Source organism: Hetaerina americana, unplaced genomic scaffold, assembly GCF_022747635.1.
Source record: "Hetaerina americana unplaced genomic scaffold, ioHetAmer1.1.p SCAF_27, whole genome shotgun sequence".
Taxonomy (NCBI): Eukaryota; Metazoa; Arthropoda; class Insecta; order Odonata; family Calopterygidae; genus Hetaerina; species Hetaerina americana.
The window spans coordinates 2,603,211-2,675,299 of record NW_027286841.1 but is presented as its reverse complement, the minus strand read 5'-3'; the positions used below and the strand labels follow the sequence as shown (position 1 = coordinate 2,675,299).

At 40.8% G+C, this 72,089-nt stretch overlaps 2 protein-coding genes across 2 annotated transcripts in view; both read right to left on the bottom strand.

Annotated features, from left to right (window-relative positions):
* LOC139689674 (endothelin-converting enzyme 2-like) overlaps positions 1–8,126 on the bottom strand; it is a 284,393-nt gene extending 276,267 nt beyond the window's left edge. The window contains exon 1 of the mRNA XM_071586864.1: positions 6,295–8,126. Coding sequence (XP_071442965.1) covers positions 6,295–6,690 — 396 coding nt within the window. The 5' untranslated portion in view covers positions 6,691–8,126. The remainder of the gene's footprint in view (positions 1–6,294) is intronic.
* Positions 8,127–43,501: 35,375 nt separating this feature from the next.
* Positions 43,502–62,498, bottom strand: LOC139689664 (uncharacterized). The gene is made up of 4 exons (XM_071586854.1): positions 62,419–62,498; positions 54,820–54,976; positions 49,099–49,166; positions 43,502–44,362 (listed from the first exon to the last, which is right to left on the bottom strand). The coding sequence occupies exons 2-4, from the start codon at positions 54,893–54,895 to the stop codon at positions 43,502–43,504; spliced, it is 1,005 nt and encodes a 334-aa protein (XP_071442955.1). The 5' UTR covers positions 54,896–54,976; positions 62,419–62,498.
* Positions 62,499–72,089: the final 9,591 nt, after the last annotated feature.

Sequence of the window (72,089 nt, the reverse complement as noted above, 5' to 3'; positions counted from 1 at the left end):
AGGCAGACAAGCCACTGAAGCTATCTGACCTCGTCCAGCGGCTACTCGCGTCGTCAGCACTTCATGCGGCACGAACGGGTACTACTTTCCGGATGACCCTCGTATTTAAAACCTATTGCATTTTTGAATTTTCCGTTCGGTATGCGTAGAATACTAACCGGTAATAAATGTCTGAATTGCTTGGGTGCCTGCCCTCTTTTAACTTATTTTTTTATCCTCTTGTTTAGGTATAGGAATAGCTGCTAACCATGTAACACTCGTAATATATGTAGGCATATTGGATGATCGGTACTCGGTAGCCCCTTTACTACGCGGTTTTTGGTGGATCGCGGGGTGCCAGGCGCATGAAGTATTAAGAGTGAATGTATGTATGTAGAATGGTTGGTGACCTACCACCCCCTGCCACATGTCCTTTCGACGGCTTGCGGGGTATTGTGTCGGTGTATATGAATAGTTTCAGGCGTAACTTCGTAACTATTCATGATCACTCAATGAGTAAATTTTGCATATTTTCACGGGTGGTTTATTAAGGCTATATCGATTTGGACGCATAAGCGACAACACCAAGTTACTCGACGACGTCGCCTATGGGTCGAAACCGTTAGCAGCAAAATGAATTCAGCGTGGAAATGTTCAATATTCATTTGTTCATGGAATGCTGCAAACAGTTTGGGATGATCCAATTCTTTTCTAAAAATTCATGACCGAACATTTTTTAAGATTTAATTCGAACTCACAGGCCACCCTTCTTCCCTTATTGCGTCTAGGTCGTCGGCCTACGCATCCCCATCGGTCTGACTGCGATGACCTCTATCCAAAACAATGATATCACCGAACAGGCGTATCTCATTGTGCACCTTCTTGAAATATATTCGAAACATCATAACATAATACGTACAAATTATAAAGTCATGCATTATCGGTTCATGGCAAACATTTCTCTCGCATGATTCGATGCCTTTCTTGAAGTCGCGAATTGTGTGGGGGGGAGGAGAATGACTCCTTATCTATCGATCGCTTCGACAATCAATTTTCCTTATTACTTCCCTCGATGATATCGCCCACCAATGTCATTTGGCGCTAAAATTATCCTACATACCTATCTTTCTAGCTAGACGATACTTCTCTCGCGTAGACACGAAGACTTTTGGCGGGGTTCGGTTAGGCAGTTGCGCAAAATATGCTCGCAAACATATTCCATACATGCATAAGGACACGTACCCTCACACGCCATATTACTGCCTACATTATTCTCCCTGCGGCAGTGTTCCACTTGAACGATAACATCTACAACTTACCCAGCAAGCCAACACGGAGGAGTGCTGCAGAGGGCGTTGCCATCACCCATTAAGAGTGATTGTTGCATGTTTGTGTCAAATTAGTGCTGACCTAATAGTTGTAGTCCGTGGCATCTCCACGCTTATATTGTCTCCCAGCCCCGACTAACCCCTAATTACTCGTCACTTTCTGGTTTATACTTCGAATCTCAGCGAAACCAGGAGGTTTCCACTGCAACTTGAGCAATCCCCAAAATCTCGACGGGTATTCCAGATGAGGTTTAACCCACACGACACGGCAGCTTACACGTTTGCCAATCGAACGCATTGCCCGCTTGACCGAGGGCCAGTCGTCGCCTGGGGTCCGCCACGTGGGGCGTGCTGGAGCCGCAGCCACCCCTCTTCCGCGCACGGCGACAACGGTGGGGAGCAGAGGGGGAGAATAAAGAAAACGTGGATGGGGGAGGGGGTGGGACCTGTTTGCAGGGAGGGGGGCAGCTGCCCCTGCACGCCCCTTTCGTCCTGTCATCCAGGGCCCTCTCCCCCCGTCCTCGCCTCAACCCCGGGCCCGCCGCCGGAGCTCCTCCCGAGTCAAACAGGAAGACAGGGGTGGGGCGAAGTACGAGCCACGGTTAAGAAACGAAGCGCAACAGTCTGTACCCCCCCCCCCCCTAAAGTACACGAGTGATCGAATCTTGGCAATGTCCTCAAGATGGCGATGTGCGCAATATTTCAAACACATTAGGTTTCCAGTAAACTTCGCCTATTTGCTGACGATGCAGTGATTTATAGGAAAATGGGTGTCAGGAAATACCAGTCATTAGGATTAAGTATCAATAACAAACGACCTAAATGCAATTCAAAAGTGGTACGAGACATAGAGGCTAGAATTAAATTTGAGTAAATGTTCTGATAAATTTTTGGAGAAAAAGTATTTCACCCAAAAACACTTGCACAACACACGGAATCAACATAACGCACGTTGAATGGGTAAAATATTTGCATGTAACGATAACCAAGGATATTTCCTAGAGAAAACTAATTCGTGACATTAGCGGACTGGCAAATTAAAAGTTATGAGGCCCCACCTGGAGTATGCTACGAGTGTATGGGATCCTCATGAAGTGGGCTTAAATTTAGAACATGTTCCAGTGCAACGCAGAGAGCATCTAAGTTTGTGAAAAGTTGTTATGAACAAGGTAGCAGTGTCACGACACTAATGGAAGAATTAGGATGGGCGCCACTGGTTGACCTTAGGCTTAACTATAGGTAACATTTTCGGCATACATTTGAGGAAGTTTACTTATCAGAGGATGCTAAGGACATATTATAGGACCCGACTAGCTATAGTAGATCAGATAACCTACGTAAAATCAGGGAGATAGATAATAGAGCGGATAGTTTTAAAGTATTGTTTTTTCCTCGTACCATTAGAGATCAAAATAGACATCTACATCTACTTAATACCCCGCAAGCCGCCGCAAGGGCGTGTGGCGGGTGTTGTTAGGACAACACCCGTAATTTAGAAAGAAAAAAAAACGCATGCAAGAACCACAAATTCATACATTCACAAAAAACATGGCATACATTCATGCAAGAACACTTACACCCCACACACATGCAAACACTCAAACTACATCTTACATACCTAACAGCACAGAAAGTATACCTTCCAGCTTTGCAGTGTTTAATTTTGCTCGGACTTATAAATTCAATGTTTTTAATATTCCTAAAGTGACTGCGGTTATCATGAGAGCAATCTTATGTAGAAGATAAATAGAATCGGCAATGTATCCATTTTGTCCACATCCTGTACGTTCTTCCCGGCATTATATTTTTTTAAATATGATAGACCCATATTTTAAGCAAGTCGATAGAATGCTTTGAATATACGCATCCTGTCATTTCATATTGTTGCATAAAAATACTTTCTTTCGAGTGATTATCACTGTTCAACTACATGATCAAACTAATATCTGTATTGAGGTGACATTATTGGGATTATGCATGCATGGCTGGTGACCAAACACCCCCCGCCACACGCCCTTTCGGCGGCTTGCATGGTTATGTGTAGATAATAATAGTAAACTGACGCGAAGTGCGACTGATCACTATCTCGCCCCGACGTGAAGGCCTTCCGACCGCGATTTCCTCCCCTTCGCTCCTTTTCATTCATTGACTGGCACGCTTCAGGTCATATTTTCGTGACATGCGGTTACTAGCTTATTTAAATGTCAAACGTTACACCACAGGGGTTAAATGTCGTGGGTGGGCGTTGACTATCAGCATTTTATGTCTAAATGTATGCAAACAGGTAACACCAATTGCCCGCTTTACAAGTGTTTCGATTTTTTTCCTTTCATTCGTTCCCAAGACGCAGGAATTAAGTGTTTGTTTCACCACAAACTTGACCTCATTCCAAAAAATGATGTTCCCTTCAGCAATTTGACAAATGTAATTTTTCAGTGTCCAATATGAGAGAAGTTACGTGCAACTAACAGTCTTATGTAAGGCAGTTACCAAGAACTGCGGATTTCCTCATCGGACGGTATTTATCCGTAAGACTGAAACAATTTCAACATTCCTGCCCTTCTCTCATTTCGATCAATGACGTTAACAAATTAAAGTGAAGAGCAAAGTTTGATTCTTCAACCAAAACTCGAGTATCAAATCAAACGGCGAGGCTCTATTTTTATTTATTTTCTTAAACCCTGCAAGCCATTGCCAGGGTGTGTGTGGCTGGGGGTGAATACACACCAGACTAATTTTGACCCGAACATGACCCTACCGCGGTCGAACACTGCTATTATGATCCCTCTTTGTTCGTGGAAAAAATTGCACCTTAAATCCATCTCTTCTACACTTAATCTCACTAATTTCATTAACATAATCATCTCTCCTACCGTAGTTCAATGGGGGTAATAATACAATTGTATTTCGGACCCCATGAAGTGAAAACTTAGCATTTACCGCCCAGTGGTCACTAACTCCTTTTACAGTTTGAAAGTTAACACTTTTTCGGGAATATTCGTTGCAGACAAAGCAAGAATATTATCGCTCTTAGTTGGGGAGGTGACAAGTTGATTCAATAGGTTCATCGTAATAGAATTCAATAGCGATTTGCAAATAACTTCGTCTTTACCGTCCGTTTTAAAACTATGACTATGTGCTCCAGTTTATATCGTAGATGACACATTGAAATCTCCACCGATTATAACGTCGTGATCATTGTGTTTGGATACAAAACCTTTGATTTGATGATCTTATTCTAGTTTTGAATTGTCTCTGTCGACTGGCGGTCTATAAAATTAGCATACATAAATTCTTTTGGATTAAGGACTTTCAATTGAGCACCAAACGCTCTCCAAACCATTATCCAGAATTACTGCAACCCCGCTGACGCAAAAATTTTTAACTGCAATAAAGACACAACCCCCCTTTTTATTTGTTCTGTCATTTATGTAAATGGAAAATGATTTCGGGAAAATTTCACCGTCGACAATATTAGTGGATAACCAGTTTTATGTCCCAGTAATTATATCTGCGCCTCTGCTTTGAATAAGGTGACGATATTCTGCGACTTTAATTTTTAAACTTCGGCAATTTACTACCAATATAGATAATGTTCCCTTGACTTTACGGTTTCCTGAATTTTTAACGAGGATCGTCTTTTTATTAATATTGAATCCCTTATAAAATTTTCCGTCCGATGCTACCCAATTGGTGTTAAATGAACTATTGCTAGCATTGAACCTCACTTCATTTAAAGCTAAATAATTAGGCAAAGAAGACTTTAGAGACGTACTAATTGACCTGCACGCTGACCTACAATTTAATCTAAAAATCCCTGCACCATTGGATCGCCAGGTGAAGGTCGACGAAGGACGGACGCCCCGATATCCTTACAGGAAGCACGCAACCTCTGATTGATATCTTAGATCCATCTGTCCTACACTTGATCTCTCTAATTTTATTGACATGATCTCTCCTACCGTAGTACGATCGGGGTAATAATACATTTTCAATATCACTGCTAAACAGACGTCCTTCCAATTTATGCAAGAGCTCCAATCTGCAATTTAACCTTCCCTCCGTGAGTGATTTCCAGCCTAGCTACTCTAATATTTTGGGTACGCTGCTAAGTTTATCACAACATCGTTTTAAAAATCTAGCTCCCAGACGCTGCACGCCATCCAATCCGGCAATTAATCCAACTTCGTGAGGATCCCATGAATGTACTTGCAGCATATTCTAAATGAGGCCTAACCAACGACATCTAACATTTCTCTTTGAACCTTTTCATCACATTTACCAAGCACTCTTCTAATAAATCCTAATTTTTTGTTAGCTTGTCCACATATTCCCCGTACGTGTTTCACCCAGGAGAGATCGGATCGCCTAGGTATTTAATGGAGTCTACACATTCCATTTCGGTGCTCCCAACGCAGTAGGCGTTCGGGAGGGAATTGCTCTTTTTCCAAAAATTCATGACTAAGAACTTTTTAAGTTATTCAAATTAACGAGTATCACACCAGCACTATATAGTATTAAGGTCAACTGACGAAAGCTGCGGTGTCCTCAGGATCACGGGGACGGAAGGACCGTTGCGTAGGCATCTCGTAATATATAGGCACTTGTATTAGTGGAGGTTAAATTAAGTTGTGCGTAAATGATATATTTATACATGTATACACACACATGCATACATACATACATACATACATACATACAAACACACACGTCTGTGTGGGCATGCATTATTGTGTATCCTGTTGGTTTTGCATGTTGTTGAATTCTATTTTAAGGGTGAGCACCCTCCCCATAGCTTGCGGGGCATTCTGTACATTTCTCCGGTGGTTCAAGAAGGCTTTTTTTCCTGACCCATTGACCAACTTGTGTCACATTCGTCGACGGCACCCATTCATAAAATTTCCGATTACGACGATTGGTGGGGTAATTACATGCATGTAGTGTTTCCGAAGAAGAAGGGTGGGTGAAGGGTGAGGGGTTGACTCACCAGGGCGGAGGCCATGAGGCAGGCTGACGTCTCGCAGGTAGGGAAGAGGAGTCGGTGGGGCGTCCGAGGCCAGCAGGCCGCCATCACGACGACCGCCACGAGCAACAGCAATAGCAGGACGACGGTCGCGACCGCCAAGCGGACCGCGCGCCGCCCCATGCCCGACCGCTTCCGCAGCCCGGCCTCCGTCCTCCCCAGCCACCCCTGGCGATCCTTAGAGTCGGGGTCCCCGCCACCCTTCTTCTTCTTGTCCGCGTACGGAACCCCCTTGGACTTCTCCGATAGGCAGGTGTCCTCGCGGTCCTTGGCCGTGTCGTTGCCCGTCGGCACGTCCTCCGGTTCGCGACCGTTCTGCCGCAGAGGAGTTTCAGCCGCGGCCATCTTATCCATATCCATCGGGAGACTACTGGTGTCTTCAAGAGTCGGGAACGAAGAGAGCGACGGATACGCCACCAAATCTCACATGCGCACACGAACAAGACTCGAAAACACACGCGCCCAGTCTCGGGGAGTCCCACCAGACGTCTGGCTCTCACGAAAGAATTCTGAAGAGACAAAACCAAGGGCGCACACCCTCGGTCGAGACACAGCTGGGAATTAATGGACGACAGAGGAATAAATCTCGCGAGAGAGATTTCGGTTCGAGGAAGGGATGGGGGGGGGGGTGGACTGAGAACGAAAAGTTTCCAAACAGAAATGAATCCGACGTATGAGTAGTGTGGCGTTGAACCACCTGGATATCTTCAACAAACGGATATTTTCATCAAGTTCACAAAAAAACTCGTGGGGAAGAAGAGATTGAACAACTCATTTGTACGCAGATACATAAAAAATAATAATATTACGATGCGCCAGAGTTGAATTACACGTGATATCATATGACGATTGAAAAAAAACCTATGGTAACGGGGCGGATAAATTAAGTTGGTCAGCGAGCGACGCTGTGACCGGATCAACAGGAGCTCCCCGTTACGATACGGCGTGAGAGAGAGTTTATGATGTCGATGTCGTCCGACGCAGATCGCTGGCAGACGCAGCGTCAACACATATGCAATCACACATGCAAAAATGCACGGGAACACGCCGAATTCGGCGAGGTTGGAAAAAAATCACGCCGAGGGAGACTTGATTTTTTTCTTCAGTGTCCCGACGGGAACTTTCTCTTCACTCACAGGGGGGGAAAGGCGAGAAGGCCAAGGTCGAACGCGGGGTGGGGGGAAAGTAAACCGTCGACCGCTCGAATCACTGCACTGCACACCCAACTAACTGCAAGCGAGGAACGAATATCAACGTCCAGAAAAAAATAACACGCCTCTCATTACCCGAACGAAGGAGAAATGTAAATTCACTCGTATTCTAATAAATACTTATTTCATCACCCTCACAATTATTCTAAAGTACACGAGACTTCAGGTAGGGAAACTTTCCCGCGAACGGAATTCTCTCGATTCACTCACTCACTCGATGACGTTCGAAGAATCGGGGCCCGACACAGGAGGTTGGATGGACGCTGCACAGAACTTAACACCATCAACGGCGAAAGCTAAACGAACTGAAGTCCACTAGTGAGGGCACTAATGCAAACTGAAATAATTATTCTTCACTAATTTCTTAAAAATAAAAAGATCCTTCCATTTAAGACTTGTTTTCGTGGTCGGTTCTTTCAATTCGCCCCCTTTTTCTATGAAACGCGTTCGTCCGACGGGGTGTCGAAAATCACTAGTAATCCACCAGCATTGCGACGAAGGGAGCCAACAAGCCGGAGTCGCGAGAGCCAAACCAAATACCCTGCTGAGAGAGATTCACCGGACGGCAGTCAACCAACCTCTCACCTCACATGGAAGCGACCAACTATGAAATGTCCCGCTAACCGCTCCCTACTCTCTCCTGCCCCGTCTAAATAGTTCGCCAGCTGGCCGTTGTCGACAGCGCCACTCCGTCCAATGAGTGCACCCCTGCGCCAATAGCTGGAAGCATTAGTCGAGCCGACAGTTCCAGGGTCGTTCGCGGCCCGCAGCCCGCTCGGCGACTCTCATGTATAGATAGTACTAGGGTTTCATAAGGACACGCTGCTATCAGATTTGTATTTTTTTACGTAGAACGGCCAGCAATTAAAATACGATCAAATCGTTCTCTTTCCGGAAAATGCCGTACCGGAATTACGAATGGTAATCAAAGTCAAAGTGATCGGCGGAATATGAAAAGGGTACATATTCACTGCCATGGTTGCGATTAGATTAAAAACAATCACATGACGCAACCTGGAATTCATGAAACTAGAATATTTTCATAGAAATCATGAATACTTACATAGCTTAAAGTTTACTTTTGCCAAATAATCAACTAGGTACACTTACACTGGAATGTGACGTTGATCACATGAAGATTACTGTCAACTGTTTCGCTCTCTTGGATTTTGGCATTACTGATTTCTATGAATTACGCACGTACCGCAATAAACCGCATACATACATACGCGCACATGCGGTTAGAGCCTCCATTGTTTATTGTCATGATATATCGTTTCATTTCGTTATTAAAAAATATTACTCCCACGGAATAATAATATATGGCGGACACAATTCATTTAATATGGATTATAAAAAAATAAGGCATACATATCATGCAACAATTTCAGAGCGTAAAAATCATTCGCCTTGACTGGGACTCGAACCCAGATCCCTCAATATCCGGTCGAGTGCTTTAGCCACTTAAGCTACCGAGGCGTCCTCTTAAACTCTGCCCGCAAGGTCGTGCGGCGGGGGGTGTTAGGTCACGACCTGTAAAAGGGAACACAGTCACATGCAAAATCTACACATCCATGCAAACCTATACCCACACTGGCGAATTCATTCAGGCCAAAATCCTTTCGACTTACGCGCATGCAAATACATATACTATGAACTGACAAACAATTGCACCTTAGGATGCTGTTAAAATGTATCCAATAACACGCAAGCTAGAATTTGATAAGTAAGAAGTGAAATTCTACAGCCAAATGGACATGCAACATACAACGGCCTCCTCCGCCGAGGACACAGGCAGGGAATGTGACCCAACGCTTCGGACGGAGAGAGACGAGGAATGGAAGGCGATTTTCAAAAACAGACAAAGGAGAGTTGTAACGAGCGATTATTTAATGGAATTCTAATGCGTTCGTGCAGGAAGGGTTTTGACAACAAAACGCACGAGGTCAGTGAAAGTGCATGCAATTTAGTAGAACTAACTATTCCCTGGACCCTGTGGGTGGCAAGTGGTATATTCTCTATAAATAACCCTACAGTTGCTATCGCTTATTATCCGTGAGAAGGAGTCCTTGAGTTTGCTAGTTCTGGCATCTATTTCCCGAATTTTATATGCATGATCCAAGCGACCAATGTATGTTGGAGTGCGAATAATTTTCGAGACCTCGGTGCTGAAACATGCGGATCTGAATTTATTTAGTAATTTCAACCTAGCATTGAATCGTCTCTCTTCTAATGATTCCCACCCCAACTCCATAAGCATTTCAGTAACGCTTTTCGTTTTATCGTAAGAGTTTGTAACTAAACGGGCTGCCCGGCGTTGAACCTTCTCAATTTCCCAAATGATGCCTTTTTCGCTCGGATCCAATACGCTACATGCGTATTCTAAATGAAGCCTTACAAGAGCGTGGTAACAACGTTCCCTGACCTTCGAGTCACTTTTGCCAACAATGCGTCTCATAAATCCCAATTTTTTACATGCTTGCCCGCAGACTTTACGTATGTGATTCGCCAAAGTTAAGTCTATAGTAAACGTAACAATTAGTTATTTTACCGTATCAACTACTTCTAGGTCAACTCCGGCTAATTTGTAAACAAACTCCGTTGATTTTTTAAAGAAATTTGCCACCGAACATTTATTGAGATTTAATGACAATCCCCATTTTGAACTACATTTAGTAATGCAATCTAAATCCTGCGCTAGAATGAAACAATCCTCATCCCCAGATATCTCCCGATAGATCACCGCGTCATCCGCGAACATCCTAATCCCATTACTTTTTATTTTGCTGTTTAAATCGTTAATAAAAATCAAGAATAAGCAACGATTACGCTTCCCTGAGGTACCCCCGATGTCAATCGTACGCCGTCGGAACTGGCGCCGTCAAGGACTACCTACACTTAAAAACTGCAGTTCGTGACGCGCTTTCATCTTTTAACACTTTGCGAACTATGCTCAACGTCTCCGTGCCCTAGTTTCTTAGTAAAAATCAATATTTAATGCCGTGATCATCTGTTCGTTGCATTTGACGCTTGCATCGAGTCACTCGACAGGGGTCAACTAAAAACCACGATATAGCCGGAATCTATTTTGTGGCCTGCCTCTTGATGTAAGAAGGGGCCATTAAGTCTCAGTTTCGCCCAAATAAAGACATATATCTATCTCATTAATTCTTCCTCCTTTCACTTATTTTGAGTGCTTCTGATATCCGGAATTGCATCAAATCTCTGTTTTCACCTTTAATGGTGATACCTTGATGATACCTATCCTTTGGTTTTAAATATTTGAGAAATTTGCCGGAACTGGAAAATTTAAAATCGCTGGAAGTGAGCGGGGAGAATTTTTTTCGCCCCTCGCGCCCCCGGGGGCGGAGGGGGAAGAGGAGGGGGAGGAATGGGCGGTCTACAGGGGGAAGGGGTCCTCTCACCATGTGTTACGCCCCCTTACTTTCGTCGTCTGCTCCCTAGGAATGTTCTTGACAGGGCATGCATACAATTACATATGTGCATGTGCGAATTCAATAGTTCAATGTAGAAATTGCAGACGTCTGTATTGTGGCGGCCGTGAGGGAAGACAGACCCTCGCCGTCGTTCATTTGTTCATCTCCCATCGGAACAATCGGTCTACTAGTCGCCTTCTTGTGAGTATGGCGCCCGACTTTGGCCGCAGCCGCGACAACCGAATGTGCGTGGGAACGAAGCATACATAAGTCGAGGTTCCTGAGGCGATTTGAGATTGGAAACCACAAGGGTATAGACACTCTTTTCATGTCAAATGATAATTGATCAAACGAAGAGGGCGCGTGAACTAAAGGCTGTGAATATGTCAGGTGTCAGTCCTCTAGGCAAAATTGAACATTTAAGAGAGACTCTACACCGATATTTCGGTCAAGCAAGTGGTCATCAACTGGAGCGGGAAATTTTGACAGCGGGGAAGACAACAGTAGCGGAGTACTGCCCGTGGTCAAGTGATTATGATGCAAGTGGGAGAGGAGGTGGGGGAGGTAGGGGGGGACCGGTTTCTTTGTGGGTGGGGGGAAGCAAATCTGGGAGTGGGGAGGGGAGAGGAGGTGGGGGTGATGTATGATGTTTGGCATGTGCTGCATTTGACCGCATTCCGGGATTTAATCGCTACTGCTATCTTCCCCACTGTCAAAATTTCCCTCTCCATTTGGTGGTCACCTTGTGGACCGAAATATCGGTTTAGAGTTTTTCTTAAATATTCAGCATTTCCCATAAAGTAATCTAGTGCCATGGTTTTGGGCATGGATCTATCAAAAACGTATTATTATAATTTAGCACCACAAAGCCGGCCTTGTTTTTGAAATTGACACAGCATCATCTTAAGAACTTTTCCTGAGGATTTCTCTGGGCGACGCCAAGCATGGAAATACGAATTTATGCGATCTCGAAATTGAGGAAATGCGTACAAGTAAGTATTGCGGCTAGATTCGATCACGATTCCACTTCTGATGTGCTTTCTGAGGAAGGAAGGCGAATTCAAGTTTTTTTCCCAGCGATTATCAAAGTCAACGCTTTCGGTGTTCCGAGAGTCGGGGTAGATTATCCGTAAAAACACGGCTCAACTGATGACACGCGTCTGAAATTGAGGATGCTCGATTGCGAATCACTGTGCGGCGACGAGTCACCTTCTGCGAATTGGGTGGGCATTGGGGTGAACAGAATAATGGATTGTGGAAATATAATGACTTAATATTCTCTTCCTTTGGACTCATGGCATGACCGTACATCCATGCATTGCTCGACCCTCGCACTTTTCCTGCCACTCAATTAAAAAGGGAAATTCCATTATTTCTCCATGAGGAGGAAAATGGAATTAATAGAATTCGGGAACGTGACTCGATGGTTCATCATAGTTATATTTGAACTAATCACGACCTTCGCGCAATTCATTAGGAAGCAAACTCAACGAAAGGGGCCCTACTTTCCTTATAACTATTTTCCTTAACTCAATTGATACTCAATGATGAAATTTTTAAAGGCTTAATACGGGGGTAGGCTGAAAACTAAGGCACACACGTTTGTAGACCATAAACAAAAGAACCTTCAGAAGCACTCCAGGTGGCATATGGAAGTAACATTCCCCATCAACACGCATGCGTAGGTTTGAGGTCGTTACATTCATCCAGTGTATTTTGAGAAGCGTAAGTATGTACTGAGACGTGTTCTAGTGCTATATCAACGCGAGTTAAACAGCGTGCTATTATCTAATTTTTAACTGCTGAAAAAGTGAATCCTACTGAGATTCATCGCCGTTTAAAGGCTGTTTTATGGTGACGATGCTGTTGATAGGTCTACCGTAAATCGATGGGTAGTAACATTTCGTGGTTGCGAGCCTGAAAAAGCCTTAGTTGTTCATGAAACACGCAGCGGAAGTCCGATCACTGCCACAGACGATAAACATGGCAAACTCGTCTAACATTTGATTCAAAATGACCGGCGAATCACTCAAAAGCGTATAATACACCTCCGACGTCGAGTTTGTCGTTTTAAAGGCAGCCTGGCGCCAATAATCCTGCAACATGACAACGCTCTTCCACACATCTCGCGCGCAACTGGAAAGGCTCTGTGAAGCCTGAACTGACTCCACACCCTCCTTATTCCTCCGATCTTGCGCCTTGCGATTTTTATTTTTTTCCTTCATTCAAGAGAGACCTCAAGGGTAATCATTACACCTCGGACGGTGAGGTGAAGGAAGCTGTCAAGCCCTGGATTCGAGAATGTCGGAAGAGTTTTTCAGTGACGGAATGAAAAAACTTGTTACACGTTGGGATTAATGTATTAGCCTTAACGGTGACTATCTTTTAAAATAAATTCATGATTTTGAAAATTAGGAATTATGCTTTAAAGTACTTTTTTTCCATCTTGCTATTTATTTTTGTTTGTGGTCTAGAAGCATGTGTGCATTACTTTTCAGCCTCCCCTCGTACATGTATATGACCGGAAAATTCCCCAAAAAAGTTTTAAATATATTTTCGCTCATTTCGCTTGTCTTACACGGTCCTTTAAATTTTATCAACCACTCTCAATCCTTTGATTGGTTATCTGCTGCAGTCCTCCATTATTCTCTCTCCAGGTATTACGATTATGTTGTTATAATAATATTATGTTCCTAACTAATCCATTGTACTTCAAAGTGTGTCGCCCGTTGTACCTCTTCGCTTCCGTAGAAATTTCTCCACGCGATCCTTTTCTCTTCTGCTCTTCCATATACTTTGTATTTCCATTTAATCTCCATAATTCTTCTCCAGCAACATGTTAAAAAGGCAGCTATTCTTCACATTGCCCACTTTTTCACTGTCTCATCTATCTGCCCCACAGAGTTCCACGCTCCATGCTAACGTTTTGACGAGCTGCTTCCTTGTTTGCAGCCTCTGGTGCTTTGGACATTAAGTTGTCGCTTCTTCACGAACGCCTTCATAGCCTGAACTATTCTACGCTATTGATGCCGGTCGAGCTTCCGCAGTCCTAAGCTACTTACACTGTTGCTCAGGTCGACGAAGGGTTCCACTTGCTCTATCTAGTTTCTCTAACCTCTCGAATCGAATTGAATATCTGTCCTCGGTTTCTATTTTCCAAACACAAGAATTTTTAGTTTTCTTCTGGATGATTCTGATATTATATTCCCAAAGTTCTTGGTCCATAGCATTCAGAGTTGATTGCAGGTCGTCTCTCTTTCCCGCAACTACTTCAACGTCTATACGTATGCGAACCGGAGCATGTCTACTTCTTCGCCAAGCACCTTGACCCCTTTGAATCCCAAGTCTTGATCTTATTTTCTAGCCTCTTCTAGCTATACATATTATTATGAATAAGAATTATGTTTATCATTATATATTGTATTATCTGTATTATGAATAGTGCTGACGAGAGATTGCATCCTTGTCTAACTCTTTTCTTCATTTTGAGTTTTATTTTATTTCCGTTTTCAGATTCTTCCTTCCAGATTCTTGCACGGGTTATATCCTGATGTCCTTTTCTTCTGTCGTTATAGTTCATTCCAAGCGCTTCTAATTTCTTGAACATCTTGTTCCATCGATGTCGTAGAAGGCCTTCTCCAAGTCCGAGAATGCCAAATGCAATAGCTTGGTTTTGCTTCATTTTTTGGCTAGTACGCACGAGCTGAGCAATTGCCTCTCCTCTTTCTCGTTCGGCATCCAAATTGGTTTACCGTGATGCTTTCTTCTTTCTTAGCTTCTGTCCTTCGGCTGATTACCCGAGTAAGTACGAGGGCTGTTCAGAAAGTAACTTCTGTTATGCTATAAAAAATGAACTGGAATGGATACTGAAAATTTATTATTTTCATTTCAAAACTACATATCTCTACCATTTTCATATATCATCGCCAAATAGGTTGAAACATTTGTCATATATCTCAATAAGTTTACGAATTCCTTCAGCATAAAATTCGGCCGCCTTAAATTGCAGCCAACCGATGACGGCATAGCATCTTGAAGTTCCTCGTCGAGACGAGCACAAAACATGCAAAGTAGCCTAACTTTTCATTTGAGTTCCCATTCAACAAGAGTCGTAGAAATCTGTGAAAAAACTTTATAAAGATTTCAGCTATCGTAAAACTCCCGTTTCCACGTAGGTTTTCATTAATTTTTAGGTGCAGTTCATTATGTTCGCCACAGACGGGGGCAGCCATTTCTGTCATCATCATCATCATGGACATTTGTCCGTTCACTCTTAAACTAACGACAAACATTGACGAGCAACTCTTATCACTCATTACATTTGGTCTGTATATAGCAGAAATTTCCCGGTGATGAATATTAGTAGCTTTGAAGTTTTTTTTACCAGTGAAGTCCTTATCGCTGAACGGACTTCACATTTGGCGGGAATTTCAATTGAATTGCTCAACGAACGATTCTCAATTTGACTCGCTATTGTTTGAATAAACAATTGACAAGCGGCGCGACCGTCCAACCACTGCAGCTCGAGGCGTATACTGACCAACTGTGTGTGTGCGTCACTACAGCGACCATTAATCGGCTCCCTCTTCCACTAAGTCTCACGCCACACAAAAACGGAGGTTACTTTCTGGACAGCCCTCGTAATTTCGATGTTTGAGACATCAGGCTCAATATTTTTTGTCTTTCACATTTATTTGTTCTTGGTTTCTTCGATATTGTAATCGTCGCACTCTTCTCTTAGAGGTCCTCTGGTAGTAGTTTTCGTGGCTATCGTCGAATGGGCCCGCGGCGGGCAATCTCCCGCCTTCCCCTGCTAAACGCCCCGACCTTGGATACGGCGGGAGGGGGCGGGCGTGTGTGCACGCGACGCGGTCTTCTGCTTGCTTCCAACGTGCCCCTCCCCCCCTCGCCTTCGCCCGTCCCTCCTCTTGACCAGAGGGCACCCCTGGGGGACCGCCCCTTGCACACCCGCCACTGCTACCTACCTCGAATTCGAATGACGGCTTTCCGTTGGCATACGTATTCTAAAAATCCGCATTATTATAAACAATAAATATATATATATATATATATAAATACATATTCGCCACTAATTACAAATTCACGCAAGATATTTCAAAGGTTTGTTAATACGTCGCAATATACTTGCCTATCGATAACGATATAGACCACGTCGATATAATTGCAATTAAACATTAAATACGCCCATATTACTCTGTCCTAAATTTGGCTTCAGAATACGACTGCGAATGTACATTTTTAACGTTACGATTCCATATAAAAACTTCGAAAAATTTGGAATTGGTACGTGCTGTATCGCGTCATCTCTTTGAAAGAGTTAAGTGATTACCGTGATCCTGAGGACACAGCAGCTTTGTCAGATGACCTTAATGTTGTACAACACTGGTGCGACAGTTGGCGATTAGAGTTAAACTTTAAAAAGTGCGTAGTAATACATTTTTGGGAAAATAGCTATTCCCACCCGAACGCCTACTGCTTTGGGAACACCGAAATGGAATGGGAAGAAATGTGCATGGAAATAGAACACATACGGGGAATATGTGGACAAGCTAACAAAAAATTAAGATTTATTGGAAGAGAACTGGGTAAATGTAATGGAAGGGTAAAAGAGGAATGTTATCTGTCGTTGGCTAGGCCTCATTTAGAATGTCCTGCAAGTATATTATGGGATCTACATGAAGTTGGATTGATTGCCGAATTGGATCGCGTGCAGCGTAGAGGAGCTAGGCTGGGAATCACTCAGTGGGGCGAAGGTTAAATTACAGATGGAACCTCTTTCATTAATTGGAAGGATGTCTCTTTGGCGATGATGCTGAAAATGTATTATTACCCCCATTTTAATATGGTAGGAGAGATCATGCTTATATAATTTAATAGATTAAGTGTAGAATAGGTAGATATAAGATTTCATTTTTTCCACGAACGATAGGGGATCATAATAACATTGTTCGACTGCGGTAGGGTCATTATCTGATAAAATTATTCTGGTGTGTATTCGCCCCTTGCCACATACCCTGGCGGTGGCTTGCAGGATATATATACATAAATAAAATAAAAGAAAAGTAATTCTTTCGTCTCTCAGCTGGACATTGTTTCCCACGGAGTTGGTACCGGACCCTCCTCGGAAATCACATCGCTGGCAAATGTTATGGTAAACCGGTCCCTAGTACCAATACCCTGTTGTGATGCTTGCATCGCACTCGAAATAAGGGCTTAGATAAGTTTTACCCTTATGAAATCACCCTTGGCTTTGATTACTGCCTTATCTGGTTTATTTCTTATATATGAGGCCCTTTGTCTTAGTATCATCCAAGCTCGAAATTCCGACTTATCACGACTTACTTAATTGGACAGGGATATAAAAAAAATGACACCCATTTTTTCGTAACGACTGAATGCTGCGATGATTTTTTTCAGTTTTCTCGAGCTTTCCGTAGCGTGGGGCAACATGTTAATACACGGAGATATTCATTGAAAAGGAAAGGATCATTTGCAGAGAAAAAATGTCCTTATGACCTAAAGGGTATTAAAAAAACTCTTTACGCCTTAGGAACCATTATTTATTATAGCCAATCTTGATTCATGTGCATACCAAATGAGCTTGTTTCTCGAAAATACAGGATGATTTCCAAAAGTAATGCAATTGAATTTCCCGCGCCGTTCCTATTGGCCGGAGTGGGTCGAAGCATTTGGAGTAGGAAGGTCAAGAAAGACCAACCGAGTGGAAATTTCAAGTGAACTTTTGCAACGCTTTGAAACTCAAGCTGATTTTTTCGGACAACGCCATCACTGGTGTTGAAACCAGGGTTTTTCAATACGACCCAGAAGCAAAACGCCAAAGCTCTGAGTGGCACACCGACCAGTCCCCCAAGCCCGAAAAGGCATGAATGAGAAAATCAAAAGTGAAAACAATGCTCATTGTCTTTTTCGACAGTAAACGAGTGGTCCATAAGGAGTTCGTCCCTCAAGGACAGATAATTATTATTATAGAATTACGTAGCAATTAGGCGAATTTCCTGGTGGCAACGGTCAAGTTTGGTCAAAGATAACTCTTAACGTTGCCTACAGTGTGGATGTGCTGGAAAGACTTAAAAAAATAACGGGACGGTCATCAGAACGAGAAAGGACATCTGCGCTACCTGGCAACTCCATTACTTTAGGAACGCACCCTGTATAAATGCTGGTAATTCCGTTTCAATGGCATCGGGCTCAACATTATGAGCATTCATTCTTGAGGAAGGAAATTATTTTTTAAATTTACTAGAAAAATATTAATACAGTACTACCGAATTAATCACTCAGATGACATCTCCGTGTACCTGAAGGATTCACCTGTGCGATGAAAATGGTGGTACCTTGTTTATAATAATTTATAATAATATTTTGTGAATAAAAAAAATCATCTTACTCCTCAAACTCCAGATATCTCAATACCTAGGTCGAGATATACTGAAAATGAGTAAAATTGACACTATATTTGGACAATCCGTTTGTTAATCCACACTGATAAAGGAGTTGGCCTATAAAATAGTTGGATGTGCATACAAATGTGTAACTTAATTATGTTTAGGTTTCGAAGCGTGCTCCTTAACTTCGAAGGCCTTCCCATACTCCTACGGCCCCATTGCAAAGTCGATAAGCTGCGTGTTTTGTGCAATGACTCCGATACAACTCCATTCCTTCCGCCATGCAGTCGATTTCCCCGAGATTGGTTCCCGACGAAAACAATAAATAAGCACACCGTGGTCTCACCGAGAAGGCGACACCCAACGCACCACCGGGTGCCCACCGGGTGCGAAATGTGCAAATCCTTCTCGCTTGCCGTACGGCGTGCTCATCCACGCACCCGAGTCCATTCACGGTCCATTCCGCGTGGTCCCCTCACCGGCACCGCGAGCACCAGGGGGGGAGGAAGGAAGGGGATGGACCTAGGGGTCACGCGCCCCTGAGCGCGGAACGAAGAGGGAGGGAGGAAGGGAGGGGTGTCGCGGACCCACGGCCCGCCCTCCCCTTCAACTTGCATCGTACCACTTGTCGGGGCGTGATTTTCAATCCACTTTCTTACATGGCACATTCTCTACGTAATTACTATGCAACGGAAAGATTGGAGGAACTATTGAAAGACCTTAAAATGCCAAAGTGAATGACGATGGAGAATATACCCATCGACAAAATTATCATTTCATTATGTAATGGACATTCGAGGATATTAAGGAACGGAATCGTACCATAAAAACTGTAAGAATCAATGCGGACGAGGAAATTGGTTTCCTTCGGCGTCATTGAACAGAGAAATATTTGTGGAAATTAAACACGCAATCGCTCAGGAGGGGAAGATAATATTTCTCCTAGAAAAAAATCAAGGCACGGTATACACGCATCGCATATATTGGTGAAATGTTTAAGGAGTAGAATGCAAGGGAGAACGTTAAACAAGCGAGGAAGAGGAAGGAAGAGAATTGGATTTCTTTAAACGAATATATTACGGATTATAAATGTTAAAACTAACCTCTTGGTGAATTCCTAGAAACTGCGGGAGATGCCGCAACAGTAACTTTTGGACTGGAGTCATCCGCTAGTATACATTTCAATGCAACAATTCAGAGTATAAAACTCATTCACCCTGACCGGGATTCGAACCCGGATCCCTCGATAGCTAAAACACTCGGCCGGAGATCAAAGGATCCGGGTTGGAATCCCGGTCAGGGCGAATGATTTTTATACTCTGAATTGTTGCATCCTAGCTTCTTTTTTATTTTCCGTAATCATCATCATTCGTATTTCAAACCTAAGGTTGGTTTACTGCATCCCTCCATTCTTCTCTATTTAGTGTCAATACCCTCTCCCTCTGATCGGTTCCCTGTTTTACGTCCTTCTTAATTTGCCCAATCAACTTGTCTCTTGGCCCTCCTCGCGGGATTTTTCCTTCTATGATGTTTCTAACTAACCCATTGTGTCTTAAGGTATGTCCAATCCATCTGGTTCTTCTTTGCCGTAGAGTTCCCTAGATGATCCTATCCTCTTCTGCTCTACAATGCTATACTTCATCGGTCCTCGCTTTGTCTGTCCATTTAATCTTCAGCATTCTCCTCCAGCACCATGTTTCAAATTCTTCTTTTCTTCGTTGGTCCACTCTTTCAATATTCCATGTCTCCGATCCGCAGAGCACCATGCTTCACGCGAATGTTTTGACCAACTGCTTCCTTGCTTTCAACCTTAGGTTCATGTGAAAACATTAGTAGCCTCGTTTCAATGAACGCCTTCTTTGCTTGGGCTATTCTTCGCTTGATGTCGGTCGTGCTTCTTCCATCTCATGCTATGCTGCTGCTCAGATGGATGAAGGATTCTACTTGCTCTAGTTTCACTCCTCGAATGGTGATACCTGCATTCGGCTTCTCTTCCTCCATCCACAAGGTTTTCCGTTTTCTTTTTGTTGATGCTCATATGATATTCCAGAAGTACTTGTAGTCCATAGTATGCAAAGTTGCTTGCAGGTATTTTCTATATCGAATAGTTATTTAGTGATTTCGTACCTGGATACCCGAAATAAGTTCACAATGAACCACATGCAAACGGGGTTTAGCCCTTCGCATCTGTAAGGAGAGGACGATGGAGCGGAAATATTAAACTACGGAAGAACGATGACGACCTTACGAGTGGACGGTTTGGTAAATAAATGTAGAAGTACTTCCAAGAACGGGCGAAGAAAGAAGGTTTAGCACAAGTGATTGGACGATTGCAGCGAGAGAAAAGTAAAACTACTCGGGCACATTCTGAGACACAAATATATTGAAGGCCCTTAGGAAGTAAGAGGCCTCAGGGTTTACGGGAGGAGGGCGATGTGGATCTTCTACGTTACATCTACATCAGCGCAATACTCAGCAAACCACCGCAAGGGCCTCAGTAGGTGTCTATAGTCAACGATTCGAGCGAACTCGTAGGTGGCCTCTCAGATTTCATCATAAAATGTGTTACAACGGCGTAGAATGGAGAATGATTAAGAGTCAAATCATCAAAGACATTAACAGGGTGCGCTCCAAAAGTAATACAATTATGTTTTTTAAGTAATTTATTGAACAGATTTGCAAAAACACTTCAAATTCTTGGAAGTACTGTCTTTGGGACTCTACATATTTTTTACAGCGACTCTTCCATGACCGGTGCACGTCCTGGAAGGTGTCTTCGGGGACCTCTCGTAAGGTCGTCGTCACGGCTGATGGGAGAACGGCTTTCTTCTATGGAAGAAAAACGGTTTCCTTTCTGGGCTTTCTTAATCCAACGGAAGAAAAAGAAGTCTGCTGGGACAAGGTCAGGACTATTGGGGGGGGGGGGGAGGGCAGCGCTGGCACCTGGTGTTTGGCCAGGAACTCGCGGACTCGTGGCGCGTTGTCGTGATGGAGTTGCCAGGTAGTGGAGATGTCTTTTCGTTCCAGATGACCCATTTGCGGAGTTTTCCCAGCACATCCACGCAGTAGGCAGCGTTAACTGTCTGTTCTTGAGGAAAAAACTCCTTACGAACCACTCGTTTACTGCCGAAAAAGACAATGAGCATTGTTTTCACTTTTGATTAGCTCATTCTTTCCTTTTTGGGATCGTTCGTCGTGAATATCTTCCCGGTCCTCCTTAAAAGCCTTCAACCACCTCGACACTTGTGAGTAGGACAGAGCCTAGTCCCCGAAAGCCTCTCTCCGAATCGTTTTGTTTGTCTTCTGAGGAGATTTTTTTCAGTTTATCCCAAATTTTAATCGCGTAACGTCGCTCGATCATCGATTCCATTTTTTTCTTGAGGCGGTCGGCGCGCATAGGTTTACAATAATTGACGTCCTGCCGCTTTCACAACTTGGAGAGCACTGAGACCGATTTCGTGGCAAAGCTTATCGTCTTGCCCAACTGCTCCAATTAGTTTGATCCTACTCCGACCAATAAGATCGGCGCGGGAAATTTAATTCCATTATTTTTGGAACGCACCCTGTTCATCGCCACAAATACCCCGCGATCCACCAAAAAGGTGTGTGGCAGGGGGTGTAAGGGGGGGGGTGGGTCAGGAGGGTAGGAAAGGGTTAGTGATGAAGAAGGATATGGGAGAGGAAGGGAAAAGGGAAAAATATTTAGTAAAAATCTATCAAATAAAATTTGTATACCTGTACATGCCAAAGGAAGACTTGACTCAAAACAAGTGTTATTTTATCAAATAAATTAGCTATTTGTTATGTGAAGAACTTTGGACTTCATCGTAGGCTTGCTTCAAATCCAGAAATACTGCATCAACTGTTGTGCTGTTTTCTCCCGATCTATATATATGTTGAATAAAAAGGCCCAATTGTGCTTCGCAAGATCCGATCTACCTAAATCCCTGCTGGCTGCGGATTCGCATCATCCTACCCTCGAGAAATCTCACAAACGCTATCGACAATCATGCGTGCCAATATTGTTTTGATGGGATTGATGTTTTCACAAATGATAGTGATGTGATAATTGGTGGAGGTTTAAGTCTTCCCTCGAAAAATTGGAGCGTTTACAATTTCGAAGCGGATGGAAAAGACAAGGACATCTGCGAATCGCTTTCGGACACATTTGCTGATAACTCCCTCCCATCAATTATACGCGCCAGAGGTGAATAATGAATGTTTTGAGAGAGCGGACGGATGAACCACGGAAGACATTAATGTGAGTCTCAGAATGAGGTCTATTCGGAGTTTCGAGGAACAGAAGGGCGTGTGATGGGAATTTGGCGATAGACGCACGACGAAGAGTACGGAGGGAAATGATGAACGGGTTCGGGGCCCATGAAATCACTGAAAACGTCGGACTTCTTCGGTCTTACCTAACCCCCAAAGGAATGGCGTTAATTTATCTGAGTTAAAACCATACATTCATCGAATGACTCGGTTTGCTAAGGGTTCTTCATGAATTTACGATAAAAAGTGCGTCGTTCTAAAGAAGTCACTCCGCCAGCAAGAGCAATGCAAGCATTGCAGCGTCGGCCATGGACTAGCGCACTCCGTCGCCGAAGACACTTGGTATTCAAGGGCTATGTTGGGTCCATCCCTCCGAGGGGAAAGGGGGGGACGCCGAACACCCCCCCGCTGCGGCTTCCCAGAATCTTCCTCGACGGGAAACTAGTTTCTCAGGTGGTCCAGAGGGAGGGAGGAAAGGTAAGAGGAGGGGGAAGTGGTGTGTGAGGGGCTGTTGCCGGGAGAAAGAGGAAGAAGGGTGGTAGCCGGGGTGAGGGTAAGGGCGTGGCCGGCCACCAGGGGGGTGGAGGGGAGCAGAGGACCCCCTCCCCTTCTTCCTAGTCCGATGGGAGTTGGGAATATGGAAGGGGTGGGGATGACGTCAGATGGGCTAGGGGGTAAGAGCAAGACGAACATATTTTACGTCGATCTATGATTAATATGAAAAAAACATAAATAAAATAAATACTTGCTACGTTCGTCATACATTTATTAATTACCTGCTTCATAATAATATCCTAAGATTACACATGACAATGATCATGAATCGCGATGAAGTCTATCGAAGGCAATAGAGACAAGTCATGACGCGAATTTACCCTAAAATCGTTTTCTTCATGTTTTTTTATACGATATATCGAAAGATGCATTCCTAAACGTGTAAGGTGTGATCACAACAGGAAATCATTCACGGGGAACGTGAGGGAAAAATTGAAGATGTCTCTAATGACCCTATCAGCTCGTGGACAACATGGGTGTGCGACTAGAACAGATGACCAAAACACTGAGTGTGCTCTGGAGTCCAACATCAGAGATTCAACTAGTGGAAACTTAGTTAATGGGCTGTCCAAGAGTGTAACTTACGTTTTGATATAAAATATGAACCTAGTGACAAGACATTTTTATCATATAAATTTGAAAGGCATATTTTTAAACTATTTATTTACACAGTCGCTATTCAAATTGAGGCATTCATCATGACGATACACAAGCTTTTCTATTCCGTCACTGAAGAAATCTGCTGCATCTTACATTTTAATTACTTGTTTACACCAGCATGTTATTCTGTGTCACTGTCAAAGCGATGTTTTGCAAACCACGTCTAGCGAGAGATCCGTAATCGTAAATCCGTGAATTTCACGAAATTTTCGTTGATTTTCACCGTCAGTTCTTATCTGTCACCAAAAGGCTATTCCGGCCACTGCGGTGGACCACGTCGTGAACATTGGTGCTGAGGGCATTTTTAAGACTGAATGCACCACTGCCTCACTCTGCCTTCACTCATTATTCCGTCTCCGTACACACTTCACAAAGTTGCCTATTAATTTCAATTGGCTTGTGTTAGTTTTTCGCCCGTTAAAACCTAACCACAGAGTGATTGGGTTTTAACCGACAATTTAATTGACAACTCGCGCAATTTTCTATAGCAGCGCATATTTTAAAAGTTCGCAATGTGAGTCAAGTAGAAGAACCTCAGCCTGCGCACACACTACCACTGTAGGATGAGTATTACTGTGTATAGGGACGTTTAGACACCAATATGGTGGCGTTAGCTCTCTACCCACCGCTAAGCTAGGCCGAAACGTAAGTTACCTTCGTGACAACCGTCGCGAAGTACTAAGTTAATTTCTGGTCAGCACTCTTACTTAAATACATCTAACGTGCTTTTTTTGTTAAATATTTTACAGCTTCCCTGTGCGATATGTGGTTTCCTTTTCTTACTCGTGGAACTGTGCATTGAAATAGCATGGCATGATTGCATAATTTTACCTTGCAGATATTTATTTGATTATTTTATTTCCATCATGCCTTGATCGGTTCATATTATGTGTTTTTACTTTATCTTCGCCTCATAGCTTGAAGTTTTCGAGAGATAAATACATTTCCCCCCCTCCAAGTTATCACGATTGAAATCACTGGCGACTGCGATGATGTTTCGTTTACTTGTTCATTAAATTTTTATTACTGTATAAATTGATGAAGGGATGGCGATATAAATCAGAGAAAAGAGCAAATACTTATGTGAAATCTAAAGGAAATAAATGGGGAGACAAAGGGTCGCTCGGTCGAGGTGACGAAATCGTCAAGGAGCACGGCCACTCCACTGGTGACGTCAACAGAAGCAACGCGTCGTAGCACTCGACGAGCTTGTATTGTTTTTTTTTCTTTGCTCGTTTTAGCCTGTACAAGCGCTCTCGAGGGTGAGTGGTTCAAAGGGTGGAGACAGAGAGGGAAAGACAAAGGAAGAACACGGCGCGAAAGGGAAACGACGCTCGCTAGGAGACCCGAGCGTCATCTCTGCTTGCGGTGTCCGATTTCTCGCCATTTTTCGGAGGAAGGGAAGCGTGCGGATTAGAGAAGGCGTGAAAAACAGAAGAAGGCGGTTTTTCGCATGCGAGCAACAGTAGTTATAAATAGAATTAGGTAGAGTGAGTCAAATGCGAACCCCGGCCATGTCCGCGGGAAGTCGAACTTCAGGTTCGATAACACGCCGCAGTCACTAGGGGATCCCTCGCGAACACTAGTTCTGATGAGGGAAGCGATAGTCCCGATGGTGCCCAAGCAAGAATGCAAGGAAGCTGCAGCACTGAAGTTGAAGATGCTGGGACCGGGGGATGCGCACATCGTGGAGTGTATCCTTCCTATTAAGCGCCCGCAGGTTCGATACCGGCACCCAACCATGCGTAGGCTCTTGGGGGGGGGGGGAGAGACGTATACTTCGGAATATTATATTCAAAAGGAAAACAATATTGGTGGCAATGAGGGAATTTAGCCTCGGTAAGACCCTATTTATATCTATCATTATTGTTCTTTGATTGCTCTGCTTGGAATTATGATGACAAAATGATTCATTCAGCATGTTTCCGACGTTCTAGTCAAAGAATAAAAATTAGTTGTGAACGCAGTGATCGCTGTCGTGACGACTATTAAATTATAATACATAAAATTTGAGCTCATGACGATGATGGCCGTGCCGTCAAAACATCAACTGGATATGTGAATGCCCTTTTTATGTGCATAAATGATTTAATCAAAGTTTTAATATAGTTGTGACAACGTAGCTGAGGAGCGTTCTTTTTCGAATATATTATTATCATACGGTAATCTACCGGTTAAGGTAGGCTTTTGGATGGACACAACTACTAAATAAAACATTTTCTGCCTCCTAACAAACCAAAGAATCCAGCATCCTACTCTACATCAGGTCTCTCTTCATCTCTGAGTACTTTCTTCCTCCCTTCATCCCGTCCAGCATCCCTATCCTGTTCCTTCCCTTTCGTCGTTTGCCTAACATTCTCCCCTCTATTACAGTCTTCAAAATCCCGCTGCCGGTCAATACCCCCTTCAGCCACTTTTCCTGCCTCCATAGGATTTCTCCCAACAAACCCCTCTCTTCGCCCACCATACCAAGTACTTCCTCGTTTGTTTTCTTCTCTGTCCATTTCATCGTCTCCATTCTTCTCCACACTCACATTTCAAAAGCCTCCAGTCTACGTCTATCCTCCTGCTTCAATGACCACGTCTCCGCGCCGTACCAACGTCCCAGTCATCAACTCCCTCCTCCTTTTTGAAGGCCTCTTTGCCTAGCGCAATTCTTCTCCTTACTACTTTGACCGGGTTGGTCGAAAACACTCCCGAGATACGTAAACTGTTCTACCTGCTCTAGTTTTTGCCCTCCTATTTTAATGTTAAGCTTAGCCTTTTTCTTTCTAGAAAATCGCATTACCTTTGTTTGATTAATATTGATTCTCATCCCATACATGTCGCTCTGAATTTCCAATTCACTCACCAATGCTTGCAACCCCTTGGCTGACTGACAAACTAAAATATATGGGGGGAAATGTGGGGAATATGTGGAAAAGCTAACAAAAAATTATGATTTATTAGAAGATTACTCGGTAAATGTGATGAGAGGGTGAAAGAAAAGTGCTATATTTCGCTGTTTAGGCCTCATTTAGAATATGCTGCAAGTATAAATGGGATCCTCGTAAAGTTGGATTAATTGCCGAATCGGATCACGTGCAGCGTAGAGCAGTTAGATTTTTAAAGTTTTGTTACGATAAACTCGGTAGCTCATCCAATATATTTGAGCAGCTAGGCTGATAATCCCTCACTGAGCGAAGGTTAAATTACAGATTCAATCTCTTGCATAAATTGGAAGGGAGTCTCTTTAGCAGTGACTACTCATCGTACTGCGGAAGGAGAGATAATGTCAATAAAATTAGAAAGATTAAGTGTACAGTAGACGGATTTAAGATGTCATTTTCTTCACGAACGATAAGGGATCAGAACTACTTTGTCCGACCGCGGTAGGGGTAAAAATATTAAGGTTAAAATAAGTCTGGTGTGTTATCACCCCCTACCACACACCCTAGCGGTGGCTTGCACGGTACTAAAAAATCAAAATATGTTACATTTAAATGAATTGGTTAATTGAATAGGAAATAGCCCTTGACTTAGGAAAGCGATATTATGGTAACATATTTTTAATGACTGAAGAAAGATCGGAGGTGAGTTATTTCGACTGTTAGCTTATTTTAAGGGATGACGCAATTAAGGGTGTTTCTCAATGAAACGGGCATTTGATGTCCATGTTCTGGGGAACTCGAGTCGAAGCTATTTTCGTGTTTCAACTGTTGTAACTCTCACCGTGTTCTCGCTGGACGCATGCAGAAGACGATGAGAAATGGTGACTCCGCTATCGGCCGATCCCGAGGGCACGAATTAATGGAATACACTGCGTACTCTTATCTCGTGGAATCGAGGACCGAACTCTGTGATGCCGGTGGTAAACACAGCTATGAGGACAAGTTCTTAAAATGTGCACAGTCAGACTCCAAAGACTACGCTCTCCCTATCTTTTACCACAAACCTCATCCTCTGCTTAGACGTTCCCTATTTTATTGTTCTCTTTCTTCACTGTCATTTATTTTGAATATGTGTCGGTGCATCCTTAATTTATATATGTATATATATATGGATGTATATATATTTTTTTCTTTTCAATGTGCAAATCTGTCCATAGTGAATTTGTGTCTGTCTATATGTATTTCAGTGCATATATGCGTGCAATGAGAAGTTTTACGCCTAATACGTGGGCGGTTCAATAAGTACCCGTGTTTGACGTCAAAGGGCGTTCCTGAGGGAAGTTTATGCTATCATCATGATGAAGATATCATTGATGTATCTGAGCCACAATAGAGGTTTCATTGGTAGTTTTAACAGGAATTTTTTTTCTGCGAGACCAAAAAAGAGGTTTGCATAGGAAGGGCTGAACCTGCTGCCCATGGCAGAGCCCTTGATTTGCAAGAAGAATTTATAGTTAAAGGAAAAGGAGTTATGGGTGAGGGTGAACTCGGAAAGGCTAAGGAGAAAATCTGTGCTGGGTGTGTGTGACTCAGGGCGTTGGGAGAGGTAATGTTTGAGAGCGGAGAGACCTTCTGAGTGGGGAATCGGGAAATGCTCCCTATCCCCGAACACGCCTCTGAGCACAACATTCCCTTTGATAAATGCTATAGTGTATCCATTTTAGCATTCCTCCCACCCTCTCATCCTTCACTGAAACTCAAAATATTAGAGCAACCCTTCATCTGGCTCTTAGAGTCCTCGAATTGGCCAGGAATCATATTAGGCATTAAATACCCTGCTCCAAACATATTTTCAACCCCCCTCCACCCCCATCATCTTCTACATTTTCCCCACCCTTCTAACGCTGGCCCTCCAAACCCTTCCCTTCTGAATTCTCTCCCCACCTTCCCCTTCCATCCATCGCTCCAGCCCTCGTATTCCCTTCAGTTCTATCCCTCTCTTCCTTGATGAAGGTGGCTACGACCACCGAAAATTCAAAAGTTAGTGATTCTCTTTTTTGTGTGTTTCTGTGTTTTTGTCTGTGTCCACTAGTGCTAAGTGTTATACATTATATATATATATATATGTAAAAATATATATATGTATATTTATACATATATATATATATATATATATATATATATATATATATATATATATATATATATATATATATATATATATATACATAAATAACGATTGTACGGAAAAACTCACACGAGCGGCACAATAATGGGCTGACACAATATAACACAAATAGAAAAGAATAGACACATTTAAAAGAACACTCACACGGTAAATTGTTCGAGCTTTCGGCCCTCTCAGAGGCCTTCTTCAAGAGAGCCTCTGAGAGGCCTCTGAGAGGGCCGAAAGCTCGAACAATTTACCGTGTGAGTGTTCTTTTAAATGTGTCTATTCTTTTCTATTTGTGTTATATTGTGTCAGCCCATTATATATATATATATATATATATATATATATATATATATATATATATATATATATATATATATATATATATATATATATATACCTTCCTAGCACCACGCTGAACGAGCACTAAACCTCACTTCTGGGAAAAGGCCTCTCTTTCTCCCCCACCTCCAAGGTTAAACACGTGACCATCCTCGCAGGCGTCATAAATTTTGCCAGAAATCTTAGATGGCGACATTTCTGGGCGATGCAACCCGCCACTCTTCAATCCCCCACACATACACACAGCGCCCTCACTAAGTTCCGGCCGCCTTCCCACCTTGAACCTCCACCGCTCCCTCCAAATTTCCCGGTCGAAATCTTTATCAATCTTCTCCTGTCCAAAACATCTAGTCCTTCTTTCCTTAAATCTCTAAACCCGAAACCTAATCTCTCCCCGGCCGAAGTAGCTGAGTTAAAAAACCCACACGCAACCCCAACCTAGTCATCACTTCTGCCGATAAAGGTTCGACAGTTGTAATCCTTAACACTGCAGACTAACTACTAGAATGCAACAGATTACTCTCCGACACTTCCTCCTATCAACATACATGTATTCCTGCTGACCCTAACCCCGCATTCCAAAAAGAAGTAATCGCTTTCCTCCGAGACAACGACCCTAAGGAGAATCTTTCCCCCAGGGACATCTCCCTCCTTTCCCCTTCCCAACCACACACCCCTCACTTCTGCATCCTTCCCAAGATCCACAAACCCATCAACCCAGGCTGCCCTATCGTCTCCTCTCGTAGCTCTCCGACTGAAAGAATTTCCGCCTTCGTGGACTACTATCTCCTACCTTTAGTTCACTCCCTACCATCGTTTATAAAAGATACCTACCACTTCCTCAGATTGCTCCACTCAACTTCCCTCCCTCCTGACACCCAAATTACTATGGCTACTATCGATGTCACCTCCTTATACACATCCACTCCTCACCAAGAAGGCCTTTCTTCCCTACGTTACTTCCTCTTCAAACGTCCTACCCCTCACATCCCCAGTACCGAATTTCTCATTGATTTTTCCAATTTCATTCTCACCCGCAACTCCTTTTCTTTCAACTATAACCATTACCTCCAAATAAAGGGCTGTGCCATGGGTAGCAGATTCAGCCCTTCATATGCAAATCTCCACCTCGGTGTCCTGGAAGAGAATTTCCTTTCAAACTATCCTCTGCAACCTCTCCTGTGGCTCTGATACATTGATGACATCTTTCTACTGTGGCCACACAGCATAGATTCCCTCAATTCCTTCATCTCCCAACTCGATGATTCCTCATCTCTGTCTTTCACATCGACCATTTCATCCTCTCAGATTACCTTCCTCGATGTTAATATTTCCCTCAGCAACAACAAATTCCTTACCTCTGTTCACACTAAACCTACTAATAAGCAGCAATACCTTCATTACAGCAGTTGTCACCCCTCCCATACCAAGCGCTCCCTCCCTTACTCCCTCTCTATCCGCGGTCACCGCATTTGCAACCATCCCGAATCCCTTAAGAAATACCTTAACAACCTTCACCATTCCCTCCTCCAATGAGGTTACCCTGATTCTCTCCTCCATAAAAAAATACTCAAACATTCCTACACCCCCAAGCCTGCCTCAACCACAGACTCCCAGCCTCTCTCAATCTGTACTACCTACTTCCCAGGCATTCAGTCTCTCAAATTCATCCTCAAAGACCTATTCCCCATCCTCAAAAATCACAACACTTCCTCCAACCTTCTTCCCAAATGCCCCTCTGTCACCTTCAAACGTCCCGCCAATCTAGCAGATATCCTCAAATCCACCAGGCCGCTCTCAAAATCCCCTCACACCCCCAGAGCCATACCCACTCCATGTCATCGAGCAAGATGCAAATCCTGCCCTATTTTCACCACTCCACCCCACTCCATCCCACCCTTTAACTCTCTCCCGCCCTTCCCCCACTCTTCTTGCACTTCCAAGAATGTTGTTTATCTTCTAACCTGTAAACTCTGCCCGTCCTTTTACATAGGCCAATGTTCCACATTACTGAACATTAGGATTAATAACCACCACGCCTCGTGCAATCCCTCCTCCCCGCCCGTGGGTCTCCACATCCCTAAACATGCTTCCCAACATAATACCCCTTTCAACCAGTGTTACAATGTTTCCGTCCTAGCGTCCCTTCCCACATCCGATAACCTTATAGAATTAAAAACTCTGGAAATGGCATTCATTTACATCTGTATGGCCTATCAGCATCCGGGCCTCAATGTCGTTCACTGATGGGAGTGGCCTAGAATTGTTACTTTGTGGAAGCGATGCATATCTGAGAGTTGAACACTTTGTTTTTCAGCATGAGTTTTGGTGTGAGTGGCCTTTGTTTCGACTTGCAAAGTCTTGATCACCACTTTGTAAGTTGAAACCTGGGTCTTGGATGTTGCAATAGTTGCGGTGAGCAGATTGTTTTCTTTTCCGATTTTGTGTCAATTCCACCTCCTCCCTCTCCCTCCTTCCCTATCTCCGATCCCCTCTAGCCTCTCCTCTCCTTTTCCTCTCCCCAACCATTCCTCTCACCCCTCCTCCGCCTCCTGTTCTCCCCTTCCCCTGGCCCCCTTCCCTTTCTCTCGCACCCCTCACCTCTACTATTTCAGCAGTCATTACTTCTCTATCTTCTGATGAAGACGGAGTAGAATTCCGTTGAAATTATCAAGAAATAACATGTGAGTGTTCCTTTTTTGTGTTTCTATATTGTTTGTTACTGTGTTATGTACTATTCGGCACTTCCGTGTTACGTCTACGAAAGCAGGTGTGTGTGTATATATATATATATATATATATATATATATATATATATATATATATATATATATATATACTCATATATACAGAAACATATATAAGGAAAAGGGATAGGAACACGTATAAAGGACGAACACAATAGAGGTGGGGAAGGCAGAATCGAACGGATCACAAGAGTAAAAATATTTCCTCAACCAGGACTCGAACACCGGATCTTTCCACTTGCCGGGCGGATGCTCTTAACCACTTGAGCTATCGAGGATATGTAATTTACCCTGAGATCCGTGGGTCTTATATGTCGCCAAGCGCCCCGATTCTTTAGCCAAGAGATGGCGTATAGCGGATGGCGTATGGCGGATATATATATATATAATTGCCTACATAAAATTACAAGGGAAATCATACGGCAGCCTAGTTGCCCCTGCCTGTGAGTGTATTATAAGTATTGGCATCTAACTAAAAACTTGATGCTTCTTATATTAGCTACATATGTGACTGTAAATCCATCTGTGAAAATGATAAAGGAATAGTTTTAGCAGGTGAACATTTATCCTGATTTGAAGAAACACTTTTTATGGTTTAGTATAAAGGTTCTGAGTACATTACTTTATCATGTTGTGGAAAATAAACATTCTCAATTATTTAGCAAAGAAACCAGACTATAAATTTGCCAGAAAGTTAACTAAAATGAAGCACAGAGCAATGAGGTAGGCACCTTGAAAAAACTTGGAGATAATGGGCAATCAATGGGTTTCAGCAAAACAAAATTTAATACCTTTTTTTAAACTCAAGTTAATATTCTCTCCAATGAACGATAACCTTGGCATGGTGGAAGGGCTTCTGCATTCTAATGACCCCTACAGCTGTGCTGGCAGGAGAGATGATGATTGCTCATAGTATGGTCACCCATGCCAGGTAGGTATAAGGGTAGGCCAGATGAAAGGTAGTCTGCTCAGCATCCATTCCTTGGTAGGGTGGCTGCAAAATATATTATGAAGAAATATTGAAAATTTGTGGGACATTTAGACCCATGATAGAAGAGAAAATGTTAGTATTGAGCAGGGTTGAGAAAGGGAGCATCTTTAATGTTTAAGAAAAGAGCATGATGGCAGGTTAAGCAGAAATTAAAATAAAATGATATAGAGCAATGAAATGGGGAAGTCCTCATAATACTTAAAGTAAAAAGTCATTAGAAGACCCTCTAAAATCTTAAATGCAAAAATAAACTTCCTGAAATTTGAGGCTCCTTTTAACTGTTATCAATTTGGTGTTCTACTGTGCTGTCCAATGTTATATTGCTCTCACAAGTGCTATATATATATATATATATATATATATATATATATATATATATATATATATATATATATATATATATATATATATATATATATATATATATATATATACCATTCAAGGTAATCTACCCATAGCATTGGACTGCTGAATTTGTGATTTTTGGGGATCAGAACAGGGCATAAAATATTTCACCAGATAATCAGCTCTAGCATCTACCCACCTTCTGGATGTCCTCGTCATTTGGGACAAGTACAAACCTAGTTACCTGATAAATAATTCTTGGATAGGCTAAGCTTCCTAGTTATTTCTTGATACCTAGATAACAGCACCAGTTCCTGAAAAATATTCACATTTCTGAGACGTTTGCTACCATGGAACATTTCAATTCCCAAGCAAGGGGTGGAAATGAGAATAATGAATTTCCTGAGAACAGGAATAAAAATGATTCATCCTTTATTTTCCTTCGCTAGATTTTTTATTGCATTGTCTATTTAGAATGAGAGAAATGGAATAAATGTATCATTGTTAAACATCATACAAGTTCCATTTTGTATAATCCGATTAGAAATTTGACGGTAAATGTCCCCCTCTGTATTGCTAAACATTTTAGAATATGCGAATGGCATTTTTAAAAAGACGCTCTTTTTTTTAATTTCCACTTTCTCTGACCAATGAATAAACATGCAAAGAGGGCAGAGGGGGCTTGGAATGAAAGTCACTTCAAAGAGTTCAAAATGAGATTGCCCCATCACCTCCTCCCTCTCGTTCCCCCGCTTTCTCCCTGGGGCACAACCAAATCTGCGACATCATAAAATAAGTCACTGCCATACGACGACGTCATTGTCACACAACACATCAACAAATCACATTTGAGAGGAGCACACAAATGAAAACTTTTTTTAGATTTTAATATTTAACGACTTCATTCGAACTTTTTAACCCTTCCTTAACCCCCAAACACCCCCCCGTGAAATTTCAACATTCCCAGACACTAGCGAACACCATAACTTGGTTGAGATTGAAGTCTTTTTTTCCTGGCCACCTAGAGAAGCAAGCATTTTTTTTATGAGATTAGAGTCAAAGAGAAGATGCAGAGATCAAAACCCTTTAGTCTATTGTGTGTGTGTATGCATATATTTATATATTGTACATATATATATATATATATATATATATATATATATATATATATATATATATATATATATATACTATATATACTATATATATGTACATACACAGAAACAAGGAGAAAAGGCACTCACATATCTAGTTGATGATTTGACAGCTTTTTTGACGTCATCACTAGATATGCGAGTGTCATTTCTCTGTGCTTCTGTATATAAATGTTACCATCAAAGTTTTCATATATTTGTGTCAATACTGAAGAGTGTTCCTTTTCGAAGATATGATATCTATATATATATATATGTGTATATATATACATATATATATATACATATATATATATATATATATATATATATATATATATATATATATATATATATATATATATATATATATATATATATATATATATATATATATATAAACCATAACCATAAACACAGTAATCAACCAGAAGGTCGGTTTGGTAGGTGATGGCAGAGTTCACCCAGTACTAAGCCTGATGGCGTGTGAAATTCACACATCAGAGTAGGGGGGCCAGTTCCTTTCCCTGTGCCGGTTATGGTTTCCCAGGAAGACCTGGTACCTGAAAAATCACATAGCTTGGGTGGAGCTGCAGGTGCCCAGAGTGCCTTGCCCGGGAATCCAACCCGGGACCCTCCGGTCAGTAGTCCAGCGCTCTACCCCCTGGACTACTGCGACCCACACACACATATATATATATATATATATATATATATATATATATATATATATATATATATATATATATATATATATACACACATATATACATATATATAACTTATGTGAAAGTCTCACGGACAATGTTCCTGAATTTAGCAATACAGAAACACAAAAAAGAAAAGAAACTCACACATTTTTGAATTTTTGGTGGTACAAGCCACCCTTCTCAAGGAAAAGAAGAAAGGAAGGATTTCCTTCCTTCTCTTCCTTTATAAAGATGGCTTGTACCACTGAACATTCAAACATGTGTGAGTTTCTTTTTTTTTGTGTTTTTCTTTGTTCGCTAGTGCTAACTTCAGATACATTATATACACACCCAACCTCTATATATATATGTTATATATATATATATATATATATATATATATATATATATATATATATATATATACATATACATATAATGTGCATTTGTATAGTAGATATACACACATATGCATACGCACACAAAACACACCTATCGGGCACATCTGTGCAACAAAAGCGTAACAAGGTTTCCAGCTCAGTGCACTTTCTCCTAGGCAAATATCTTCTTTGCATCACATTAAAGATTTCTCTCTCTCTAGAAAACTTTCCGTTCACATTCATCTTCTCACTGAAACAGCCGTCAAAAAATGGTTTGTATAAAAATGGATCTACCAAGGACTTTACCGACAATCATTATCCTTCTCTTGTACAATTGGTTAAACAACTTGAGAGGGGACCCCTCTTTTGTTATACATATATACTTTCCATATTTACATTCACATATACATACATCTGTGCATATGCAGGCAATCTTTTACGATTGTAGCACAAGGTTATGAGGTTGTTGTACTCCCCGTTTGGAGCAAATTTCTATTTTTAGAGGAAGCATCCAAGGGGCATGACCAAGACAGGTTCTGCATCCACAACATTCATTCCATGTCTGATTCCACAAATGTTAGCCTAAGAATATGGAACTCCCTTAAGTTTCATAACGGCAGGGGATAATGAAATTTTGTAACAAATGTACTAAATTGACCAAGATGAAATCAGCCATATATGAAATACTATGGAGTCATACATGAAATACTATGGCTGTATTATGCAAAGATTGCTCAAATTGAAAAAGTTATTTCCTTTCTCAAAAAATTGTCCTTTTTTTGTAGCAGAGTAATTAAAAAATATTGGGAATATATATATTTTTGCTTATTGAAAAATAACATTCACACTTAAACAGTAGCCAATTAAAAGTCTCCCAGCATGGCATTTTGGCAGTTATGCATTCACACTCTAAAAAGACTATTGTATTTGACTGTGCTTACTATCAACACCATGTTTTTTGTATTTCATCACACCAAAATATCAACTTTTAAGAAAACCTGTACTTGCATCCATCAAGCTTTGCGTGATGAAAGAAAACAATTACATCCACAGAAAATATTTGTGTTTGACTGAATGGTAAATCTAATATAGAAAAAAGTAACTTGCTTTCCCACAAATTTTTGTCAACAACCCAAATGTTCTTTGAACTATTTTTTACATACTTCATATCCTTTAATTTACTTATTCTATCCAAAAAGTTACACCTTTGGTTAGAAATTAGCCATCACAGATTAGACTGAAATATTTAAGACAAGTAGGGTCAACTATTGAATGTAAAGACATATGCCCTTAATTTAAATGTGCCAGGACTGCTTGTTACATGCACAACTGCATTCCTCCCGAGAGACTTTTACCATAGCACTTGCGAAAGTTGAATGTTCAAAGCAGAATGTACATATGGAAACTGAAAGAAGAGTACCACGTTGGCTTGGACATGTTGAAAGAGAATGGATGAGAGAGTAAGACCACCAGATTATGAGAGAAGAAAAGTGAGAATTGCTTGAGAGGACGGGGAAGGTGCGGACAGAGAAAGTCATGTAGTCTGTGGTTGGAGTGACTCTCCAGACAAGGAATATTAAGCACATCAGGATAGAAGATGCTGCATGAATATAATTGAGGTAAAAGAAGTTTATGCAAGGTTAGAGCAGTGTGGAAGAAATTGGTCAAAGGTTACAAGTTTCCTTTCACCACCTGGCTTCCCTTGACAGTGTTGGGCACAGGTCAATATGACACATACACTACAACAAAGACAACTCACAGGCACATGCAGTTGTCGGATTATGTCTTTGTTGGTGCGCAGACTGGTCATATTGCAGCAGGTGTTCAGTTTTCATTTGACTGCCCCTCATGCATACATGGAGGAGATGCAGCCCTGCACTCAACCTATTTATGACATGATGGCATTCTTCCCAGTAAAATATTCCGGAGGTAAAATAGTCCCCCAATCCGATCTCTGGGTGGGGACTACTGGGAAGGGTACATCGGTCAAGGAAGACAGATGCAGGATAGGGATATGGAATGTAAGATCCTTAGGGATGAGCAGGAAGCTTGAGTGTGCCAAGATAGAAATGGATAGGCTGAGTATAGACATCCTGGGAGTTAGCAAGATCAAGCCGACTACTGGAGCGATGGATATTAAGTTATATGCTCAGGAGACAACCAGAGAATCGCAGGCATTAGCATAATACTGAAGAAAGAATGGGGCAGAAGAGTAAAGGCAATGTTGCTGTACAATGAGAGAATTCTAATGGTGAAGCAGGAAGGAGAGCCCACGGACACCACGATCCTACAAGTTTACATGCCAGCATCTGGCTATACAGAAGAAGAAATGTAAGAATGGTACAAGCAAATGGAAGAAATCCTCAGACAGGTGAAGGGGAAAGAAAACCTCATCATAACGGAACACTGGAACACAGTTTTGCAGCTGGTGAAGGAAAAGAAGGACAAAGCATTGGAAATTTTGGACTGGGAAAACAGAGTGCCAAAGGAGGAAGACTGATGGAGTTCTGCGAAGATAAGAATATGGTATTAGCTAACGCCCTCTTTGAACAACATCAATGAAGGAGGTACACATGGAAGATACCAGGGGATATGGCAAGATACCAAATACGAGACTACATTCTAGCTAGAAGGAGAATACAAGAACCAGGTGAAGCAGTGCAAGAGCTAGCCCGATGCAGACATAAATAGCGATCACAACGTAGTAATCATGGAGAGCCAACTTTGCTAAAAGAAAATCAAGAAGACCAAACAAGAGCCAAGGTGGGACTCAAAATTGCTGGTGGAAAAAGAAAACAGAGAAAGATTCATGACGGCCATTTACAGCAAACTAGGTGATGAAGGAGAAAAGAGCACCAACGAGACATGGGATGAACTGAAGAGTGCAATCGCAGTAGTTGCAGAAGAGAAACTGGTGAGAAAGAGAGCCAACACGAAGAAACCATGGACCTTGATGGAGATAAGGGAATGAATAGAAGAAAATACAAGAATGCCAGGAATGATGATGAGGAAAGGCTCTTCAAGAAGCACAAGGAAATCAACAAAAATATGAAGAAGGGGAATACCAAGAAAACATATAAATTGGTGAAGAAACATTTCAAAAGAAGGAAATTGAAAAGTAACAACATCAGGGATGTAGATGGGGATAAACTGATAGTAGGTGAAGATATTGGCAATAGATGGTAGCAATACATTGAAGAACTCTACCAAGGTCTGAAGTGGCGGGAAGGAAACCTGATGGAGGACGAGAGTGAAATGGATGACGAAAACCAGGGCCCATATATACTGAGGAGCTAATTCGATAGAGCAGTCGAAGGCCTTAAGAAAAACAAAGCTTCTGGATAAGACAAAATTAATGGAGACATGATCAAGGCACTCGGAAACAAAGCTAAGGACAGTCTGTAAGGAATAATCAAAAATAGCTACAATGATGGAAGACTTCCTGAAGACTTTTAGAGGAGTGTGATGATCGCAATACCAAAGAAGATGAGGACAGAGATATGTGAGGAACAACAAACCTTGAGTCTTGTATCACAGGCATCAAAAATACTTATATGAATAATTAGTTGAAGGCTGGAAAGGAAAATAAAAGATAGCCTATTGGAAAACCAATTTAGCTTTATGAAGAACAGAGGAACCAGAGAAGCCGTACTCTGTATGAGAATCATGATAGAGAAAACAATACATGTGAACAAGCAACTGTATGTGGCATTCGAGGACTTGGAGAAAGCCTTTGACAATGTGGAATGGAACAAGATATTTGGACTGCTAGAAAAACTTGGAATAGATTACAACAACTAAAGAATAATTTATCAGCTATACAAAAAGCAAGTAGCCACAATGCAATTGAGAAATGGATATAGCCATGTAGAGGCTAAAATTAACAAAGGAGTTGGAAAAGGATGCAACCTCTCTCCTGCATTTTTCAACATGTACCTGGAGGAATCAATAAGAGAAGCACAATGCATCGGATTAAACGGAAATAGGGTCAATAGAGAAGAGACAAACATGCTACGCTTCCCCAACAATATTGCATTGGTTGCAGAAAACCAGGAGGATCTTCAGAGGTCACTAAATGTATTGGATCAAGTCCTACAAAGATATAACGTGAGTCCACATAAGACGAAGACTAAAATGATAGTATGTGGAAGAGAGAAGCAGAACACAGTAGTCACATGGAAAGGGCAAAAATTAGAGCAAGTGGATTCCTTCACTTATCTCGCAAGTACAATCACATGAGATGGAAAAAGTACTACAGACATCAAGCAAAGAATAGCTCAGGCTAAGAGAGCATTAACAATAAAAAGACAACTGCTATGTTCAAAGAAGATAGAACTACAGATGAGGAAACAATGCGTGAAAACATTCGTATGGAGTGTGGCACTCTATGGATCAGAAACATGGACCATCAGAAAAATGGACCAGAAAGACTAGAAGCCTTTGAAACCTGGTGCTGGAGGAGGATGCTTAAGATCAAATGGATGGCTAAAATAAGAAATGAAGAGGTGTACAGAAGATTGGACGAAGAATGGACCTTATGGAACACCGTAGAGAAAAGAAGAACCAGATGGATTGAGTACACCCTGAGGCACAACGGATTCGTAAAGAATATAATAGAAGGTTAAATAGAGGGAAAAGTCCCAAGAGGAAGGCCAAGGGATAAATACATGGGACAAATAAAGAAGAAAGTACGTTGCAAAAAATACCAGCAAGTAAGCCAATTAGCATCAGATAGGGCTGTGGATGGAGGGCTGTAGTCGATGAATCTTAGGATTGAAAGACCAATGATGACCTATATATATATACATATATATATTCACATACTGAAAGCTGGGCACTTAATTTCAGTGGATATTTGGCATTAAGTTCCCTTAAATATTAAAACAAATAGTCTGCCAATTTAATGATACATCATGATGTGTTGAACTAGTAGTGATGAACTTACCTAAAGAAATTAAGTTTATTTGTTCAAACAAATACCAAAAATCGAGTAAATCATTACAGAGTGTTGCGGCTAAACTTTAAATGTGGTGTGATACCGACTTATCTTTTTACCTTACTGCATATGAAGAGTACTTCCAATTTACATGAGGAATGCCCAAGAGAGGAATAATTAATTGATTTCATACACTGAACAGGCTGGAACATGATGGAAAAATAAGAAAATATAATTGGGAAACAGAAAGATTAAGCGTGAATTCTTTTTTGGTAACCACTCCATATAGAAATAAGTTTCAAAGAAAGACATTGGACTCACAATTATTCTACTTTGGACATGCTAAAGTAGTCAAGTTCACAATTAGCCGTTAGAAACTCACGCCCCAATATGTAATAATATGTTCATTAATGACAGCTTGACTAGAATTCATAATTCCCTTTGAATCTTCCAGCTGATTTTCCATCCTAAAGTATGGGAACCACTCTCATAAACCAAAGGGAGGTTGAGTAAAAAATTCCAATTTTCAATTGCTCAAGGCCAAACTCTAAATTTGAACTGAAGTTTGAATCCATTTTTCTTGAATGGCAAACCAAACAAGAGGAAGTATTTCTGAAAGAGGTTTAATCTCCTTCATCAAAATCATTCAGCTAGGGCTATCATTATTACGTGATCAAAGCACAAACCTCCACAACATGCCATGTAATGTGAATTGATTATTGGTGAATTGAATTTGGGTGAATGGTTATATTTGCTCCAAACGTTTAGTTCAAATACCTCAAATAACATTTCATGGAGCCCACATATACTCTTCTGGCTGGTCTTCATTTTTTTTTCTTCGTATCTCCCTGAGTTGGCGAGGCATCAAATATATATTCACGCAAATGTTTATTTACAGCGCTGAGCACTGATGGTAATCATCACCAGAAGCAAGTCCATCTTCTATTTGCATTGAGAAAACATCATCTCCTTTGGACTAGTTCAAGAACTGGTCACCCAAGGAGATTGCTGATGACAGAAATAATTAATTTTTCCAAAGTTTTAGGGGTTGACTCTCAGCAAAGAGCAAAAATCATTCTTTGGTTCCTTGTACATTGACGTATCATCTAGAAATTCAAAATTCCAGCTGCATCTTGTATCCTAAGTTTAAAAAAAAATTCTGATGCAATTCCAAACTTCCAACAACATTTCAAGCACAATGAGACACTAACAGACATCACTAACACTTCACCAACTTCATGCATTCAAATTTTTTTCCCTTGAAATTTGAACATTAATGGTTGCCTAAAACTTCCATGTGATCATGGTACTCAACTCTTGTCAATAAGGTACATAGTGACAAATTTATTTCTTTCAATTGGATACTTGATGGCCTCTAGGACATACTCTTAATATATGCTCATTTATAGATACTCAATATATTTTTTTAAATACCAATCTTCACTCTTTAAATGGTCCAGAGGCGATGGAAATATTCTCTTTTTTTTTGGCAGTGGACGTCGATAATTTGTCGCGAAGGCGACTGAAAACCGTGTGGGCATTTCATTTACTGTTAAAAAAAAAAACTCGTTTCATTTGAGGATAGACTATGATGACAATGCCACACTATGAATTTACTGATGTCCACACTAAATCTTCTTGCTATGCTAATAATTATTTTTTTCACAGCCTCGTCATCTTCTTTTTGCATTTTGAACTAATGACTTTTTTCTCTCTTATTCAATGTCTTTCAAAAACAATTTCTATAACTCCGTCCATATATATCTGACCAAGTCCTCATCACTGTCATTATAACTGTAGGCCAATGCATAAATATGTACATTTCATAAATATTAATCTTTATTTCTATATTAATATATAGTTATATATTCACTGTAATCTTTCCTCGATGAATTTCACAACTCTTGACTTTTGTTTTGCATATTAGGCTCTTATATTTATTATTCGTTGTCTTGTGCCATTCTGAAAACCAATTGAAGGTAAAAATTTACCATTCTTTTACATTTTGAATTCTGTTGAAAAAACGGAAGGACATTGGTAAGACTCCTGGGCTCTCTTAAATGCACATAGGTGTCAATTCTTTGCTTCTAACTTTGAGGAGTTTTTAAGCGTTCGTTGCTTGTATTTGAGGTTTAATAACAGCTTGCAAATTTCAGTTTCCTGAAACCAAGCTTTGATTTATATTGACAAGTAACACGACGATTCGTATTCTGAGCATCCTTTCACATCCAAGAAAGAATAAAAAGAAGAAAAATCACCTCCCACTGTCAGGTGATGGATATTATTTGCTCATACTCATGACTCTTTGAGTTGAAACTGGCTTTGCCAAATGCTAAAAAACTTTCATAACATTTTGCCATTCGAGCAGCCATGCTCTACTTCATCCAAACCCCTCACGGCATCTCTGAAGGGATTACTCTACAGTGGAGTGGAGAGGAGGTCAAAAAGATGGACAGAGAAATAAGCACGCATCAAGAATGTGAAGCAGTGAGGGCTCTCGTTGTGTGGAGAGGTGCAAGACAAAAGGGCAGTGGGGGATCAGGGAACGTCTCAATCAAACTTCTGAGTGGGCCTAGCTATTTGGGCATTGACCATTCTGTGATCTCGGAACAAGAGGACAGTAGGCATTAAAATCACTCAAGTTCCCTTCAGCAGGGGATCATTAGGCCTCTCAAAAGCCCTTGATTCTCCTCAATCAGTGGTGCAGGGACATTGGAATCACTCGAATTTCTTTGGCCCTGAGCTTCATCGGAGCTGATATCACTAGAGCCAGGACGGGAGCATTAGTTGTTGAAGTAAATGGTGTCCCAGGTGCCAGTGAAATAACTTCAATCTTCTCGGGCCATGGAGCATTGGTCGTCGAAGTCTCTCGAGTCCCTGCGCCACGTGGAGATGCGGGCGTTGGAGTCTCCACGCCCGTCCCGCCTCCCGAGTCGCCGGGTCTGGGACCATGCCGCCGCCTCCACGTCTTTAGGCCGCCTCCACGCCGCGCCCCTTGGTGTGCTAGCTGCTGCTCGCGGGTGACACGCCTCCGCGGCCCTCCGACACGCCGCCACAGTCCTCCTCCTCCTCTTCGTCTTCCTCGTGGGTCGTCGACGTGGACCCGTGGCGCGAGAGTAGCGGGCTTCCGCCCCCGCCATCCCCCGCGATGCCTCCCCCCCGGGCAGCAGACGCCGGCCGGAATAGCCCAGGGGCGAAGTGGGTGGAGGGTGTCGTGGGCGCCGAGCGGGTCCCCGCCCCCGACTTGAGGCCCGGACCCAGCATGAGCCACCCCGAGCCCCTCCGCTGGCCTCCCCGCGGGCCCACCCTCCCTGGCAGCACTACGGCTGACGTCCTCCGCTGCTTGCCGACGCCGCTGCCGCCGACGTGAGGGCCACCGACTGCCGCCGCCGTCGCCCCCGGAAGCCTCTGGATTTTGTCCAGCAGGTCCCTCAGCTCCTCGGAGGGCTGCGTCGCGTTCGACTGCCCGGGGGTGGGCGTGGTGGCTCTCGGGGGCGAGCAAGGAGTGCCCAGCCCCAGGCTGCTCACCTCGGAGCCGGAGAAGGCGAGGCGGAGGTCCTCGGCTTGGCTCCAGCTGGCGCCGGACGGGGACGCCGGCGCCTGTGAGTCGGAGGCGTCGGTGGCTTGCTCGTCGGTGAGCGCCCGGCGGAAGCGGCGCCCGGAGAGGCCGCGGGAGGTGAGGCGCTGGTGGCCGTCGTCGTCCGTGGTGATGTCGTCCTCGGTGGTCGGCCCTGGCCCCTGGCCCTCCTCCATGTCTTCCTCCACGTCGTCATCCTCGGCCTCCGTGCGCTCGTCCGCCAGGGCCGCCGCCGCCTCCTCATCCTCCTCCTCGCAGGGGTACGGCGGCGGGATCAGGGTGTTTGCCTGCCAGCCAAATGACCAAGTATCACAAGTATGTAACAAGTATTTCAATTTTTCAGTCAAATTTGAAACAAAGAAGATTATATAAAGATTAATATTTTGCTATTTTAATAAAAAATAAACTCCACTTTCTCCCGACTCATCAGAAATATAATCTACTCCTCTCCAAAGTTTGAATCAATACAGCATGTACATTATTTCAAACTAAATGTAGTAGAACCCATGTTTTATATGTACCCACTCGAATTCTGCATTTTTTTGCTGAATGAGTTGAAAACTTGCAGGGTTTTGTCTGGCCTCAACTTCAGTTAGCAAAATCCATTGAAGTTGAAAGGTTAATGTGGAATCTAAATTAAAATAGCCCAATTTTTGAAGAACCCAGCAGTTGAAGTGCACATGCTTAGCATAAGAAATTTGAGGAAATGATATCAATGTAGTCATCTGATGTCTCCAGAAAGAGTATTCTAGAAACATGCTTTTCGATCGATCATAATCACCTTTCTCACAAACTAGGATGATATTGTATACCAAATAACATATTAAATATACGCATTAACAGTGGAGGTGAAGTTGTTTTCTAGCAATTCTTTTTATTTGCCCAACATAACTGAGAACACATGTACATTTAAAGGGAATTTTAGGCTTGTGATATGTAATTGGGATCACAATTTACACCTCCTCAAACCCAACACTAACGAGGGTGTAATCACAATAATTTATGAAAAATTTGGTGATAATATCACCACTCTAGCCATGGCCTGAGCGGTGATATTTTCAACTGGGTGGAGTCACATGCTGTGCCATGGCAGCACGTAGATTTTCATCAGAAACCTCCACCTTCCGAGTGAAACCTCAGCTGGTGTGAAAGCAAAGCAAGCAAAGGCATGAGTGTCTACTATCGAGTCATGGCGATGGTCACCCTCAACATCTGGACTCTGGATGATAACAAAAGGGAAGGAAGCTTTTACACTCATGACTACTTGCTTCTTGAATATAGTTAAATTAAAATTAATTCAAGAATGAGAACAATGAAGAACTGACATCCCTGAATGTATAAATTGAAACACATTACCATAAAATGCTAAGGCACAACTACTGATGACATTCATCCCCAAAAGATAGGTCCATTGCACATTGATTTATCATGTGAGACAATTACAAGGAGCACAAAAAATATATATTACATAATTATATATTATTAATTATTATTGCTATTAGCTTATATATATATATTTATATATATATATATATATTATTATTATTTATATTATCATTAGATCATTAGGTAATCTACCGGTTAAGGTAGGTTTTTGGATGGGCATAATTACTAATTAAATAATTTGTGACCTCTAGCAAAACACAACATCCTACTCTACACCAGGTCCATTTTCATCTCTGAGTACTTTCTTCCTCCCTTCATCCCGTCCAAAATCCCTATCCTGTTCCTTCCCTTTCCTCATTCTCCCCTCAATTATAGTCTTCAAGATCCCTCTACCAGTCAATACCCCCTTCATCCACTTTTCCTGCCTCCATAGGATTTCTCCCAACAAACCTCTCTCTTCGCCCACCATACCAAGTACTTCCTCATTTGTTTTCTTCTCTGTCCATTTCACCTTCTTTCAAGAAGGGACCATTTGGTCTCAATTTCGCCCAAATAAAGACTACTATCTATCTATCTATCTATCTTCATTCTTCTCCAAACCCACATTTCAAAAGTCTCCAGTCTATATCTATCCTCCTGCATCAAAGCCAACGTTTCCTTGCCGTACGCTCCATATCAAAGTTGTTACGAGTCTTTTCTTAATATTCTTACTCAACGTCCCTGTCATCAACTCCCTCCTCCTTGTGAAAGCATCTTTGCCCAGTGCAATTCTTCTCCTTATGTCCCTACTACGTTGACCGCGTTGGTCCAAAATACTTCCGAGATGCGTAAACTGTGCAACATGCTCTAGTTTTTGCCCTCCAATTTTAATGTTTGGCTTAGCCTTTTTCTTTTTAGAAAATCGCATTACCTTTGTTTTATTAATATTGATTCTTATCCTATACCTGTCGATTGGATTTCCAAATCATTCAGCAATGGTTGCAACCCCTTGGCTGACTGACTAACTAAAACTTGGTCATCCGCGAACCTAACTGATTTTACAAATTCCCCGCCAACTTTCATTCCTAACTCCAGTTCTTCCCTTGCCTCTTTAATCATTTCCTCTGCATTAAGGTTGAACAGCAACGGGGATAATGGGCAACCCTGCCTTACACCTCTTCCTAACACTGCCCATCCGGACTCCCCGTTCCCAACCGCACCTGAGCAGTCTGAGACATGTACAGGTTGCGGATTAGCCTCCTTTCCCTCCATTATATTCCTACTTTCTTCATAATACTCATTAGTTTTTCCCAATTCACTCTATGAAACGCTTTTTCGAAATCTACGAAACAGGCAAATACCTCCTGGTTGTGTTCTATATTCCTCTGGATTAATAATCTCATTACTGCAATGGCATCACGCGTACCTCTCCCCTTCCTAAAGCCAAACTGGTTATCCCCTATGTAATCATTTTCCCTACTCTCTATCCTTTTGTTTATGATCCTGAGAACAACTTTAGCTGCGTGGGATATCAAACTTATTGTCCTGCAGTCCTCACATGATGTAGCCTTTACCATATTCGGAATAGGAAATAATGCTGATCTCACAAAGTCTTCCGGCCAGGTTCCTTCCTCATAGATACTATGAATGAGCCCATATAGCCTCTTCCTCCCACATTTTCCTAAACATTTCAATAGTGCCGCGGGAATGTTATCCACCCCCACGGCCTTATTTAGTTTCATCTCCCTTAATGCCCTTTCTATCTCATCGTCTAGTATGCCTGGACCTAAGCTATCTTCCTCTACGTCATATTCTTTTTCAATGTTTAACTTTGTTGGTCGAAGTTCTTTACTATACCGTTCGTTTATTTACTCCTTCCATCTCTCTTGGATCTTTCCTGCGTCAACTATTACCTTACCCGCCTTATCTCTAACTGTTAGTATAGATCTCTCTTTCTTACTTCCCAATAAAGATTTAACTTTGCTGTACAGCGCACCAATTTCACCCTTCCTTTGCAGACTTTCCATATCCTCGCACTGCGTCTTCCACCATGCCTCTTTTGCTTTATTTGTTACCTGCCTCAATTTATTGTTCAATTATTTGTACATCATTTTGTCTAACTCTGTATATACATTTTTCCATTTTCGCCGCTCATCCATCTTTGTAATCATCTCATCCGTGATCCATGGTTTCCTAGTCCTTTTAGCGTTAACGGTTCCAATAGTGTCTTTTGTGGCTGTCGATAACCCTTTCTTGATCATTTCCCATTTTTCTTCGATAGTACTTAGCTCTTTACCATCCTCCATGATTTCCTCTACCGCCTGTTTGTACTCCTTCCTTTTCTAACCATTTAATGCTTCTACATTCCATTTTCTACTGCTCCACTGGCAAATGACCCTTTGTTCAGAATTGGGAAATACTCTGTTTTCTTTTATTGAGAATAATCGCAAAGGATTTCTGATTTACTATATATCTTATATCAGTTCTTTGAAATAAAACGTGAACTAATTACAGAACTGATAATTTGAATTTCTTTTACCTAAAATGGTGTTTAATATTCAAAATTTTCATGTAAAAACCTTTTCTCTGGTGATTATATGTTGTGCATTTGATTTGACAGCAGGTTTTTTATGTCTCATTCCATAACAGGAAAGAATTTAATGGCACATACCCGCATTGTTTTAACAATGACATGGAAAATATTGGTAAAGTGATTTGGTTGGATGGCCAAAGGGAGGAATTTTTATAAATTTTGAGAATAAATTTGGCATGGCTTTCCATTCCACATTTTGAATGTAGATGGCCCCTTCCTATGTGTAATCAACTGAAAAACCAATAAATAGGTGAAACCAAATAATGGCAGGAAAAAGCACACTGATGAATACAGAAGAGAGCGAAAGTGGTTCTAAGTTACTCAAAATATTGGAATAATTATCAGCAAAAACCAGGACCAAGGGATTTAAACAGTAAACCCAAACACAAACTTGGACGTTAAACTTTCAAATAATTGAGATAAATTCAAATTTCCTCACCAATTTCCAAAGGAATATGTCCTTAGGAAAACAAAACACATGATGGAAAAGACGATTTACAAATAAGGGCGATAAACAAAAGAAAATGTATCTTTCAAAATATATGACCACATTTTAAAATATTTAAAAATAATTTGGACCTTCAATAAATTATGTCCTCCTTCACTGTCTGTCAAGCACAAATTATTTGTGAGGGATATTATTTGTTAAAATCAATTATTGACATTTATGTTTATAATTTATCAAAATGCTTATGATCTTTATATCACCTCTATTATCATAATCTGCTTTTTCCCCACGTTTGCCCAGGTTTAACTCAGTGGATGAATTCCATCAGCCGATTCATTTCAATGTAGATTTGCAAAATGATGAATTAAAAAAATGACTCTTATTCCATCTATTTCCAGGATTCACTCTCCAGAGTTAAAATAAACATTAAAAATCCATCTGCTGCACTGAGTTGGTGAAAATGCCCCCTCTGCAAAATGGGTGGGCCTCCTTCATTTCCACGAGTGGGCAGAGGGCACTGGATGAATGCGCTTGGAAGAAAGGGTCATGACCCCCACTAAGGCAGCTGATGGCTTCATACGACATGCTCCCCCCACTGATCATTGAATGCAACTCACCTCATTGGCTGCACTGCAGAGGAAACTTGAGCTCAGGGAGTCCACTGTGCTGGTGGCAGATAGGGATCCTGCAGAATGCACAATATTACATGCCGCATTAGGAAAAACAGGAGTATGTGTACCATGGATGGCATCAAAAGTGGTTCAGATGCCGTTGACATTATGTTTTTGGTAATTGTCATGAAACTCCTCGAACATGCTTTCTATTAGCAGTCAGTGGTAGCTACCTAGAGGGCTTTTACGAACTGTTTACTGTCTGTGGAGTTTCTTTATGAACATTATGATACTGCCCAAATTGAATCTCACCTCTAAAAGTAATTACAACTGAATAAGGACCCTGCCGAGTGGTGTCATACCACCAGAAATGAGTCTAACCACCGATGGTGGTTAAGAACAGGTTTCAGGTGGAGTTGTACCACACTACGGTGTCAGAGTTTTACCACGGCCAGGGTATCCCATCTTCAAAACTCTACCTGTCTATATTTCTAAAATGGTGACAGTTTTTTTTATAGCAATAGTCTGCAGCTGATGTATTGAAAGCATTGAATTTGAGGGCAGGAGTATGTTTAACACTATTATTTTGCATAAATTATGACCAGGGCTGCCAAATAAAAACAGCCAAAGTGATAGTAGAAACCTTGGCTCTTCAAAAATATGTTGCAAAAACTGTACTGAACTTCTCTATTTTATCTATAGAACTAAATTAGAAATCTTTAATTTTTTATTGTAAATCCTTTATTTTCAATTGCATCCATCCTTTGAGCAAAATCTGAGAAGTGATGCAATGAACAAAACGATTACGTTTACAATAAATCCATGAAAGGGTGTACAAATGCGACATGCACCAAGAGATGCTCTAATTATTACACCTACATGTGTATGCTATGATAACCAGATGTAATTGATTTTCCCATATTATATGGGTTAATGAAGATTTTGTGAAGTACTTCAGTGTTCTGATATGTGATTATTTAGGTATCTTCGGTACCCCATGGTACCTTGTGTGGTACCAAATCTATTCTTCTCACATTCTTTGTAGTCATAAAATATTTTTATTCATTAGCAAAGGCATTCTCAAGAATGCAGTGACATGACATTCTACCCTGAGGACGATGCACGAGCCAGGCATCGTCCTCAGGGTAGAACGGCCAACATGGAACCCCTGACCCGGTGGAAGACCCAATAAAACTTCATCAAGCAATTACGCCAGGAAAGCACCAGATCTTACTTCACATGACATCTTGTTGAAAGTAAAAGAGAGGTTAGTTGTTCATTATCATCTCATGGAGGTTATTACAAAAGGTACGTAACAATTTCTAAGTGATCAGTGATGTATTAACATTTATATTAGATTTATTCAGGACCTTATGAGATATGAAACAAAGGGAAATACTCATGCATGAATTTTTCAATATAACATGACAAGGGGTTTCTTTATATGAAATATCAAAAATTGAAGCTCAGAGAGCATTTTTTTTATAACTCAGGTTACACAGGTTACATAAATTATGCCATCAGATATGCAATACGAAGATTATGGTACAGCTAAACGCTATGTAGATTATTCTGTATTGGTTGAATCTGTTGAGGTTTGGTGTCACTGTTTTGCAAATCAGTTAGGAAAACTGATGCATCTAAAACAAGCCATGCATTCAGTCACAACATGATAAGGATGTTGGAGGAGCTGAAGACTCAAATAATTTTGATTTAAGAACATATATTGCTTGCAAAAACTCCTCCTTGAGGAAGACTTACATATAGCATGTTTTAGAAATGGAATATTACCATAGAAACAAGTTTAAAGCGTTGAAGGTGGATTAAATTAATATGGAAACAAGAAAGGTATAACTGCGATATTCCAAAAGATCTAAACAAATATTGTGGTAATGCAATTACCATTGAACTTGCCAAGTGTATAGATATATATAGTAGTTAATATATGCAATGGTCCAAAATTAAAGAAATGAATCATAAGGACGCAATGTGTGTAGTAATCTGTCATGTACCATATTTTCATTTGTTTTCTCCATTGATCCATGGACTTCAGCAAACCATGGCAGTTGAGAAGCTTCAATTTCATGCCTTATTTTTCTCTGAAAATTTCCTTTAGGTGAACTTAATATGATCAATCATGCAAGTGATTTTTAATGCTGCCGGATCATAGTTTTATTTGCCTTAAATATTTGCTGTTTTGTCTGAAAATGAATGTTTGCCTATATTTTCTCTTATAAGAAGCCAATGCATTTTCCCCTCTTCTCCAATGTGTTCAGCAATCAGCAATTTTAGGCATATTCTTTGGTATTCAGTACCATGTCAATAATTTTTACCACATGAATAATACATATGTATATACCAATTTTTGGAAAAGTTGCCCCATACCATTTTGTCTATTATTAGAAGGCTCTAATATAATTTTTGAATCTTCTGAATATGATAATTTTCATTCATACAAATGTTACAGCAAGTGATAAAACTTCAACACCTTAAATGACCATTTTGACAGGCTATGAGCCCCTGACTCATAATTGCAGTAGGTGGTGTCTCACTGTAGTAAACCCCCCCTGATGAAGTGACTCCAACTCCCAGTTTTCAATAGCCCCGTTAGTCCCCCTGAAGAACTGAATCATTATATTTTCAAGAATTTTCAAACAAGTTTACATTAAAAGTGACGAAAAAGAATGCTCACATGCCAAGTGTAAACATAAATAGGTAATTTTCAACATGTCTGCCAGAAGATATTGGATACATCATTTAGACCCAAATACTTTTCCAGGCCTTAATTTTCTTTAAAATAAATACCAATGGCAAATGTACAAGTAGGCATATATGATTAATATATTGTATAAATAGAAGCCAGGGAAGATTGATGCAGAGCCCATTGATTGACAGTGGAATGTTGAAGACTGTGATAGAGGGGAGAATGATAGGCATGCAAGGAAGGCGTAGGAATAGGATAGGGATGCTGTACGGAAGGGAGACAGTATACAGAGTTGAAGAGGGGTTTGTTATAGAGTAGGATGTTGGGTAGTGTTTTGTTGACAAGGGAATTGTTTTTGTACCTATGTCTGTGCCCATTCAAAACCTTACTGGTAGAATCCCAATAATAATAATCAATAATAATAATCAATAATAATATTTAATAATAATAATCAATAATAATAATTAATAATAATAATCAATAATAATAATATTGCATAAAAATGACTTTCACAAAAAAGTTTCACTGAAGATCCTCAAAGCTAAATGGTTTCTAATGTGCTGAGGAAACATGATCAAAAACAATGAAAGGCTCTTAGGAAAAGTGGCTCAGTCAATAAGTTAATTGCAAGGTTTTACACATGCAACTTTCCTTCAATTATTTCAGGAAGAAAGCCCTTTAATAATCAAAAACGTTGCTAAAATAAGCAGATTAAATCTATCACATATTGATGAAAAATTCCAGCAAGTGGAGAGCAGCCATCACATCATTTGCCTCAGCATATTCACAATTCTCCTCTTTGTATATAAAGTATCCAGTTAGTATGAAAATTCAGTACTTGACCCACTGCAATCATTTCAAAAGTAAGCCATACCAAATATATAGTAACCCATACCAAAACTAAGATTTTCATATTCAAAACACTGAAGCAAAAGCATTCTACCTTGGGTGTTCTAAAAAGTATAATATTCCCTGATCCACTTGTACTTTTAAGCCTTTCAAACCAAACTTGTGCAGCTGGAAATTGTAGTGCAAATTTGAGCATTGCTAAGAATTCCTATACTGCAAGGGTTAAATGAAAGGCTTATGCAATGTATTCTATATTGTCACACATCGGAGCCAAGTAATATGTACAAACAAATATGTAAAAGAAAGAGGAAGTCAAACTGAATAGAACATATCTTAAGGAAGGACTCCATGCAGAGGATCATCAGAGAAGGAAAGATTGGAGGGAAGTGTGGAAGGGCATAGAAATCTTTGAAGGGGACGATCAGGATATCCAAAGGCAACAATGCCATTGAGAAATGTCCTAGCACAGCTTCAATACGATATGATCATGATGAAAATGCAGGAGTTCTTGGAGAATATATTTAATTGAGAGAGAGAGTGAAGGTAAAGTGGACAGCTGAAAATGTGGTCAAGGCTCTTCAGTTTGAAAGCACCATACCGGTACATTATGAATTATAAACCTAAACAAATAAATAAGATTATTCAAAGACTCTTGCGTCAAGGTCTAATGGCACATGCTGCAGATCTCATTTTGTTCTCACACATCTAGCATTAAAAATTTACATAAGAAAGGCAGTGTATATAGTAAAACTACTTTTCCAGCCTTTAGTGAAAGATTCTAATGTCTTCATAATTCATGCCAAAGGCAAAGAAGAGAACCAAACCCGCTGTAACACAGAAGGCACAAAAGGTGGCAACCCTGTTGTTAAGTATTGATGCTGCCATCACTATGGTAGGAGAACTGCATAGTGACAACTCACCATTCCACCGGCACATTGTAGCTGGTGTTCGGTTTTCATTTGACTGCTCCTGGCACAATGTGCATTTTACTACACAAAAGTGCATAGAATTTTTACTGTACCAGTAGAGTATGTAATTTACTTTAAAACTTATTGCATTTTTTATCCAAGGAAATTTCTGTGTAAGTAATTAGAAAAGAGAAAGTATGAAGAACACTTCATTTGAAAGACCCTTCTCCCTATGCATTTTCTTGTATTTAATATGTCAATCTTTCATCCTCCAACCCACTCTTAGGACATCATGTAAAGTATATATTTCCATTTATTGCAGACACCTCAGCCCTTTCTCATTTCAAAAGTACACTTTCTGAGGCACATACATATGTACACGGACTACTTGTACATTTTCTTGAGGTTTTACTGAGAGTCATTTTGCATTTAATTTATTGTTTTTTATTATATTTTTCTAAACTATATCATTTCCTTTTTTATCATCAATGCTATACAGGGGATGAATTCATGTCCCTTTCTATGGGTAAATGATTTTCTTCATAAATAACTCTACGGAAATCCTTGTGTTACTGCTCCCGATCCCTGTTTTGTGTTTTTACTCTGTATACTCACTTTAATTTTTATTATTTAAGTTATATGCTGACTTTTTGATATCCACTCTGTGATGTCTGCAGAGAGTATGAGCAGACAATGTGACGTGTTCCATACTTATTACAAACATGTCTTATGGGAACCAATAAACATTATTATTATCTCACGTTTATGTAACACAATGGTGTCAAACTACAAATAGTGCCAATCTATATTTCAGAATCATAAAAGAGCAACATACTTGCCCAAAAAAAGAGATAATTATCAGCAGTTTGGAAGCTTATTTTTTGCATTTATATAAAATTATTTAGTGAGAATATCTTAGTTGACACTCTCATAAATAAATAGGAAGCTAAAAAAAAATTCACTAGTAAAAAAGACTTTAGCGGAACATACCCATGCAGAAGGTTCTATTGGTTCCTGTCTATCACTTTTAGAATCTCTTAATTAGAGATTAGATCATATTAGATCAAGTGACTGGAAGCCTTGTTTTGAAAGATAAACTTCAAGTCAAATGAGCCCTCTAAGTTTCCATGGCAGAGATAGTAAATATTTAGGTATTTTCTTTCCCAGAAATGTGAGTGAATGGCCTGTAGTTAAACATGAGGAGTAATCAAGAGAATGGAGCAGATATGACTAAATAATAAATTTGTGGGATTCAAAGTGACTCACCAACTGGACGAACAAAGTAGTTTCTGAAGAAGTGGACCATTAGGTACCCTCCAGCGCCATTGTTACTCCCCACCATGGACACGGGACTCTTTGCACCACAGCCATTGGTACCACCCACGCTTATAACAAGTGGATAAAGGTCTGGCTTTGATGTCACCTGGGAAAGAACACACACGGCAAGCTTAGAATATGCAGTTTTTCCAGATTATGAAATCCAATTTTCCATGTTTTTCTTTCATTTGATGAAGAGGAAGAGAAACTAAGAAACCCTGAGAGACTGGAAACTCCAGGAAGATTTCCATAACCAAACATTTTCACTGCATTATTTCTTTTTTGGAATGAATCAAAATGTACTTATTTTCCTCGCAACATTCCATGCTAAAGACTTAAAAGATATGTAGCTTTAATAGCACACAAAAAACTCTGATTTTTTCATGTTATGATCTTTGATTTCTGATGGTATGTATGTATGTATACCATCACAATGTAAACAATGCTAATCTCTCAAAATAAATACAACTCTGACTGTGATCCACAAGGCAGTCAACTGTCTGACAGATGCTGTGGATGGAGCATTGAAAACAAGAGATTCCATCAATAAGAAAGTAGAAAAAATGACATTGATTAGGGTTACTAGGGCTCCAAAATTGTAACACAGAAGCTAAATTGTCCAATGAAAGTGATGCTGTGCTGTCTTGAAACATTTGGCTGTCTGTCCTTGACTTCAGTGGAATGACACCCACCTGGTGCAATGCAGTGCAGGTGTATCAGTGCAAATTTTGCAAGACAGGACAACCAATTGCTCAGAGAGTGATTTTTTTAAAACAATAAAATTGCATGTCACCATTTTCAATTGTTTCCTGGGCACAGTTGACTGCCAAGCCAATATGAACTATAGGTGACAATATAAAATTACATTTTATAGGTATCTTACACTTAATCTCTTTGTGCAGTCCCTCTTTCTATTTGTTCACTTACAGAAGATGTAATTTTCAGCCTGAAAACCTTGTTTCACACAAAGGAACATATATCTAATTTATCTTTGATGGTCTTTAGACCAAAAATTACTTGACCAAGTCAGTGAGATCCTGTTTAAAATGGAGCAATTTATTGAATTGGCAAGGGAATAGTGATGCATGTGTGGTGTCAAAGTCCTGGTTCGTTTTACTCATCAGAAAAAATTACCCAGTTAAGTAATGCAAGATGATAAAAAACTTATATAATGTGGAATATTAACACATGGAATAATTTTATTCTACTATAATGATTATAAAAAACATTGAGTCAAAGCAAAAAATAATTAAGGTATAATGATGCTATGTTGCGTAATGAGTTAATTACCTGGGTATGCCATTATTAATGCTCAGTTGAGTTTTCTGTGTTGTCTGGCTTGTTCAAAATTTCCATTTACCAGAGAAATAACTGCAGCTATCAAGGGATTTAAATTACCTTTGGCTATTTTCAAGTACACAGCTACTATGTTTTGCATATAATGTAGCTAATGCTCTCTCCTATACAACAGTATGCATTTTTAATGAGGTTTGAATTTAAGATATTATTATTTAAGAATTACGTTGCAATTAGGCAATTTTCCTGGTAGTAACGGTCAAGTTTGGTCAATGATCACTCTTACAACGAAAAATACATACATACATGCACTAGAAAACCAGATAGGACACAAAATATTCTTACATACAATGACACTTCCACATCACATACAAACAAACTTCCAAATCACATACAAAATGCCATCCACATCACCTACAAACAACATTTTAATAACTACAATGAATTCCAAAGAAACTGCGGGAGATGCCGCAACAGTAACTTTTAACGGAGTCATCCGCTAATGTGCATTTTTAATGCAACAATTTCAGAGCGTAAAAATCATTCGCCTTGACTGGGACTCGAACCCAGATCCCTCAATATCCGGTCGAGTGCTTTAGCCACTTAAGCTACCGAGGCGTCCTCTTAAACTCTGAAATTTTGGGGCTTTTAAAGGAACTAGATGTTATGACGAAATACCGTACATACAATGTCACATGCATTCGTAGTCGTGCGCGAGGCGCCACTTCCAAAAATTCCAAAGAAATGCATTAAAAATGTTGCATTAAAAATGCACATTAGCGGATGACTCCGTTAAAAGTTACTGTTGCGGCATCTCCCGCAGTTTCTTTGGAATTTGTCAAAGGGAAAACACCATACGTGTTTAAAGTTGGCTTTTAACCTCGTGGACAGTGGCGCCTCGCGCACGACTACGAATGCATGTGACATTGTATGTACGGTATTTCGTCATAACATCTAGTTCCTTTAAAAGCCCCAAAATTTCAGAGTTTAAGAGGACGCCTCGGTAGCTTAAGTGGCTAAAGCACTCGACCGGATATTGAGGGATCTGGGTTCGAGTCCCAGTCAAGGCGAATGATTTTTACGCTCTGAAATTGTTGCATTAAAAACTACAATGAAGTTCATCACCCAGTGGCTGCTTTAAATTTATACTTGAAACTTCTAAAATTGGATGGACAGGGCTGAAATAAACCTCCAGGCGGCTGGTACCAATCGATAATAGTTTAATTTAAAAATGGGTACTTATTCTTATTTGTTTCTTGCATCCTTATTTTTATTTTGAAACTATGGTCGTTTTTTCCCTTACAGTTAGGCTTTCCTATCTCTTTCCATAAATCTTCCCATGCTTCATCCTTTTTAACAATTCTATACATGATGCCTAACCTACTCCTTTTTCTTGTATTTTTCAAAATCAGCCATTTCAGTATATTTAAAATTTCTGTGACACTATCTGTATCAAATGAGGGTAAAAATATTTGAAGATGCCCTAATTTTTATGCGAAATTAGATTAACCTTATGGAATGTTATATCAGAATATTTTGTGCTATAATAATAATAGTAATGCATTTATTTGTCCTGAGATTTGTGGCATATTCATTCATACATACACAAATATAGGACACATCGGTTATAAACTTCACAATTTTAGAAGAAATACTGTGTGTGTATATATATATATATACACACACACACACACACATATATATATATATATATATATATATATATATATATATATATATATATATATATATATATATATATATAACGATTGTATGGAAAAACTCACACGAGCGGCACAATAATGGGCTGACACAATATAACACAAATAGAAAAGAATAGACACATTTAAAAGAACACTCACACGGTAAATTGTTCGAGCTTTCGGCCCTCTCAGAGGCCTTCTTCAAGAGGCCTCTGAGAGGGCCGAAAGCTCGAACAATTTACCGTGTGAGTGTTCTTTTAAATGTGTCTATTCTTTTCTATTTGTGTTATATTGTGTCAGCCCATTTTATATATATATATATACTATATATATATATATATATATATATATATATATATATATATATATATATATATATATATATATATATATATATATATATACATATACATATATATTTTCACACACACACACACACACACACACACATATATATATATATATATATATATATATATATATATATAATTTAGCACTAGTGGACACAGACAAAAACACAGAAACACTCAAAAAAGAAAAAAAATCACTAGATTAGGCTAAATGAATATTGAGATGAGGAGAATAGGTTACACTGTATGTTTCAAGATATGATACTAGACGATGATAGAAAACTATTTTGAATATTTGACCAAAATGATTCAGCAGAGATTTTTATTTGGCCTGTAAGAATTTATGACTATTTTGCAGCCTTTACCTTAATATTGGCACTATTTTGGCTGATTTAAGATGGCTTGGGAAAATTCCAATTTTTAGGGATTCATTAATCAAGAATAAAAGCTGATCTTTAATTGTATTAAATGACCATTTTATGACTATCCCTGGGCTGCCATCTAATCCAGGACTAAATTTGCTAGGGAATTAACTGTTGTTGGCCAGTTCCATGGATGAACAGGGGAATAGATATAATAAATTGCATGTGTTAGGAATATGAGAATAATTAGCTAAATTGACGGAAACTTCAGGAGTTTGATGGGATAGGGATGGGAATCATTCAGAATGGAGGTCATTTTAGAGTAATCTGGAACAGAATTTCTAGCGGAGTCATGCAGTTAAAGATCTTATTGTAAATTATGCATACCCTTAGATTCGTTAATAATTTTCCAGATCTCTTTAGATTTATTGTCTGCATTGGTAAGTTGAAAGATTGCTGAAAGGTTGCTGAAAGATTTTTTAGCACACTGTAAGGTTTGGTAATAACTTTTCTGGAGTAGGGAATATACCTGACGATCTGCTGGATTTGATTTGCTTTTGTAATACACAGCTGCATCTTTCATCTTCTTTGATAGCCAACGAATTTCATCAGAGACCCACTGATTTTTGTATTTAAAAGATGAGCTTTTTTCGTATGCTTCAGGACAAGGGGAAAACAGATTTCAAAGTAGTCTACATAGGTAGAAAAGAAATATTCAAAGCTTTTCTTAAAAGGATTTCAAGGAAAACAAATTGGACCACTCATGGGAATTTAATAACCCACAAAAGGCGATCATACTCTGATTAGAGAAATACCTTTTGTAGTATTTTTTACTTCCGTTGGATGTGGACACAGATATTGTAGAAAGAAGTCGGTAGTGATCTGATAGGTGGGCATTAATGGTATTTGTTTGCACGTGTTCAAGGTTGAAATTAGTTAATACATTATCTAAAACAGTTTGAGAACTAGCACTAACTCTAGTAGGTTCACTGTTGGTAGCATAGACGTTATCTGACGTCAGTAAATCTATGAATTACTTTTTAGCTTTAGAATCGTCCATAAAATTACAATTGAAGTCACCTGTAACTAATATGCAATAGCCATGGATTGACCTAAGGATTATTTCCAAGAGTTTCATTAGTTTGGTGAGGAAACCACAAAAGTCACTGGAAGGCGAACGATAACATTACATAAAAAACAGTAGTATCTATTTTGAAGCAGGCAACATAGGATTCAAATGATTGTTCTTCATTGAGAAATTCGTGCGGGAAACCAATTGGAATATGGAAACAATATTCAAAAGGTAGAATCAAAACCACCATTTTTGTGTACTGATCGGCAAAAAGCACTAGCAATGACATACCCAGGCAAATGAATAGTGTCAAGTTCACTTGCAATTAACCAATGTTCGTCGACGCAGATCACATGGGGTTGGTACTCGTTTACTAGAACCTTGAGGTCCAGTAATTCATTGCGTATGCATTGAATGTTTATGTGTAAGAACTTCGAATAACAGGTTATCCTTCCGATGTTGGTGGCAGGCGGGACTTCGATAAAAGAAAAATAAACTCACGAACACACATCTTTCGGCCAAAAATAGGGTTTCGCGAAAATATTAATCGTATGATATCCGAAATGATGTACAACTTCCGCGTGTTACCTTAAGTTGTTCAATATCTAAGTCAGTGAAAGTATCAATCTCCGGCATTTCCTATTTCACATAGTCTACCAAATTGTTGAATCCCCGTAAGAGAGCATTTATTTGTACATGTTCCTATGATCGGCGATCAACGGCGTCTACGTACGTCTGTGGTTCGCTGTAACCAATCCGTCTCCCCATCTGCAGAAAGTTCTCCCCCATCACTTTGATCACATTCCACGTCAGGTAGCACGTGACGGGGCAGTGATTGAGGGAGTGGTAACACGCGCACACTTTTTGAGAACGGCACCTGTTGCACTTTCAAGTCACTCGTAAGTTTAGACCGATCTGAGGTCGATTTATCAAAAGCGAAAGTCGTCGTTGAACCTTTCTCTGGGTTGACTTTTACAGTTGTAGGAAACAATACACGCTTGCATCCATTATTAGCATTTTGCGTTGCGAGTGAATCTTTTAAAATTATCATTTTCTGTTTGAGCATGTCGATGTCGGACGCCATATCATATAATGCAAGCTTATTAGAACGACAAGAAAAACATTTCCAAAAAATATCACTGCATTCAAATACGGCTTTCAAAAAGAGATCATTCAGATTAGTGCATTTAGAATGAAAAAGATCGTGGACATAATTCGCAATTAATAACTTCACCTGTGAAATTAAAGGAAATATCATAGAAGCTACACTGGTTAGCTAAATAACCGGCCACTATCTTAAAAAAAGAATGCAATATTCATATATATATATTAATCTAAGAGAAAACTTTTATATGCACATAAAAGGTTGGCGTCTTAGCATTCCCTGCCATATATCAGATGGAAAAATAGAGATACATTGTGTAGATGCAGGGAAGATTGGGCATTTTTTACTAATTTTTATTCAATGATAATACGAGCCTGAGTATTGATGTTCAACTTGTAAAAACACAAGAGAAGATAACTTTTGAACAGATTCTATTGAACATAGCAAGAATAATTTAACTCCCGTGGCAATTGACGATTCTTTTCAGAACTCGATGTCGCTGTCACAAAGGAGACATTTTAATGCCATAAACATTTTTAATCTGGAGAGATGATTTGAATTATAACTATGTCATATGAATTGAAATTCAATTATAAATACATAGGTCACTTTTTCTTGTATTGTGTAAAATATCCACAAGGGGAAATATCCACCCTTAGTTCCTCAACTCAAGAGACACCTCAAGGGTAATCATTACACCTCGGACGATGAGGCGAAGGCAAAACATAGCACTAGAACACGCCTCCATACTTCCGCTTCTCAAAATGCACTGGATGAATGTAACGACCTCAAACCTGCGCATTCGTGTTGGGGGGAATGTTACTTCCACATGCCACCAGGAGTGCTTCTGAAGGTCATTTAGTTTGTGGTCTACAAGCATGTGTGCGTTAGTTTTCAGTCTACCCCCGTATATACGTACAAGTATGAGTAGAAAACCAAGTAAAATATAGTGAAAGCTCCCTTGATGAATACCTCCAATCAGCAGACATGGTAATTACGGAGGGTTTACAATTAATAAAAATTACAGATTCAGGTGTGAATGGGTGGAATCGTTCCATCATAACAAAGACAAAAACTCAATTGCAATTTTCCACTTAATTAAGATTTATTATCGACTTGTTTCGATACACTAAATCGTCCAAGAAACTGCGGAAGATGCCCCAACAGTAACTTTTAACGGAGTCATCCGCTAATATGCATTTCAATTCAATGATTTCAGAATGTAAAAAAATCATTCGCCTTGAACGGGATTCGAACCTAGATCCCTAGATGTCCCCCATAGTGCTTTTGCCAGTTAAGCTATCGAGGCTTCCTCTTACACTCCAAAATTTAATCGAGGGATCCGGGATTCGAATCCCGGTCAAGGCGAATGAATTTTGCACTCTGAAATTGTTGCTTTGATACTACATCGTTGTCAATTTAAATTTGACTTTCTAATGTAATCAATCTTTATCGCGTGGAAATTTTGCAAGAGTTCTCGTCTCTATTATTATGGTTTACAATCCTCCAGCAGCACAGCAGTATGGACGTGTATGACAGTAACAAGGCCTCTTAATGGCAGTGCACACTAAAAAACAACAGATTTGGACAGTGCTCGACGCCCGGGGCAGGCAGCACGTCCGAGTGCTCCAGATCGGCATCCTTCGCTGAGATGGCGTACCTCGCTGTAGGGCGGCGGCGAGTGGTAAGGGGGGGCGCGGCGGGGGCCGTAGGCGGCGGCCCTGGCCTCCGCACCCCATCCTCCCTCCTCTCCCTCCTCGTCGTCTTCCTCGTCGTCCTCCGTGTCGGAGGCGTGAGAGCCCGCCCGGCAGCCGGCAGGGGGGCAGCCCCCAGCGCCGCCCCCTGCACCCCCGCCCCCCGCCCCACCGCCGGGGCAGCACCAGCAGCAACAGAAGCAGCAGCAACGGCACTCGGACAGGCGCCGCCGTCGGATCCACCCGCAACTGCCCAGCAGGCAGGACACCAAGAGGAACAGCAGCAGGAACCTGGTGGCAGAAGACGAGCACCGGTCATGCGGGGTCCACTAATTACTAATTCACCTTCCCCTGAACTCGTGATTATCATACGAGGGCAAGCCAGTTAGTTACCAGGCGACAGGTGCCCGTTGAAAAAATACTTGGGCAGATACCGGAAATCCATTTCTACTTTTCATCAATCTCAAGTAGCAATTGCACATTATTCCCTCTGCCAATTATGGTTTCCCGGGTAGATCTGGCACTCGAAATTCACACAGAGTGGGCGGAGCTGAGGGTGCAGCACGGAGAGGCTTGCCCGGAAATCGAACCCCGCGCCCTCTGGCCAGTAGCTCAACGCTTTTACCCCTAGACTACCGCGTCCCCACACCACGGTAATAATTATTTGAAAATCATCAATTTTCCTTGATTGCAATAGGAGCACGTACGGAAGCTGCTCTTTCATGATTGCGTTAAGCTCGTTTGCCGAAGAATGTATACAATATTGCGAGCCAGTCGCTGTCGGGCAAGAGATGTTAGAACTTCGACTTATTGTACTACGGCGTGATACGATTGATCGGTATTTTTCTTTTCGGCAACCATCTCATGGAAGAAGGGGCCATTAGGTTTCAATTTCGCTCAAATAAATACCACTATCTATCTATCTATCTCATTTCAGCACGAAGTGATCGAGGAGCGTGTGGAGAGCCAATTTATCCAGAAAGTACCTCAAAGATACAGGAATTAAGTCTTTATGTCGTATTTCATCTACAGTTTCAATCATTCACTAGGTGGAATATCTCCAAAGCTCTACTTCGTGCAGTTCTGGAAATATTTTTTCCGCCGTTAAGTTGTTCGCGGCGTGAAACAGGAGGAGTGAACGAGATATCCAAACTTCATTAACTTTTGTGGGAACTCGCGAAATATTGTTGGCCATAATTTCGGTATCATCTTTGCACATGGACACGCATTTTCCTTCATGGAACATACTCCGGAAACAACTATTGGCCGTGACAGTGGCCGGTTGTTCTACCAGGTAGCCGAGAGCCGCCTTGTAAGTCACGTCTGCTGATTTGCCCAGTTTAATTTCATTGAAAGACAACGTTCAATGTTACACTGTTTCCAATCACCTGATTTCCAAAGTGTTTGGCTCTGTTTTCAATTACATGTATTCACTTAGGAGTAATAAAGGACATTATTTTACGTTTGTGGACGGCCTATTTTCCCAAAACCTCTTCATATTCATCTGCCTCTTTTCATTTGGAGTCCCTAAAATTTGTCGTCACATTGATGGAAAATAATATAATAGCTTAACTATAAAAAGTGGGAAAGGTTGGCATTTATATTATTCAAGTGAAATTAAATGCATTCCAACTCTCATTCCTTCCAAGCTATGCTACATGATTGAAATGTGACATTTTCGCAAGATAAATTTGCATTGTCAGTTTCAGCGCTTCGTAAAAAGAAAAAAAAAATTCGCTCGTGATCATCAACATGAAGCATTTACTCGGCATTGCATGCATGTAGAATTTACGGTAAATAACACCTTTGCGAGTGAATGGAAATGAGGCTCGATGGACTAAAATCGAATGACAATATGCAATGGATTGAAGGCATTCTTACTCAGAATCAAATAGGCACACACTTTTTAATTTCAATAATTATTTCAATAACAATGAATATAGCTACAGAACGTTGTCAGCGCAATTGAATTGGGGTCTTAGCGCATTTGAGGGGGCTAATATTAAGAAATTGCGTCGTCGCTTTTGGAACTTGAACGCGACGCATTAAGGCGAAAAACACCAGCATTCCTCTGTCCGGCGACTTGCCCGAAAACCGAAAGGCGGAATCTGCCGAGTCTCGAGCAGCTCGTGATGGTAGGCAGGATGCCACGTGGCATCCCCAACAGTGCCAGCCGCGCGTCAGCCTCGAACCACGGTCGCGTGATCAGACCCCTCGCAATGCGCAGTGGTCACCAAACCGCAGCCGTTGCAACGATCAGCAAATGCAAACCAACCTTTCGGGCGATATGTTGAAGACAAAGACGCCATCCAGAAAATCAGTGGTGAAATACGAGAGCAGCCTATGAAGTAACTTATAGGTTTTCGTATAGCGAACAAAGTATTTGGGGGAGCCGAATATTTGCTGTATTTTCACACACACACAGACACACACACACTAGGACAGTGCGCCTGCAGTGTTTGGAAGGCCGCGCCGCTGGTCGCCTGTTTACGGTAGCGATTCAAAATGAACATTACAATTGGAAATCCCGCTAAATGTAAAATACGAGGAGTGTTGAGAAAATAACGGGCATTTTTCAAATTTAGGGGGTTTGGGAGTCCGATGGTCAATTTTTTTTATTATGTTGGTATACATGCCCCTATAGTATGATAATATTTTCAGCTGTATTCATTGTTTATACTTTGTGTGTGGCAGCTACGTTTAGGTTTGACGTGTTTTTATGAGCTCGGTGATTTTCGTTTGTTCAAAAAGAAAAATGGGTTGAAAATAGCATGCACACCCATAATCTAATCCACTCAGTTATGCCCGTTCCATATCAACGCAGTAAATATTGATTTATTCTCTTATAACTCCATTCTTTTGTCTAATCTTGTGCATCCTTTTACTTGTCTCAAAAATGCCATCTTCAACACTTATTCCTTCCTTCTTTCATTCAAGTCCACCGCCATCCATTGTTTCGAACCCGTGGAGCGGGACAAGTTCTACCATAAATCACAAAATTCAGCTTCGATTCCTACCTTGATATATTCTTCAGGGCAATATTAATCATCTCAACCCCACCTTGCATTTATCCTATATTTTCCTATTGGCATTACCCTCTATTTTGTTTATTTTATTTCCAAAATGAAGTGAAGTGACCTGCTCCATCATTTGGATCGAATTGGCAATTTCATTTCTTTAGGGTTCTGCTACGAGGTCACATGTTTCAGTGCATTAATTTAATGCACACATACGCCCAGCTCCGTCCGTTGGATGAACAGCGCCCCGATCTCCCGAGCTATCATCCACTGGGTTTGGATGAGTCCATTCTCCTCCCAAGGAGAAGATCACTCGAGGAGGGAGGGAAGTTCACCCCCAGAGACACCCTTATTTCTTATTCGGTGGCTTAGGGTTCGATATTCTTCCCGCCGGGATTCTCGGAAACTGATCGCCTAGCTCCATCGCACATTGCGCGCGTGGGCTGCCTTCAAGGTCGAATAAAGAACAAGAAACGAATCCATCCATTTAAGGAATTCGCATACGTTTTTGGATGGACACCACTATCAAACAAACATTTTATTTCTCCTAACAAAACACAAAATCCATCATCCTATTCTACATCAGGTCCCTCTTGAGCACTAAGTACTTTCTTCCTCCCTTCATCCCGTCCAACATCCCTATCCTGTTCCTTCACTTTCCTCGTTTGCCTAACATTCTCCCCTCTATCACAGTCTTCAACATCTTACTGCCGGTCAATACCACCTTCAGCCACTTTTCCTGCCGCCATTGGATTTCTCCCAACAAACCCTCTCTTCGCCCACCATACCAAGTACTTCCTCATTTGTTTTCTTCTCTGTCCATTTCACCTTCTCCATTCTTCTCCACACCCACATTTCAAAAGCCTCCAATCTACGTCTATCCTCCTGCTTCAATGACCACGTTTCCTTGCCGTATATAGAGCTGCGCTCCATATCAAAGTTTTACGAGTCTTTTCTTAACATCCTTACTCAACGTCCCTGTCATCAACTCCCTCCTCCTCGAGAAAACCTCTTTGCCCAACTTAATTTTTCTCCTTAATCTCCCTATTACTCTGTCCCTTTAGATCCAAAACATTTCCGAGATTCGTAAACTGTTCCACCTGCTCTTGCTTGCTTGCTCTCCACTCTGCTCTGAAAAATAACTGTACTCTTTTTAAATTAAGAAAATCTTCTATTATATTATCAGACAGAATGAATAAAACATGAAGTTAATGAACTTAAGTATCAGGGTAATCACGTACACACACGCACAAACACAAGTAGAGTAATGACATTTCATGGGACGGAAGCGCTCCTCGAGATGTTTCCGAAACCACTGCTAATTTGCTGATAAATATACAAAAATACTCTTTCGCCGCAACAGAGGAAAAATCCGGGACATTTTCGCAAATCTCTAGGTCACATCCATGTATTCCAGATAATTTCAACATCTAGGATAATGCCAGGTTCTCCGGGCGCGTGGTCACCACCCGGGGCGGGGAGGGGGAAACTTGATAATAATTGTAAATAAAACGGTTGGCAATTACATTAAAGACTTACGAGTTAGGAAAGTCAGAGTGGACATTATTGGCCGATCAGACCTGCACAAGCACAGTGGATTTCTACCCTATCTGTGTGTCCTAGGGGGAGGAGACCGTTGAATGTTCATGTGGAAGTGGAATTTCTTGCTTTTAGAATTCTTGCTTGCACTTTATTGGCTACATTTTTTACTGCATCCTAAGGTGCAATTGTTTGTTAGATGATAGTAAATGCATATGCATGCGTGTAAAATGAGAGGATATTTGCATGATGTATACGCCATTGTGGGTACAGTTTTGCGTGTATGTGTTGATTTTGCATGTGGTTTTGTTCCCTTTTACGGGTAGCGGCCAAACACCCCCCGCCACACGCCCTTGCGGCGGCTTGTGGGGTATGATGTAGATGTAGAATTCTTTTCTCCCGCACTGATTGTGCCAACAAGAGTAAATAAAATTACACTTGGAAATACGAAATGTCCAAAAATAAAGTGTGAGCGAATGCTAGTAATCGCCGATAATTCTAATTCATGTAATGGCTGGTCACCTTACATCCCCTGCCAAACACTCTTGTGGGTGTTCGAAAAGTAAGACGCTAGATTTGGATTTAAAAAAAACACCAAAGTTAGAATCCTCTATTTGCTTGTCCAGAGAAAATGTAGCCACGAACGTCACTACTTTATCAAATAATTTTCCCTTGCCTGATTGGAATGGGCTCACAATTCTAACCGGACGATGTTTAAAATAGTCAATCCAAAAAATATTTTCCAAAAAAATGAAATTGTAATCTCCGAGAGACGTGACATGATTTCCTATTATCACGAGAATACTATTTCCGCTTCGTCACTTGAATGACGTCACCGACAAATACCACTGAGCCCGTAATCACCAAGGGAATCCAGTTCACACGACGATCGACAGGGGCCGACAGAGTCACCGTGAGGCCGCCAACATCCGAAACTCTGTGTTGACTGCCCCACTCCACCCCCACCCCCCAACAAATTTACTGTTTAGTCTTATTCTCTCACGCTTAATTGTGCGGATAAATAACACCGCCTCGACGCGGGGGACCATAATAAGCGCCGACCATATTTCGCGTGGGTGAATAACCATTCAGAGAGGTGTATTGAATCTCCCATGGAATTATTTTCGGCAAGCCCCATTGATTTTTCGGTCGGTTGGCAGGAGTGGGTCGGGATGGGTTGAGGGGTGGAGTTGAGGAGAACGGCCCTGACCGTCCTTGGCCCGCAAGAGGCGGCGCCGAGGGTACGCTACTTACGAATACTTCCGTAGAAACCACGAGGGAGGTATAGCGAGGGCAAGGGGGGGCGGGCGGTTGTGACGGAGTGAAACGAACGCACTCTTGCCGCCCCTGAATATCTCCTGACGACCCCCTCCCCCGCCCCTCCGTGCCAACGATGTCTTCCTTTGATTTCCTTTTCGTCCATTATACTTTTTCCAGTTTTCTTCACATTCACAACTCTTCACAAACCTCTCTAAGCTGCGTAAACCTGACTCGATAGGCATCTGGGAGCACGATGTTTTAGGCGCACAACGTTAGGCGCTTGTTGAAAAGGCTGCTCTAGTTTGGACACCCTGCGCAATAGTACTGCCATCTATGTAGTTAAGGAATAATCAGATGATTTCAGAATGTAAATATTTATATGGCTAAGATAGCTTGTGAAAACATTTGTGCGTATTTTCACAACCGCGCAATGATTTTTGCACTCACTTTACAATTCGTTCGGCAGTCTCTTAATAAATTATTTCATTTCTTTCTTTTGATTTAGTAACTTTGGGGCGATCTTTGGCACTAGTTTCGTATCCATTTTCTCTTATGGGACTACTATATTTGATTCTTAATAGATTATCCGTTTTTTATATTTTGCTTTAATTATTATGTCAGGGAGTATCACATTTCAATAATTTAAAACATTTTATCAAATTATAATGTATTTAGACTGAGGGGTAATTTTTCAGTCATCAATCCTTTGCCCTTAATTGTTTTGAGATATTACTATGCTTCGTGTCGTGTCTAGTTCATTTATATTAATGTGTACTTCTCTTGTTAAATGTTTCATAATGTTTCATTTAATCTTAGAACCCAATTTAATATTTATCCTAAAATTAATGTGTTCGTCGACACGTGTTCAGGTTTGTAGGTTTTATTACTTTGCGGTTTTACGTAGTGAAACGGCGACTTCTTTTGCAAAGATTTGGCGTACGACCTAATGATTACCCAGCTGAATTCGTGCAGACGGCTATATTTTTACTGAGGGCACTGCCAACTGCGTACACTCTCCATGTACAACATTACGCTTGAGGACTATATTCTACAATGCGTGCATATCAAAGCAAGATTAAACAAGCACACAAGCGAGGCATGGACACTAACACGATGAGAAAGACGATAATGTTCTTAGACATTAAATGAAGCACCAAACAAATAAATATGTCCTTACCTCTGCATTTAAAACACGGGTATCCAACAAATGTACAAAATAAATTAATTACAAGAATTAAAACTACATTCATGCGGAAGACGCCAAATTTCTCTTCCCCAAGGAAATATCCGCCCTTTCTGACCTCGCGTTTATAAAGCTTTCGTTCATTCAAAGAGCTAAAATAAGTGTAACTTCTCAAAAAAATAACCTGCATTTTTGTGACCAACATACATATAATGCACTCCCGCCATGGCGATTATTCTTCCACCAGTTGTCTCGCTTCTAGCACTTGGAATTATGGGATCGCAATATGGCGTATCTAGGACACACCTCTTCTATCCTAAATGACGAGTCTGGACGCAACTTCCACTACGCCTGCTCCAACGACAAAGGTTTCTATACCTCCCAATTTAAAATGTAAAACTTTGAAGGTATCATCATCAGGTGATGTTGATGTAATACATCGAAATAAATTTATAAAATGGAAATTTGCAACGATCAGTCATTCATTATTTTCGACTTCCACAACATCAAACCTGAAGCTACTCACTTTGCTCTCATTACTTTTGTTTCATTTGCATTCCTCCTCATCTCAAGTCTAGCACGCTGCTTTTTCAATCCCATTAAAATTGCTCATTCATTATTATTTGCAGACCATATATCAGAGTGAGGATTTTGCTGGACCATGTAAAACTGTTACATTTAATTATTACACTCAATGAATATCGATAAGAATGCACAGAATATATTTTTTACAGGATTAATCAAAAATTAGAATTGCTGCACATTTGCATAATTTCCAATGAATTCAGGAGGACACAGGTAATTCTCTTCGTAGTGTTCCATTGAGATAAAACTGTTTCAAGCGCAGTTCATCTTCGAGATCATTCCATTCTCTGGCGCGCAAAATCTTTATGTCCCTCACATATCCTCTCGTCTCGTACAATTCCATCATTCTCTTCTCGAACAAATCTATAAGGTACACATTTCGGCGTTCGAGTGCATCCAGCTTATTCAACAGTCCATTAACAGTTCTTGCCAAGTTCTAAATTGCATTTTCTAACTTGCCACCCCTGCCTTATCTTGTTGAAACATACGCTACATTTCATAACAACTAAATTATGGTCAGAGTCCGCATCCGCTACTGGAAGCTGTGCGAATTGATCAGACTCTTCCTAAACCTGTGCCTAACCATAATATAATGTAACTGATACCTTTCCGAGCCGCCTGGCCTTTTGTGGTGTCTAAACCAAGTGTTGGTGATGACTAACCCCTGTCTCCTGCAGTACTCAATTGCTTTCTCCCCGCGGTCAATCCTCATACCTAAACAATAGTCCCCCACCTCATCACCATCTCTTCCTTCGCCTACTGTCGCATTCCAGCCCCCATCACTATCAAATGATTCCCTGCAGGAATACAAGCGATTACATTAATGTCCCCTAACTGATCGTGTATCTTATCGACTTCTTCCTCCCTATGATTGATCATCTCAAACTGTTTACACAAATCTTCTCTTTTTACTTCCCGAAGGTGTTTTATCCTACTTGTATAGCACACCAATTTCATCCTTATTATTAATTTTAATTCGAAGCATTAAAATCCGCATCCGACATTATAGATGTAATTCTACATCCTATTTACATTTGAATGCCATACGCCGGGAAAGCCTGAGATCCTTCATCACATGCAACAAAATCGACACAGCCATGCAAATCTACAGCCACAGAAGCTTATATAACCATGCGAAAACCTTTAAACTTACATGCATGCAAATACATTAATTATCAACTAACTTGCACAGCACCTACGAATGTACCTTGTCTCTATGCAAAATTAAATCTTATCCTGACTTGTAAATGAAAAGTCTTTACCATTTCTATAATGATCGAAATGAAATGAATTTCTTGACTTCGTAATTCCACACACTTTCAAAGTTTGTGGAATAACAAAGTCAATAATATCATTTCATTTCAATATATTATGCAAATTCCATAAAGTTGTGACTGAGACAACAAATTTCTATGATGACTTTGATTTCTTACTATTATGATTACGGATTTTTTGGGGAAAGGAAGAGTATTTGTATCCATCTGGACTGGAATCTATCACCCCCATCTTTGTGGACCGGTCCACTCAAATAGTGTGGGTACATAATGATTCCTTAAGTGTCACTGTCAAACTAATTTAAACATTTCTTTTCCAGCCATCGAGAGAGAAGTTTGGCAATTTTGCAGTTTCGCCCCCTGATCAGGTTCGCCATGGAGCCCGGCTGGATTCCACACACCCATGAGCTAATATTTCAATTGTTTCTGAAATGTCTTGAGATCAATTTTCCCCTCGAATTGAAATATACTTCGATGCTTGCTATTAACTTTCCAACGTTGTTTTATTGGCATCGATTGGTAATCGAATATTTTCGACATCGGCATAAATACCCCGCGATCCCCCGAAAAGGTGTCTGGCAGGGGGTGGGAAGGGTGAGTGCTGAGGGAGGGGATGTGGGAGAGGAAGGGAAAAATATTCAGTAAAAACTATCAAAGAGCGTGCAAATTGTTATCCATGCTGGAGGGAGACTTAATTCAAAGGGTTAATTCACCTAATTATTTTTAAGTTATCAACCGTTTAAGGTAGGTTTTGGATGGACACAACTACCAAATAAATA

Coding starts and splice junctions, on each gene's coding strand:
- LOC139689664 (XM_071586854.1), bottom strand. CDS start 54,895: ATGGTGGGGAGTAACAATGGCGCTGGAGGGTACCTAATGGTCCACTTC. Junction 49,167..54,819: donor CTACTTTGTTCGTCCAGTTG/GTGAGTCACTTT, acceptor TGCATTCTGCAG/GATCCCTATCTGCCACCAGC. Junction 44,363..49,098: donor TCTGCAGTGCAGCCAATGAG/GTGAGTTGCATT, acceptor TTTGGCTGGCAG/GCAAACACCCTGATCCCGCC.